The sequence below is a fragment of the Diadema antillarum genome, unplaced genomic scaffold (assembly GCF_040938485.1).
Source record: "Diadema antillarum isolate AM-2024a unplaced genomic scaffold, OU_Dant_1.0 seq00000338_RagTag, whole genome shotgun sequence".
NCBI lineage: Eukaryota > Metazoa > Echinodermata > Echinoidea > Diadematoida > Diadematidae > Diadema > Diadema antillarum.
The window spans coordinates 1,000,254-1,061,201 of NW_027271351.1; the positions used below are offsets into that span (position 1 = coordinate 1,000,254).

A 60,948-nucleotide genomic window follows, 5' to 3' on the forward strand; every position below is an offset into this window, starting at 1 on the left:
TCAATGGAAAACTTGTGGGAATAATATTTCTAATTCACCCATATGAATATTCATTATCAACTGCTAAATAATACTGTTTCGCAAAAATTACCGAAACTTCCGAATTTCATAACTTCCTTAATTTTCATCCGATTTTGATCACATTTTCTCTACTGTGCTTGTACAATTTTACTCTTTCTTTTCAGAATCAAAATAACTTTTACCTGGTCTGGAATTTTTGTCAGTCATGATGCATTTGTTTTGTTTCTGTCTCTTGTTGTGGTTAATGTGCTTCGGAAGTAACCTTTGAAATTGTCCAGGTGATGTGAAGTTGTCTTTATGTCGCGTCACAACAGACTATAGACGGTCTTGAACAGACCAAGTTGTTTGGGTGGTGTTGAGCGCGAAGTGGTTGGTCACTATCGGAAACTATCGGTCTGACCGGCGGGGGCTGAGAGATGATCGATCGGGCAACTTGACTTGGTGAGGGTGTGGGGGCGTAAGAGTCAGACGGCTGACCTTGTTTGTTGATTACATTGATACGTCCGTATTTACGTGTGTGTATTTCCGTATCAGACTGATCGATAAGTCTATCGACATTATCTGTTTCCGCTACTAACAACTGTAGTGAAAATCAGATTGGCTTGTTTATGATAGGAGACGGCATTGTGCAATTCAGACGGTCTCTTCAATCTGCTTTTTTGTTCTCACAGTCTTACACTTGACACAGCTTTACACTTGATAAGCTAAGCATTGTTTTTATTCAACATTCTCCGAAAAGACATGGAAGTTGATGATGTCACAGTCAAAAAAAGTCTTTCCAAATCGTATTTAGAAAGATTAGGGGAGGTGAGAAGCCGTACTTTGATCCAAGGGGAATATCATAAGTTTGAATGATCGAACTACATTATCAAGTCGGCATTTTATCTCTGATGTGATGAAATCGCGCAGTGCGCACAATGACCACGACATTCCGTTATATATACTTTCTGTTGGTGGTTGTGACTCTACTGGGACGCAGTGTTGGGCGCCGTTCTGTTATCATCGATGAATTAATTACACATGCAGGAATCTTTGAACTTTATATACATTTCCTTTTATTCTAATCCATCACTGATTATGCGAATCACGTTGTGTCGTGATCATCTCTAATCTTTACCGAGGTGAAATTTTGACTTTCACAGAGGCGTGTCTCAATCACTAGTGAAAATCAGTTACATGAGGAGCGTTCACCCGTGGTAAATTTGTCCTGAAATTGCCTTTTTCCATCGTCAAACTGCACGATTAATGCCAAGCTATTGTGTGACTTCGGGATTTGAAATTACATCGGCGCTCGTGCCAGCCTTCAACAATTTCCATTGGACTGCTAACTTCGGAATCTTCTGAAAAGCTTATCAAAATAGGTCGGGTTTCGCCCTCATGATCGTCGTTCGCCAGTAGCGTGCGCGCTGTCTTTTCCCAAGCTCTCTCGAGGTTACATTTCTAGGTTAATATCCGGTTGTCTGATGATTTCGCGCGTAATTTCCTTAAGTAATGCCAGGGAAAGCCGATAATACTTCCAGTCAGACTTTATACTAACTTGCCGACATAATTTTGCTTCACCGGTTCCACCTTTAAATCGTTTTGTTCCTAACAGATGATTATTACTAATTTATCTGTTTTCCGAAAGCACAAAAATTTGCCATGATCCTGCGTAGTACAGTCAAAACCTATCTATGGCGGCCATCCAGGGGAGACGAAAAAAGTGAGCGTTATAGCTAGGTGGCTGCTGGATTGACTGGGTCTTTAACATGGCTTTTCTTTCGAGGCCGGGTATTGTTTTTAGTGGCCGTATACGGCAGGTGGCCGCTATGGTATGTTTGACTGCATATGAAATACATAATTGTATTCTTATCCAATTCTTATATCCATATTCTTATCAATAATCTAAGCTTTCGGGAAAAATTGTGGCAAGTCTGAAATGAACCATGATGGCGACAACAGTAAGTTACATGCATATCAATAGGTAAGGAGGCCTTTGTGTTCTGTTTTCAGGACTTGAAGAAAATAATGGTTATTTTTTTCTGAAAGTCTTCTGTGGGATCAGAGATGCTTGCCAGATCTGGCACAATGGTGGTGTTCTGATAGAAGACAACATTCAAGATGGTTATTCAAACTCATGAAATTCTTCCGTCGAGATGTTTTCATTGCAACTGATTGACAAATTGCCCTACTTCGACGTAGATAAGCACTGAATTGATCAGTGTTTTAGTAGTAGCCATGATAAAAAATCATGGGCGTACATACTCGGGCGTACTCGGGCGTACTATTTACGTCGATGTAGGGCAATTTGTCAATCAGTTGCAATTCAAGATGGTTGTATCCAATACTGACTTTCTGGTTTCTCCGACTTCGCCCACAGATCACGAATTTCATACACCAATCATTTTTTTTTAATCTTCTGCGGTTCTACTTCTATATAATTTGTAGTTAGGATCAATTCTCCTCAAAGAGTGATTTTTCCATAATCTTTCAATAGAAATCAGATGTACGTGAAATACGTGCTTGTACATCATATGGACGTAAGATTATTTGTTTTCAACATAATACAATATTTTCGTTGGTATGGGTGTAGAAAATGGATTTTCAATTTCCATTGCTAGGATACTGTCGCGTCTCATCATCTTCTGTTCCTCTCTTTTTCTCCTCGTCATCTACCTTTGTATCATTCTCTCTCTGTCCCTTCCCTCTCTCTCTATCTTTCTATATCCATTGATTTCGTTTAATCTAAAATTATTTTTAATCAAACCCACAGCAGCGCTGCTGCTCGTAACGGCGACCCTGGTGGACGTGGCCGCGGGAGTTCAGTGCCTGAGCTGCGTGGGAGCCGGCGCCGTGGAGTGTGAAGGGGACACGTGCGTGGCGACGAACTGCACCACCGAAGTCCACTGCCTGGGCTACTGTATGACAATCACCTTTTCCTACATGGATGGCAACATTCAAGGCATGCACGTGTGTGTGAATGACACGGACACGTTGGATGTGAAGGGACATTATTGCCAGGTGGGAGTTTCTGACTTTTATTCAATTCAATTATTCAATTCAATTCAATTCAATTCATTTCCATTCAATGCAATTCAATTCAGTTCAATTCAATTCCATTCCATTCAATTCAATTCCATTCAATTCATTTCAATTCAGTTCAATTCAATTCAATTCAATTCAATTCAATTTAATTCAATTCTATTCAATTCAAACTTTATTTTCGCTTTTTTTTTCAACAGCATATAAAGAATACGTAAATTTGACATGCATTCTATGTAATGATACAAAGGTAGCAAGAATAACATGTTTATGTCTGTAGTCGTTACAAGATGAGGCATAACTTATGCAAACATATTTATACATTATGTGAAAAAAAAATCTTTATGTAGCCAAGTCATCTACGATATTTTTTGGGGGGGTGGGGTGGGGAGGGGGTTGTTCCCATTCAGTTTGGATTAACTACGACATTTAAGTAATATTTACGAAATGTTGTTGGCAAGAAATTTTTCAAGAATAGTCCAGATCTCTGTAAAGTGAGATTTTTTTTTTCATATTTAGGAAGTAGATCTTAAGGTAAAGCAGTAGAACAGAACCTCCAGATCAGCAGAAATTTGAGCGAAAATTTGATGAAGTTGAGAAAGTTTGAAAATCGCATGATCAACACAAATCAAACATCTCCTGGGAATATTCACTTCACTACACTGAATCAAATTAGTCCTTGTAATCTATTTTATTCATTGTAGTTCAAGTGAATATTATCCCTCAAAGTCCTATAATGTTACGACTTCTAATCACTACTAAGGCTTACATTACATCTGCTGTATTATGCTTATTTTATTTTGTCTGTCCCTTTCGAATCCCCCGTAACTCTATTCCCTCCCCCGTAACTCTATTTCCCTCTTCTTTTTCTTCATCCTCCTCCTTTCTTTCAACCCTTCTCTTCTCCAGGCTGTTGCTGAGGACGCTAGCTCTATATCCGAGTGGACATACTCGTGTACCTGTGTCAGCGATCGCTGCAATGCCATTCTCTACACCCCGGACGCTACCCTACCACCTATACCCAGTGATACAGCCACCACTCCACATCCACCGAAGATCACCAAGCCGATCCCGCATACCAAAACAGGTAGCGTTGCCAACTTCCGTCTTGGCGGTTACCTTAGAGATTTTGAAACTTTTCTCTTCCTGAAAATTCCATTGTTCATTTGTTGATGTTCGTTTGTTTTTTTAATCAGTTGTGTTTTGGTTCTTCGCTGTGTGTGTGTGTGTGTGTGTGTGTGTGTGTGTATGTATGTAGGCCCTATGTATTTGGGTGATCCAAAGGAGAATGCTTGAACTGTTTTCATTCTTGAAGTGTTGGACTGTTGTGTTCACCTATTTACCTACTGTTTCATGCCCACTTCATCATTCCACCTATAACACACACTATTTCATGCTCACCTCACCTCGGCCAAACCACCTGCCATGTCCAATCATCACTTCTCCTATCACATCCACCTGCCTACATATCCGCACTCACATCCTAGATTATGTTTCGTACTCAGAGACCACCAATGCATCTCCATGTGCAGACATATAGCAGACCGGAATGATAAAAGAAGTCACTAACCCTCCCAACCCGCACGATGAAAGGACCTGTTGCAATAATAATTCAGCATGCTCCGCACTTTTGTAGTGTATTGATAGACATCCCAGAGCACAAAGTATTATCGTGACCTAGGCTTGATATAAATCCGGGTGTTTTATTCCAAACTATTGTACAGTATGCGCACTCAGAACTAGTGTACGGTAAAGCATAATTATACGTAAGCATAGTCATAGTTTTCAGAACGACTGAAGAGAATATCGAGCTAGTTATTCATTTTAAAGGGTTTGAAACATCGTTCACAGACCCAGATGGCGTGACGGGCGTCGAGAAGGGTCCCCTGATCGACCGAGAGATTCTCATCATCGTCGTCTGCTCCGTCGTCCCCGCCGTCCTGCTCAGCGTGGTCATCGCCGTGGCCGGCTACATCCACTTCACGCGATACCGACAGCCGCTGATGGACAACAACACGCAGACGCAGACGAGCAACACGGAGAGCACGAGCATCGATATGACCACGGACGAGAGTGAGACCAAGCATCTGGGCGAGAACACACCGCCAGACAGCCCCCTCCACCTCAACGGGAACTACCTACCTATCAATCTGGACAGCCTCATCGGCAAGGGTCGATTCGGTGCCGTCTGGCGGGCCGACTGGAAGATCAACAACGGCACCAAGGAGCGCGTCGTGGCCGTCAAGGTCTTCTCCGAGTACGACTCGGCGTCGTGGAGCGTCGAGAAGGAGCTGTTCACCGACCACTCTGTCATGATGCGACACGAGAACATCGTCCAGTTCATCTCGGCCGAAGTGCGACTGGTGAACCCTATCAGCGCACAGCGCCAGTACTGGCTGATCACCAAGTATTACAAGAACGGGTCACTACAGGAGTACCTTCGGCAGCGCAAAGTCAACTGGATCGACCTGTGTAAGCTTGCGGGCTCTGCGGCCCGAGGGCTGGCCCACCTTCACGCCGAGACCTATGGGTCCCAGGGCCTGCACAAGGTGCCAGTGGCCCATCGAGACCTCAAGAGCAGCAACGTGTTGGTGAAGGATGACGGCACGTGTGCTATTGCTGACTTCGGGCTCGCTATTCGACTCGATCCCCAGTCCTCCACGGACCAGCTGGCCAACAGTGGACAGGTAAATGTTTCTGTGCAATATTCAACCTGTATATTCATTAATATTTACATTCTGTCTGCTTAGTGCAATTACAGGAATCTTTTGTAAAGATCTTCGACTTGCGTTCAATATTGACCATTAGCATCTCTTCGTTTTTGTAGAAATCTCAGTGCTTTGTTTGTTACGCTACATCCACCACAAGTTTTAGATAAAAGATATTAAATGAAAATTCTCTCACCCACAAAACGTTTTTCTTTTTTTTTCTCTCACTCAGAGGTTACACGTTTATGCAATATTACTAGAATAGCACATGGAGATTAAACACACAAACACACACATACATACACACACGCACACTTTTATCGACGAAATGCTTCAAGACTGAAAATTCTGTAAACGTATCTTCATCAAAGTTCGGATTTGTGAATTGTCGGGAGAAGTTAATGTTTGAATTACTTAATGGATTTAAAGAGGTATTGAAGTAGATCGGCTCCTATTCTTAACGGCAAGCACAACGGAACTCAATACTTTTAATCACTATTGTGTTATCTTTCATTTAAAAAAAGATATACAGACTGGACAAGCTCATTGCAATCATATTCCCCAAAGCAGGTCGTCCCCATGCACATTAATCCGTCAAAGTTTGTTCATAGGGGTATTTGGTTTTCCGCCTCTTCACTAGCACAATGCTGCGTCATCTCGGAATTGGCTGCCTGCCATCCCTGGAGGGGAGGGGTGAAGGTGGGGGTTGAGAAATAATGCTCTTGAATTATCATGATAATCCTGCGATTTGTTCGTGTGTAGGTTGCGACACGTCTGCTCCACGTTTTGCCCAAGATGACATCAAGTTTGATCATAGTAAATACCGTTGTAGAAGGAAAAAGAAAACAGAAGTAGTTTGATCTGATGACTAGCTGGCTTGTTAATGTCAAGAAACTTATAAGGGATTACAGGTTAATTTATTTTGGTTCATTAGATTAGAAGTTACTTCAATAATTTTATGAATCACGAACAACTACAGTACAATGACGGGCCTCAAACAAGATAACATATATTATCGGCAGTCTAGCAGCGCAAAACTAAGTAACGAAAACAAGAAACTCTCCCCAAAGTATAAAAGAATACCAACATAAAACCCAGAAAACACCCTGCCACCTCCCCCCCCCCCCCCCCGAAAAAAGAACACAGCAAAGGAAAGAAATTGATATCAGAGTTTTTATTGATACTCACATGATGCTGTAGCTGAAACATGAACTTGGGTTTTTCTCTTTTCCGATTTACTGAATACCGCATCACACTGTTCGTTTCCCCAAATTCCACATTTTGAGCTCCATGAGGTAAACAACATCCACAATCCTGACAATTAGATGGTTTGCCATGGAAACGTACATTATAAATGCCATATCATTCACTCTGAAACTTCACCCGAAAGCTATGAAAGGAGAAACCGCCGATTTCTCGGATTCCACGCGAACATTTAGGTCATAGATCATGCTGTAAAAACACCCTACATCTTCTGCATATAATGTAGTCACATGCGTGGGCAGGGTTTGAATTGCTACTGCTCGGGCGAAAGAAAGACAGAATGTCTTTTGTTTTGTTTTGTTTTGCGTGAGAGACACGGAAGTGCCTGACTTATGGAGAAGAAGTCATGAAACTTTGTGACTATGCAAAAACATATCTTCTTTGCGTTCTGCGTGATGTTATCTATTACAAATTCTCGAGTTCCTCAAAATTGCGATTTTCATGCAGTCGGTGCACGGTTGGGTTTCTATATACGTGGTACTTTCTATTTGTATTCATTTTAGAATGGTAACATGGTAATGGTAATAACAACGATTTTCATGAGAAGAAGAAGAAGACAAAGAAAACAATAAAGATGACATCGTCGATGGATACGAATTAACTTGATTTATTCTTAATATCGGATCTGTTTTTTCTGACAGCTATACCTTTTGCACAATTCACTTTTCAATTCAATTCATTTTATGCTCATTCTTTTTTTTTTCCAACAAAACATTATATGAAAGCCAGATATTATTCAGGGTGAACTCATATCTATAAAACATAATATCAAGTATTGTGAATAATCTTAGGTATACATTTGACTGTGAAAAAAATCTTTAATCCTTAAGAGAAACACAAGAATAAAAAAAGAAAAGAAAAAGATTGCCCGTATTTGCTATGGTGGTTTAAATCCAGACCATGGTTTTGAATTAAACCACCTTAATTTTACGGGCCAATTGTGTCCAAGGGTGTATACACACACTGGACTTTAAAAAAAAAAAATCATCGTAATTGAGATACTGCCATAAGTTTGACAGTGATAGTGATTCATTTTCCCCATCACAGGAGGAAATCAAGATCCTCATATTTTTATTTCCATTCTTAACTGTATTTGCATTTTTAACCGAAAAACCGAACAAGCGCGGCTGTAATTTTGAAAACTTGGGGCGCGGTTTTCACGCGAATATTTATCGGGACATTATTGCCAAAGTCAAGGCGCGTGCTGTTTCGTTAGCTTAGGAATAATTTTGCAAAAGCCGTCATACAACTTTGCTAGAAATGAAAAATAAAAATTGGAATTCTAGTAAGTACTTTCACAGGCTCTCGAAGAATGGTAATGACGGTCACTTACATTATCACAGATGAAGTGATTATGACGTGATGTTTGTACAAGTCTCCCATTCGCTTGCTCACAAAATAATCTGCATTGAATTTCCTGTTTTGACACAATTTCAAGAAGACAAAAAAAAAATGAAGTCTTCTACACTATACACCGACGTACCGTGATCTACCAGAGTTGTAACGACTTTAATAGGATGATGCTTTCTTAAAAGGAAAAGCAATGAAAAGGGTTTTGATTGTTTTATAGTATAAGAAGAGAGTGATTTATTGGGGATATCGCAGGGCGATGACGTCATCGTTTTGTATAATGTCATTCTTTAACTCATATCACTGTTTTACATATGCATGTTAATCTTCAACATCTTCGTTTTTCATATTCTTATAATAAACCTATCATTGTTCTATTTAGTTCAGTTTATTTTTATCAAAGTCAATTTGAACACGGAGTTGATGCTGTTTATTTTTTCTTTTCCGTGAGATGATATTACTCATATTTCCATGGAAACCTGAAGATAAAATCGTGTATGAGGCTAGTACCTCCTTGGATCGACTTTCGCAGATGAGCATGAGCACAGAATTTTTGCAGACTTTCATGTGTGGACTGACGTTTGACCCCTACGCCGTCAATCATCAAAGAATGTTTATTTCGAACGGGCGCGCTCCCGATCAGGTCTCGGGATTCGCTCACAGTTTTCCTGCATGACGAAAGTCAGATGGGATGAGAGTGTGACTAACGAAAGGGTAGACGTAAGACCTTTTAATCTTTGAAGAGTCTCTGGATTCTTGTTTTATCATCTCTATGTTCTGTTTATTATGTCAGTCTCCCATGCGGCACCATGAGGAGAATTAAAAAAAGGAAAATGACACTGTCAATTGTTTGTATCCATGACAACGATATGAAATCATCTCCGGAACATGATGGCGCGCTGATAAGACGCTATCAAAGACAGAGAAAACTAACAACGAATGACATGATTCATGTTTGACAACGGCTTAAGCAAGTGTTAAGTTCTTTGTCCTAACATTACTGTCTGTTGGAAATTCTGTCATCATTTTTTAGCTACTTATTTGAAGCGTGAGTTAATGCTCATTTCAAATTTTGCCTTCACGCAATGTAATAGAGGGGTGCACTTAACGAGACCGACACCCACGAATCATACGGCCCACGAGTTATACAGCCCACGAGTCATACAGCCCATGGTTTCGACACTATTTAAAGCAAACAAGGTCCACGAGACCTATGTAGTGTCGAACTCGTGGGCTGTTTTTACCTAGTGTCCAACTCATGGGCCTTTAGTGTCGAACCCATGGGCTTTATGACTCGTGGGCTGTATGACTCGTGGGTGTCGGTCTCGTGGGATGACCCCTAAGGGAACTGGTGGTATAGACGAGAAAGCAGCCCATATTTCTTTTCAAACTGGACACATTTTTTTTCATTTCATTTAATTTATTTGGCAAAATATAAAACAATATTTAAGTCATTACAAAGAAACAAACATTAAATGCCAGGGCTCCTAAGACGAAAGTGCTTAGGATAGCTGGAGCCCTCAAGTAAAAAAAAAGAAGTAAAATACATTCAACCATCACTTGTAGTGATATGGACCAAAGCATGGATACATCATCGCACAATGCCTTTAAAAGTTAATTTGATGAAAGTCTGTTGACATGAACAACACAACTATAGGCTTGCAGGTTAGCCTTTCATAAAAGGAATAAGACATCTCATCACTCCCAAATGTATGACAATCTGAGATTTTTTTCTTCTCTTTTTTTAAATTGAAAATTGCAGGAAGTCGCGCCATTCACTTCAGCACGTTATATCCTCGTTAACAGGTTGATAAGTGTGACGAGTGTGTTTATGCAATTGTGACCTTTTGACTCGCCGCTTTATCACCCTTGACTAATCGGTTTCCTCAGTTTTTGTGGATACATCAGGATTTTATTGATCTAAACGGACATTCAGCTCAGAGAAAGACAAACAGCGAGAAAGTGACTTTTGAGAGAGTTAAGCGGCTGACTTAACTTCAGCCAGGAAAACTTTGCCGGAAGCGGATATTTGTAAGAAGGACAGGAACAATTTTCGAGACCTGCTCGTTTTCATTTCAGCAATTAGGCCATAAAGGACTTTGAAGGAGCTATTTGATATTTGGCAGAAGTTGTCCCTCGTTTTGATGGTTCACTTGCACTGACTGATTCGACACTATAAAAACGCTTTCTCGAAATAAACGGAATCCGAATAACGGAAATACATATGCATTCGCGTGTGACCTAGCGAAAACAGAAAAAAGGAAGTTTAGGAAAATGACAGGTTACAGTACTTTGTACCCACCCTTGCAAGGTCGCTGGTGTACAAAAACTTCCCCATCAAATTGAAGATACTAATCTGTGCATAGTGCCCTTTAGAACACTCTGAAGAACTATAATAAAATCTGATGCTTCTAACGTTTTTCTTGAAATCCCTAACGATATATAACGACATGACGAGATTTTACCTGATATGCGAAGTACTAGTCATGGTGTGGTCATCATGATTCACTAAAATTGCTTAGAAAAAAAGAAAATAACAATTTCACTATGATTGTAAAACAGTAGCATCACTGAGATCTATACTTCATCGAATAGAGCATGTACAGAATGCCGAATCTTTCTCCTCACTTATCTGAGGAAAAATGTTTGGTTCGGAAAGAGGGAACTATCAGGATCATGAAAAAGCATTTGGAAAAGGCATTCACATCAGAATCAAGATTTAAATCTTAAGTTAAAAGAGAAGATGTTTATCAAACACCTCCGTGAGTCCAAGAGAACTGATCCGGCGAAACTCAGCGTGTGTATAGGATCTTGACACTGTCATTCAAACACGGCGTGAGGAGTCAATGATTTATCAGCGAGGAAAATGACATGAATAAGTCATTGTTATGACAGCGTAGCAAACATTCCAACCTGATATCATTTCGGTTGAAAAAAAAAAAAGAAGGACCCTTTGGCGGAATTGCTATGAGCTCGAACAGTGTACGTTGGCAATTTACTGTTATGACATGAACAAGTCATGGAAAATATTTCTGTTCGGTAATAGATACGGATCTCTCTCTGGATTTGTTTTTGACATAATATTTTTGGGTGGATTACGTTTAATTGGTCGCCATCTGCATGAGAAAAACAGAGCAAAACAATAGAGGTGTCCTTTTTGCCCCTAGAAGAAAAACTTGGTCCTACTGAACTGTGGGTTGGTTTTCCTGAAGCATATCCACGTGAATGCGAAAACTAAATATTGTGACAGCTGACTGTTCCTGGTGGAGGTTCGCCTTTCTTATTTTGTTGGGTGTTTTTCGCCGAGCTGCTGTGTTTTGTTAAAACACTGCTCTTACTAAAAGAAAAAGAAACTTAAAAGTATGTATGTCATTCCGATAACACTGATGTGTTTGGTTGCTACATGGGCATATTGTGAACTACTGCACTACTTTTCCAGTCCATCAACAAAATTTAGGATAACACATCAAATATAATCAAGGTCATACAATGTAACAAAATACTTGACTTGGTTTAAATTTCTGGAATTTCTTGAGGTGAATTCATGGCCCAGCTACACCATTGTATGATTACGTACATAAGTTGCAGCTTGTCCATAATGTCTTAAGCGTTTTTACATAGATTGTGTACAGCTCAGTTATCGCAGAAAACTTCCGCAAGCATTAGAAAATTTCTTGGATGATAACGTATTTAACCGATACGCAATGCTAAGAAGATGTTGGCATTTCGTTAAACTAACTGCCCGGCAAACGTGAGTTGAGTACGAGTTACAACTTTTGACTTGCTTTCGCCATTAATGACACGGACGTTGCCGTGGCAGGTAGTTCTACGCATTCGTAATTCACATACACTGCAATCATCCATCTTACAAGCCAATAATGACATTATCTGAGGCCGGTAGCACCGGCAAGGGAGCACTGAACTTGCGAGAGCATCCCGTAATCGCAAACAAGTTTACATCTTCGTTTTCATGTTGTGTTTTGTGAGCTCTTTCCTTAGGATCGTGATACGCATTTGGACGATAATATTTAGAAAACTCTCAAGTGTCTACCACCCCGGAGTTCAGATTGCTCCCTATTGTTAAAAGCGAGTACACTGTTATCATTATCAACCCGTGACACGCCACGAGAACACCTGTGCTACTGGAATGGTGTTCAAGCAGAGGGAAACGGAAGTTGCCCTTGCACTCACCCCGAAATAAAATGATAAGCGAAAGCCAAAGGTACTAAAGAAAGGAAACGTGCCTAATCTTCCCCTAATTCCTCTTGATCAAGGTGCGGAAGACTCGCAAAACACCATTGTTCTTTAGGATTCACCCATGTATAGTTTTGTTTCTTCTTTTTATAAGATTCAACGTATACCGCACTCCTAAAGTCGTGATAATTTACAGTTCGTTATTCCGAAGGTTAGTTATTCCGAAGGTTCTTTAGTCCGAAGGTTCTTTATTCCAAAGGTTCGTTATTCCGAAGATCAGTTATTCCGAAGGTTCGTTAATCCGAAAATGTGAAATGTGATCCGAAAATGGCTTGTTATTCCGAAGGTTCGTTAATCCGAAAATGAAACAAAGCTCGTTATTCCGAAGGTTCGTTACGGACCCTATTTCATTGTCGGATCAAGGAACCTTCGGAATAACGAACCCTATTTCATTTTCGGATTAACGAACCTTCGGAATAACGAACCCTATAATATTTCATTTTCGGATAAACGAGCCTTCGGAATAGCGAACCCTATTTCATTTTCGGATAAACGAACCTTCGGAATAACGAACCTTCGAATAACGCCACAAATGTTCGGATTAACGAACCCTTTTTCATTTTCGGATTAACGAACCTCTAGGAATAGGGAATTTGTGTGTTTCGGATTAACGAACCTTCGGAATAACGAACAGCACCCGTCGGGATAACCCTTGAGCTAACCTGCTTCTTCTTCTTGGTGGTGGGTGGTGGTATGTGGTAGTAGTTGTGGTGGTGGTTTTGGGTTCATAGCTCCTCTTGTCAGCACTGAGAGGTAGCCATGACTTATTGTGTAATCTGTATTTTCATCTTGAATCCTTAAGAGGAGATTTATGTCAAGGACGCCACCAGTGGCCAGATGCCCATATTCCCCTTTTTAATGGTTTTGTTTGTTTGTTTGTTTGTTTCGTTTCGTTTCCGTCTGAGAAGATGGCTGGATAGCACATACAGTATTCAGCTGCAATAACTGGTCTTCCATGGGGTCCAGTTGGATATCAGGTGGGACCACTTCACCGGGTTAAACACCCCGCTCTTTGCTATGAATAAATGAAGCGGAATCTTTTATGTGCATGAGTTGTAACTCTCACACATGGGACCTCCATTTTATGTCCTATCCGAGGGACAGAGTGTTTTGCCTCTTACTAGAGGGGACGGTATGTTTACACACAACATTGCTCAGCGGGACTCAGGAATCGAACCGGGGTCCTTTGGATCGTGAAGCAGACGCGCTACCGATATAGATATCAGTATGGGTCGAACTTGTCCTCATCTTTCTATGAATACACACATACTTTTGATTGATGTCTTTCTCATGTATGCTTTCCAACAGAGCAGGGTCCGTTAGCTCGTTTAATACTGACAATAATAACAGATAATACCGTCATCATATTATTTAATGATCATTAGTGGAAGTGGTGTTAATCCTATCAACCTGCATCGTCATTACATAATATAATGCTAGTATTTTGCCATTAACTTTGTTCGTTTGTCTTTTTTTCCCTTGTTCCCTGCAAACCTCCAGGTTGGCACGCCTCGCTACATGTCCCCCGAAGCCTTGGAGTGTAAGGTCAACTTGCAGGACATCGAGTCGTTCAAACAGATGGACCAGTACGCCCTGGCGCTCATCCTCTGGGAGATCGCATCCAGATGCACCGTCCTGGCAGGTTTGTGTGCACCTTCTCCCTTTTCATTTTGTCTCCCTCCTCTGTCTCCTCTCAATGTCTTTGATACACCATCTTCTTCTTCTTTTTTTTTTAATCTCCCCTCATCTACCAGTAATTTGTTGGTCTATGATTTCTTCTTACCCCCTCTTTCTCTACGTTCCATTTCTGCGTTCCTTCTCTACTGACGTTCCATGATGTAGTGACTTTTTTTTTCAGGGTGTTTGTTTCGGGTAAGATAGGTTAGTTATAGGTCTCCATGTCTTAGTTTCTTTTGTTTTTCTACTTTTTATGTATATCAGTCAATCACTCATATGATTTGTTGTATTACGTGGTGGGAGGAATGCGCCCTACAAGCACTGCTTTTTTATCCTTTATTTTGTATTATGATGAAATTTATGTATTCAATTTTTGTAAATGTTTATATGTTTCTGTTGGAAATGGGAAAAATAAGTAAATAAATGAATGAATGAAAATATCTATTTCTTGTCTTTGATAACTTTTTTTTTCCCAGTTCCCTTGAAGCAACGGAGTGTATAGTGTTGCTCTGTATCCCCGTCGTACCATTTACAATGCATGGCTGAAATCTCCACTTTCGATATATTTCATAGTTTCAATAGTTTATTTATTGCCATTAAAAAATACATGATTCAAAGCGGTACATGTGTCAATTTGACTTTCATCCGAACGGGAAGGACAGTTCATTGAACACAATATAAAATACATGCCGAATGGTATTATGACAAAAAAAAGGAACGATGCACACTTTGTCACGGTAACAAAAAAAGAAGAAGAAGAAGAAGAAGAAGAGGAAGAAGAAGAAGAAGAAGAAGTAGAAGAAGAAGAAGAAGAAGAAGAAGAAGAAGAAGAAGAAGAAGAAGAAGAAGAAGAGGTAATCATAATGATGGAAAAGAGTGTTCCACTAAAAAGCCAAGCTTATAGGATATTGAACACTGGAATGAAAACAACAACAACACCAATTTACCAATGAAATGTATTTATATTCAATTTATGTACCATATTCAGGCATTTAAGCATTGATATATGATGCGGATTTAATACAAGCATACGATCAAAAATATTTGTTTTATAATGCAAATAAGATATATTGTAACATTTTATGGCACAGAAACGATTCAAGGATCATGTCCTCCTCCCCCCCCCCCCCCCATCACTCCCACGCACATTCTCTCCACACGATGTCGAGCAGGTGGAGGGATAGAAGGGTTTTTATTTTGGACTCCCCGCCATATTTCCATCATCTCCATACACACCCAATTATGTCTGTGGCTGACGAATGTCATGATTTCTAGCAGTGCGAGATTTTGATGAAAACAATATTTCAGGGCATGCTTATGCGCAGAAGAGCAACGAAGGGGGAAATCCCTGGAACGGGTGTTAATTTCTTTGGAGTGACTCACTTCAACTTTCTTGATTAATTACAGCTTTTTCTGGTTTCTAGGAGATGTGGAGAAAATAAAATTCGAAAGTTCACTATTTGCTTATCACTCTCGTCATCGCAGATCACCCTGGAAACGAAACGATTCTTTTCCCGTGCGTGATTCATAAAAGACCATGAAGTTTTCTGAAATTTAATAACCTGGAATGGCATTTGATATCAATCGATCAGCTGGTATTGATTGAAGAAAATATCAAGATTTCCCGGGGTAGTGACCCTATTTTCCATTTATTCTTTTTATATTTTAACAGTTAAAAATCTGCTAAGGGACTTTTATTTTTCATTTCTTATTTTATCATTATTATTATTATTATTTTATTTATTTATTTATTCATTTATTTATTTATTGGTGGGGGGGGGGGGGGAAGGAGGGGGATCGCCTATATAAAACTGTGCCTGGCACACATTTCGAATCCCAATCAGGAAAGGAGAGGGGTGGGGTAGGGGGATAGCAAAGTCCCGCCAAAGATGTGATAAGCGCAACATGTGTACTGCCCTCTATCAGAACCAATAGCTAAATGCGTCACCCACAAGGCTTGATGCCTGAAACAACTAGTCGCTCGAGGCATGCAGCACCTAAAATCACAGAACATTGTCAGAAAGAAAGAAAAATCTATAGTAATAAGTTTTGTCTTTTGACAAAACGTTTCCTGAGAATAAAAGTCGGAAAAGGAGTTAATTTACATTGATAAGATAGGAGAAATTCCATGGTATACAGGCCTACTGATAATTTAGCTGTTCGTACTTATATAGCGCATCATACATTTTGCTCTTGAAGTATGAGAAAAGAAAAATGGAAGGCACTAAATAGGAATACAAGTGAGTTAGTATAGGACTACGGTTATACTGAATGTTTTGAATATGGATGTTCTCAAATCAGCTTTAGATCCTTCAACAAGAATAATTGTTAACGTTACCAGGAAAAGTAAACTGTTCCCCATTAACAGCTATATGATTGCAAGAACAAGATGTTTCGTCCATCACGCTTCTAAATCAAAATAGAATGTAGCTCCGTCACTTTTGCTTGGCCACAGTTTTGAAGAAAAAAAAAGATATCAGCCTGGAAAACATTCTCTCCGTACCGTCGAACTGTACAGATGGAGTTAACACATTTATAATCATGTATCATTGCGTCTGACTGTGAACCGTGTTATGACTTTTTGATCTTATCATTACACCCGCTTCTTGCTACTTCCTGTGTAGACGATATCAGTTCGCAACTTTCTCTGACCCCCCCCCCCCCAGCGTGCAGTGCATAGTATATGGATTGGTCTGAGATGAGCCAGGGTCGCTTAGCAACGGAGTCATCATCTTTCTGACGCCAAATACCCGTCGCTTCGTATTTACGCCGCATAAAGCCAAATGTCTGCGAATGCTAAGAGTTGCCAACTACACTACAAATTATTGAAAGAACATGGAAATAGTTGTATAGCTGGTCGATGACCTAGGAATTTTGTAATTTCCATTTTTTTTTTCTTAAGGGTGGGGGATGAGGGAAGTTGAGAAAGAAAAAAGGTATTAGAAAGTTGTACATCTTCTTTTTGAACTTTACTTCCATAATCGTGCAGTCTTCTCCTTTTTCTTCTGTCGTATACATACAAAGGGGAGGTCACAACCTCGTAGCTTAAGGTCCGAGTTTCTAACGCAGTCCAGCACAGCATCACTTGGTTTGACAAGTAAGCCCTCCTGGAGGTGGCAGTCCTCCACGTCCACGATGTGACGCAGGGTTTGGTCGGGATGACCGCAGTCACACGAGGGGCTAACTAAGACCCCCATGTATGTGGACGAGGACGGCATGATGGCCTGTCCTTGCATGGATGGTTTGGATGCGGTTCGTGCAGTATGCAGTCCCAATCACAACCTCCTCAATTAAGCAAATTCCAGTCAGCTATTACGGTCGTTTAATTTCTTTTTTTTCCTCCCAAAATCTGGCACGATCTGCCCAAATGTCGTCAGAAACAATACAGGTCGTTGAACAAATTTACGTCAGTGATGATTATGTCTACTTCACAATTTTTGATAACGTTTATGTTCTAACATTCCAATTATGTATGTAAGAATATATATGCATGTGCGTTTATATATAGGCCCTTTTGAGTTGGGTATATTATAGGTACTATGACTGTCCTAATTAGATTTCTCTGTGTTCTCTGTTCAGATTGCAGCGACTACGAGCTACCGTTCAACAGAAGTCTCGGGGAGAGACGGGCGAGTCTCGAATGCATGAAGGTGTTGGTGGTACAGCGGAGGGAGCGGCCGCCCATCACCAGCGAATGGCTGAAGAACCCGGTAAGATGTAGAAATGGACCTTAATCCTTCAAATGCACCCCGCCCCATGTTCGATTTGGCCTCAATGAATAAAGTGAAATCTAACAAACAAAAAGACATAGGTAGTCAATGAAAATTGATTGTGCTTGAGATAAGAAAGTATGGAAAGTTTTACGTGAGAGTGATTTCACGAAAGTTTACAGTGATGATCAGTTGCAACCACATACATAAACATGAAGATGAGATGAGTTGATGACGTCATCGCCTAAACAAGCCTTCCATCGACCGTCACACAAAATCTTTACTGAATTTCCTTTGTTGACATGATATCAAAAAGAAACATTTGTGTCGTATATATGCATCCAATCATCCTGTGGTAAAAAGTTATAATATATTAAATGGGGTAGGATAGGGCTGCAGTTGCCGTTTATTGTAGAAGAAATACATGATTTTCATAATTTGTATGATTTTAGTGTGCGAAGTTATGACGTCATCATCTTATCCCATTTGTATACACCGCTGCGACAGTTGCGACCAATATCACTTCTCCGTAAACACACTGATTAAACTTTAGTTTTCCTCCTTTTTTGGAGTGGGGAGGGTATTCCATTGTAGTGAAAATTTGGTCATTCTGTTGATTTTATGGATCATTTTTACCAAAACCAAATTGAATATGACGTAACAGGGCACTTTAGGAGTTTGAAGCTCAACTGCGTCATCTGAAGTTTGTCTCATAGGTTTCAGCTGGAGAGAATGTTCTGATATTTGATTCTTTCTCATTCCACCTCCAACAAGACACATTATATATACTTCATACTCCTATTGGTAATGGACAAAGGGTAGATCCAGGGATAACTTGCTTTTTGGCGTGATGAATTTGGATTTTACACAATAAGTTCACCCGCCAGGGGTGCATTACGTAAAGTATAGGGCTTTTTACACTTGTAAATTTTTGCTTAGCCCCGGACCAACGGTGGGGCTAAGGGGGGGGGGGGGGGCCTTAGCCCCACCGTTGGTACGGGACTATCCTTAGCCCACTTTCTGTTTACACTCGTTTTTGCCAAAGTGGGCTAGCCCCACCGATAGTACGGTACTATCTGGCCCTGCAAAATAGCAGGGGTTAGCACCGAAATTGCGGTGCTAGCACCGCAATTGCGGTGCCAAGCAAGTGAGTGTAAACAGAACGAAAAAATAATCCTGGGCTAAGCGACGGAGACGAAGTCCGACCCTCACTGACCAATCAGAAACGAGGTAATCAAGTGCTGCCGGTGCGTGCGTGTACGTGTACAGTACACAGCGTAATTATGAATATTCATGTGGTTTGGAAAGTCCGGGGCTAAGAAATACGAGTGTAAAAAGGTCAGTTTTCTCCTTAGCCCCGGACAAGAGATAGTACGGGACTAATTGGCGAGTGTAAAAAGCTGAAAAAATTGGTACGGGACTAACGATAGGCCTGGGTCAGAGAAAGTCCGGGGTTAAGAAACACAAGTGTAAAAAGCCCTTACGAGGCGCAGAACACCACGGGTCTGCTATTCCGTGATGGAAATGGTGCCCTCTACCGAGTAAGCTGATAATTACCTATTTGTGGATGTGGATGGCTCAGATGAACGACAGTTCATAGCGATATGACCACTAATTATGATCCCAGTGGTCTCTGGGTATCATGAAATTCATATCCACTAATTCTGCTGCCGGCATTGCATCATTAACGAAGTAATTGCAAGGCGTGAACCAATCTGCGTGGTTTTCCCCTTCTTGGATCTTTATAAAAACAACTTTCTATAAGTCTTATCCAAGTCAGAGAGTAAACAATGTCCATTCTCTGTCTTTTTTTTTCACCTAGGGTATGACCATCGTAAAGAACACCATCGTGGATTGTTGGGACGAGGATCCAGAGGCAAGGCTGACAGCGTCTTGCGTGGAGGCCCGGTTCCAAGAACTAATTCTCTGGCACGAAGGAGAGCCACACGCCCAGTCCTTCTACACCAGCAAGGGCCAGAGAGGCAGGACCACGTTGGTCTAGCACACAGACCTGGTCTAAAGAAAGACTTTTTACTCTCTCTCGCGCGCGCACACGTCTATTTGGATGCCCGTGACGTCACTGACAAATTCAAGGATTGCCGTCTGACATCCGAACGCTCCTTCCCGTCATGCATCACGCGTTCGCTCTGACATGTCCACAGAATATTTATGACATTCGCCAAATATTCTTGTGGAGATCATAGTGTTTGCCACTGGACAAGCAGGACAGCAGAGGTAAAATCATGTCGCCCTTTAATGGAAATCGACATCGACGCACTAATGTTTCGACATCTTAAGCGATCTTAACATCCCTATGTCGCTGACAAGTGATCAACTAGAAACGCGTGATATTGTCCCGCCGGAAATAGCTCAGACTTGAACTGACTAGCTAAAAAAATTCTTGCTACGTCATCCATGACCGAAGATTTCAACTGAAAGCAGTACAATTAGATTGCAGAACTGATTTATCTTGTTAAATGACTTCACATTCAATTGGCATGCATCGTCTACTCCAATGAATCATGCAAACAAAGTTGCTCGAATTACTTCAACAAATCGTTAAAATGGTCATCGCGGTGTTAACCCCTTTCCTGCGAAAGTGTAAAATCACCGTGTAGAATTTGTGCGGAATGCAACACTTACTTCCAGGTAAAGGGATAAGCTTTGTCCAATCGCATCACGCAACCCACGTATATAGCGATAATCTACATTGAGATCATGAATCCACGTTATGAGTCATCATAAAATCATTAACAAAGTTTTTCTTCCTGATCGTGGGTAATATTGGGTCAGTCACCATGCCCCATGAGAAAATGAATGGTTGCTTAACTCCTTCTATGCCAGGGACTTTGGACAGTGTGTACAATGCTATGGGGTTTCCTTTGCCAACCGGCACCCACAGCATACGAAGGGTTAAGTAATTTCGCGAAACTGTGATATGATGTGGATCAAATTCTTATGTTGCCCGTTGGTCTTGAGTGTATATAGTCGACAAACCAAGCGGCAATATATGGCAGATTGATTCATATCAGCAAGTATGTATAGAGATTCGAGATGTACATAATTATTCACTTCTGTTCATAAATAATATGTCTTCTTGAGAGTATCCGAGAAGCTTATTCTTTTTTAGAATATTTTATATTATCACGACCATGTTGCATGCAATGTCTCATCAGTGTGTAATATAGATGAAAATATCGTTATATTATTATTTTTTGTGTGGAAAGGCTCTGATTATCGTGAAATGGTGCTAAAGCAGTGGATTATCTGATGGAGCTGATTTGAAAGAGAAACTATATAATGATAATAAAGCAATTACTGAGGAAGATGAAATCAACTTGACGAGCACTTTGCTATCAACACGTCATCGGTATCATGAGAGTCTTGATCTTTTATTTGCGCAAGAATTTAAATGATATCCTGATTTTGTTACAGTGTAAGCGATGCTATGACTATAATGTACCAAAAGTTACCATGACAACGCACATTTATATCTCTATAAGTGATTGACATTGCTATTGTCACCCATTCATTACCGATAACTAGCCACATCAGATATAACATAACAACAACAACAACAACAACAACAACAACAACAACAACAACAACAACAGCAGCAGCAGCAACTGGTTCTTCAAACCTAACACCTACAGAGATTTAGGCCACAAAATGTCACGCCTATCCCAATGTAACATGCATGTGGGCAACATCCAATACTAGTACCAGAGATCAACATGGCCTCGCTTCATGAAGTTGTAAAACTTGCAGTTTTCGACGATTGCGGTTTCCAAGTTGACAGCTGGGTTAGTAACCAATCATCTTCGTTTATCAGAGTTGCTGTCATGGTAACTACATTTGTTGCAACCTGAAATTATTGCAAACTTCTTTATGAAACATGCCCCAGAAGAATGATGTCTGCAGGTGCGCAGATGTTGTAATTCGTTAAAGATTGACGGCGAAAGAACTTTGAAAACGAGAATTTGTTATTCTGTTTGCATCTGAAATTTATTGAATTATATGTTTTATTATTCAAATTTTGTCAAGAAATGATTTATTATTTTGTTACACATTCCATGATTATAAATATTTTGTTGCTATTTTTGTTGTTTTTTGCAGCTGTGATTTCGTTTTATGAATTACAAAAGTCGATCATGATTATAAATATTTTGTTTATGCCCGTCAAACCACGTGTTGCCTGTTTCAGGATGATGTCGTCTCTGTGATTTTGGCCAAAGAGTATGCAGCGATTATACCCATAATTGTGGGCAAATGATATATGGCTTCAGTTGTGTCTATTTGAGTCTGTTTACACAAAGTTCGCCTGCTCAAAGCAGTCTTTGTTTCTGGCAGATGAAAATGAGTGTATATTTTTGCAAGAGGTGCAATAAAGAAGGCACGATTTGATCTTATTTTTCTTAGGAATTTGAGCCTTGCATATATTCTTTTTTTTTTATTCATCATGGGGTAAGGTATAGGTATACAACTATTGCTCTCATTATCACTGTAAATCTTTTGTCATATTTTCCTATTGTCTGTTATTTTTCCTCCTCCTCCACCATAATTATGATCATATTTAACATCACCGTATTTTTTAAATGATAATGCTAATACTGATAATGATAAAGTAATTAAATCATGGTTATAACTATTTATTATTATTGTTACTTTTTATCTTAATTTTTGTACTTTTGTCATTATAATTGCTGTTTTTGTCAAAATCATTATCATTATTATTAGAATTAGAATTATAGCATTCCTGCTGTAATCATTATTGCCCACATTGCTACTATCATTGTCGTCATCGTCGTCGTCGTCGTCGTTGTCATGATTTCACCCGACATTATATGTCTGGTGCCATAATATCTAAATGATACCGAATCGATATGCCAAAGTGTGCCTTACTCCCTCTTCGAGATAGCTCGGTCAATGCACTCGTCTGAAAACTAGCTGCCTTGTAGAGATGGTCGCAATACGTGCATTGGAACAATGAATGGCATTATCTAGAGCATGCGAACACATACGTAATCATCATTGGCGTATCGTCGTTAGTTTTTTGTGTGCTTCACTGCAGTATATCGCAGCGACAGATGGCAGCTGCCACAAAGTACGTCTCCTGAAGTATTGCATGTTCATGTCTCGTTGTTTTTCATCCCAGCGAGTATCGTCACAAATTCTTACATTCGACAGTCAGTCATTGTTCACCATACACCTATATTTCCATGAAATAAACCAAATTTTATTGACTTGTACTTCCAATAGTCTCAATACGTACAGATATTAAGTTGGTGCATTGGATGTGTGTATCATGAAATTAAGTATGTATATATATATAATATATATATATATATATATATATATATATATATATATATATATATATGAAGAGTTTGTTCGCAAAAACCGATAAGTCCATTTTTAAAGATTTTGAAGTACGGTCTCTGTCATAAAGTATAAAATAATACCTTTTAAATGATATATTGGTCACTTCATATAAAGGTACATTTTTGAAGTTATGGTCAAAAGAAGCAAAAATTTTCTTATTATTCTCTTTATTTTTCTTGACCTTTAATCGCAAATATCTCCATTTGGCAAATATGGACTTATCGGTTTTTGCAAACAAAATCTTCATATATTGTATATATAATTTGATTTACACTTGGTGATTCTATCCTTCTATGAAGAGTGCTCGATATCCTCAAAGGAAGAGCTTTAGACAGAAGTATTGGAACAACTTCACTCGGTTGACAGCAGGTTCATCCGTATTTATTGCTACTCGGAGTTTCATGCAACCTCCATGAGGCGCAATTATCAGGCAAATCTGCCTGATGATTGCGCCTCATGGAGGTTGCATGAAACTCCGAGTAGCAATAAATACGGATGAACCTGCTGTCAACCGAGTGAACTTGTTCCAATACTTCTATAATTTGATTTAGATATGTTTAATTATACATATGAAGAGTTTGACTGACAGATAAATGCCATTTTTTAAAGTATATAATATAAGGTCATCATCAAATAGAGAACATGAATGATACTGCAATCGTTACATAAGATTTTTTTAAAGTTATCAATAAGATTAGCATATGAAGAGTTTGTTCGCAAAAAACGATAAGTCAATGATTATCTTTGTTTTTCAGTAGTTTCAATCTAAGATATCTCAAGTTGATAAAACACTTGCATTTGTATATCTGTGTGTTTGTGTGTGTGTATGTGTGTATGTGTGTGTGTGTGTGTGTGTGCGTGTAAAAGAGAATGAGACGTGAGCGAGATGGAGCATCAAAATAGAACATTAATCTGTAAGGAATTGAAAAGGTATAAGGGAAAAATAAAAGTGCATCAATTTGCCTTTACACAACACGGCGCAAAAACTTTATCTTAAAAAATCATACATTTTCCTCAGACTTTCACAAAGTATTTCGCTAATCTTTGTGTATCATGTAAATTCAAATATATGCTTGAGGAATCTCCCCATTGAACAAAATATGATTCAAAGTATAGTCAAAATTAGGAACATAATAATGAGTCTGCTTTATTGATGTTGTATGGAATGCTATTGCAGGATATGGGTTCAATGATTGACATCAAAGAATGAAACCAGTCAAATCAAGAAATGAAGAGTTTGTTTCCAAAACGTGTTAAATTCACTTTAGACAAAAGGGAGAAAAAAAAAGTTTTTTATTTTACATATTTGCAATATCTCTAACGAGGAGTTATTGCAGCACAAGATACATTAACACGATAGGATTACAAAACCATCCTTTAAAAAAAAATTTAGACTCCTAGATGATATTGATTTGAATTCTTAACATGCAGTGGATTTATCTGATTTTGGACACAAACAAAACTGGATTATCTTGTTTTGAAATAACAGTCAGACTGATATTCTTAATTTTCATGTTTCTGAAATAAACTGGAAGTGAGAGTCTGTGTGCATGCTTTTCTCATTTATTACCTTTTGGAAATGAGATCTTCATATTTGAAGTTCCCTGGGCAACATGCTGGGTAAATTACAAGTTCTTGATGAATTAAATCATAGAGATCATGCACAGATTCGCAAATTTAAACACAAATTTTTGTCATCGCTCTGAGGCGCTTGTTATAACAAAAGAGACTGTAAGGTCGCCAGTATAAGCCAGTTCGGAGATAGCTCATGTGCACATGGGTACAAATGACCTTTCATTTTTCTCAGTTGGTTAGGCACTTCACTCTATTCAAAGCGACATAATGCAGCAGCTTGCCCAACATAGCAATTTATGGAACTCGTATTCTAACAAAGAATGAACCTGTGTAGATGAAGTGACCAGAATGGTTCGTCAATCAACACTTTGGGAAGCATCTATTTCATTGTGCTGTTTTGAATACATTAACAAACTTTTTTGTTAACATTGCCAAATACAGTTTGTACCAGGCTTGCTGTCAGGTGGATGTACTGGCAGGTACCATTTATAAGGATTCCATGAATAATCATAGCATTACAGATGCTTATCTCAGTGAAATTAAAAACCAACCTGTCTCTCGGTACAAATGACCTTTTCCTGCTCATGCTCAAACTGGAACCCCGAACTGACTTATTCTGAATGAAAACAACAAAAAACACAAACAAACAATCAAAATTGGTTTTGAAGTTCAACAGGATAAAAGTGGGAAAATACAGCTTTTTGGTAGAAAGATTTGGCATATTGGCTATGAGAGTTCTTAGTGGTCGAGTGAAAGGAATGAGAAGGGAGGGGTGGCTTTTCTGCTGTGACCGATTGGGAAACTTGTACACGATGCAAACAACAGATGGCAGTACTGCATTTCTCATGAAGTGACACGTGGAGTAGCAGCTTCTCTGGAAGCATGATTGTGGGAAACGTGACGGACAGTTACTGTGATCCGGCTTGTAATCATAAAGTTTGGGTCGTCGATTTCAATGGGGATAAATCTTTGTTTGCTGATGCTGCAACATAGTTCCCGTGCGTACGAAACTATGTACGAAACGAGGTCTTATCGAAAGAGGATGAGCAAATTATTTCTTTAAGAAAGATGCTTTAATTCAATGTCGACTTCGGGTTCTACTTGTAGCAGTACTGTGGGTTTAGGGTCACTGTGCACATAATGAGCAGGGGCGGATCCCGGAAAACGGTTAAGGGAAGGTGCCTTTGCAAGATTAAATGGGGGCGCATGCACACACCCCCCCCCCCCCCCCCCCCCCCATCCCCCCCCCCATTTTTCATTTTTATTTCTTTCCTTCAAAAAATAAATAAATAAATAAAGATCCGCCAGTGATAAGGAACCTAAAACCCACTTTGCAACAAAAAATAAGGGTAGATTAAGCACAATTTCAATTCTGTGGACTTATTACTGTTCTAAGATGAAATAGGGCCTATCAAGTCTTGTCCTCTTTTAATCATTGGATGAAACCGAGACAATTAGAGTAGGCCTACATTTTTAACTCATAGGGCCTATATGGACAAAAACAGATTACACAAAATCTGCGCCCACACAGTGAAATTCCTATTCCACAACATTATGAAATTGTAATCTTGCATTGATACAGTGATGAGAACCATTTATAGGTGAAAGTGTATATTGTTACTGTGTTGCCAACTATATTTCATACAAAAGTAATATCTATAAAAGTTTCATACACTAATGGCAGGCATGTGTTGTGATGCATTAACTACATTATGCTCACCTATTCTGACAAGTGACTACTACTGTCGATATCATGTAAAACTTCTTCATTGATCTCTAACTTTCTGATATATCTCCGCTTCCCATTAAAAGCGAGTTGAACAATGTTTTCTGTTTGAAGAATGAAGAAATCTGGGTTGCATAGTCTTCCGTGGTATGAACTGATCGGAGTATCTGATCATAAGAGTCTATAGATGAACCTATATAAAGGGGGGGGGGGGGGGGGGGAAGAAACAGGGAAAATGCATGGGACCTGGCAATTGTTGCCGTCTAACTTTGTTTTAATAGGTGTTGATATATGATTCAAACATCATGATAGAGCTCATTCAGCACTACCAAATTCAACAAATTCTGACATTGAGCTTCAGCAATGTTTATGTGTTCCATTTTGCTCTTTTCGTTTAAAAGAAATAAAATATGAATAATACAATTTAAATAATATGATGACTTTACAGAGATGCAGCTCTGTGTATGATTTTTTTTTGTTTGCTTGTTTTGTTTCGTTTTCGTTTCGTTTTGGTGTTGTTGTGGTTATTGTTATTTATTTATTTATTTATTCATTAATTCATTTATCTACTTATTTACTTATTTATTTATTCATTTATTTATTTATCTATTTATCTATCTATCTATCTATCTATCTATCTATCTATCTATCTATCTATCTATCTATCTATCTATCTATCTATCTATCTATCTATCTATCTATCTATCTATCTATCTATCTATCTACCTATCTATTCATTTTTAGTACATTAATTTTGGGAAATCTTATAAACAGCGCGATGCCTCCATCCACAGCACAGCTCAGAACAGCATCCGGATATTGCTAGTGACCTCTGACCGTTGTAGTTTTACAAGCCAATGAAATCGTGCTCGGTGTAAATAATCTCGCTCTCATACACCAGCATTCAACGTGTGTTACTGTATACTGTACGTACACGTAAACACGTACGTGTGATGTGCACACACAAGTAACACAACGCAAGATTACCTCATAATTCGGCTCGACTGGGACTACGATGATAAGGCAAATTTGAACGTTACGGAACTCTGCAATTTCCTTTTGAAATTTTAGCTCTGCAGACTGGGGATTATAAATTGTCAAGATGCGTTGGTTTGGAGGAAACATTTCTGGCGCTATAACGCAAGCCAGAGAGCAAAACAAGATTATGCTGGTGTATATTACAGGTAATTTAGACAATCCTGCTGTGCTCGCCTCTGCTGGCTCTGCCCCTGGAGCTGGATTTCTTCCCTACATGTACTGTACCGATCCTAGTGTAGCGTAAATAACATAGACTTTACATTAACTGCAGTGTACCGTGTTACTGTTAGATCAGACTGCAATTATAATGAAATACCACTTTGAATACAGTGTAGAAACTAGACACTAACTTGTTCGACAGGAGACTGCCTTTTACAAAACTGTTCAGAACACTAACCAACACTGGCAGGCAATTGTGCACTTTACATGGTATGACACGTTCAAACTTCAATGTTCAACGCAACATGTTGCAGTCTTTTCGTGTCAGACTCGGAGAAGGACTTGGCCTATGTATGGGCCATTCATTCAATGGCAATGCAGTAAGCCAACATTTAAACAAATTTCTCTGTCATCCGTGCTGAGTTGAATTTAGTAAACTTTAAATTAAAAACATGTTCTTGCCATCTTTGCCCCCACAAGGAACAAATGATGACTCAAAGAAGATGGATGAGGTATGGGAAGAGGAGGCTGTGATGGTAGCTTGTAACGAGACGGGGGTTATCGCCATGAGATTCCAGGCAGACAGGTAAATCCGAAGGGCAAAATCAAAGATAGTAGAGATAACAAGATACAAAGGCGCACGATAAAAATGGACACAAAATGGCTACCCTACATGACGATACAAAAGAGAGCTAAGTACAAACTCAGTACACCTAGAAACATCATTCATTTCCAAAGGTAGTGGTATTTTTATTATCTTAAAAAGATTTAAAAATTATAGTCGTAGCTTTTTTTCGATAAAGGGGATTATATTGAAGAACGAGATTTTAAAGTGATAAGGATTACTTAGTGGGGGTAAAAATTTGGCAACAACATGATCTCACAATCAAAGACGCTTGATAAACAACAACATCTTCAAAGACAGCGTGTCTCAGGCAAAGACGCACATCACCTGAGACGCGCTGTCTTTGAAGTTAACTGAGTGGTCGCAGGTGATGCGCATAATACGCATGAGGACCGTGCACTGTCCATTTGTTTTGTACAGGATTAGCGCGCACTTTCGTGTCTTATTAGTTAAGTGTCTTTGGGCAAAATCATACCACAGTACCCTTGCACCTGTGCGTTAACAAGCAAGGTTAGGTTAGGTTTAGGCTTTGCTCAATTCTGTGTTAATTGTCATCAGACACTCCCTTCCACATCCACAGACACCATTGTGTGTCTTCACCCTCTTGCCTAAATGCAGCCATGCTGTCATCTATCTTTTCTCTTTCTCCCACTTTAATTCCAGTAGGCAGTACTCCATTTGTTTGGTCTTAGACAATTTACTGAATGAGATACTACAGTTGTACTTGCCCTTTTGAGACAAGTCAAGCAAGTTGTCCCAAAATATTCCATCTGTTTGAACAGAAATGGAAGTGGCAAAGCAAAATCATTGCTAATTCAAGACATCTGATATTTTCCTTTTCTTTTTTTTCTGATTAGAGGTCTATAGTGTTCTTCAAAGAGATTGACTTCAAAAATTTAAGAAGATGTCAGAATGATCTGCTTTTCAGACATTATGCCCCAAAGGCAGTATTGAAAGAAAAAAAAATCGGCCTCTTCTAGTTTCAACAGACCTTTTCACTTCGTTGTACTGTGTATGATATGTGTACATAATAAATGGTACCCTGTATGTACACATTTGGATGCTTACTTTGCATGGATGCACTTAAAATAAATGCTTCACATTTCAATTTTTATTGGCATCAGAGGGCATTTCTTCACTAAGTACTGTGCTCGTGTATTTGAACACGAGGATTTTTGTACATGTCTAGTTGGGATTGCAGATACAAATGTTGTAACCACAAATGATAAGTTCTGTTTTGTTATGTTTTGTTTCTTTCAACAGCCCTGAGTCTCAACAGTTTTCTGCGTATTGTATCCTTTGAAATAACTTTAACATGACGCTTACAACTCTTTGTAGACTTGCATAACTCCTTTGACTTACAATTACATAACTGCTGAAAAGCATTATGCAGCCTTTTTCTTGGCCAAGAGTTTTGTTTTGTGTTGTTTTGTTTTGTTTTTTATTTTTGTTGGGGGGGGGGGGGCGGGAGGGATTGTGTGGAAAATAACCATTAATGATATTACCCAAGTATGCTAGTAAACATATAAATGGAGAAACTCTGTGAGACATTGCTTACTCCTGTTGGCATACACAATATAGCGAACAACTCCATCAAAAAAGAACAAAAATCTATGACTGAAAAACTTCTCAAGATCCAACTGCTTTTGATGAAGAAGCAGGTTCACTTTGTAAGAGGATATACTTGTGAGTTCTCATGATGACAGTCCAACGACAAACACAGAAATAATTCCATTATTGAATACATTTTGTGTATTTTTTTGAACTGTTGTATTGTGACAATACGTTTACATGCTGCTCATGTTGAATGAAAAAACAAACAAACATGGAGTCCATGATTTCTTTAATGGTGTCATAAGCAGTGTCACACAGTCATAGTAGAGAATCTTAGAAAGTTTGATCCATTGCATCTGCTCTGCAGGTGTGATAAAGTAAAAAAAGTATTTTTATTATCTATTTTTTTATGTTTGTATTTACAGCCGGCTATTGGATCAGAAATTTATTGTTACGGGAATTTTTAATATTATATGACAGATTTTAAAATTTGTTTCTTTGCATGTTAACGAATCCAATACAGAGATAGAGTAATGCATTACTGAGTGGAAGGTACATGCCATATATATATGAATACATCCTTAACTCAACACATTTTTGTTTTACTCTCTCGATTCGATAAGACCCTGTAATATGTGTGCCGTGTGTGTACCTGATTTCCGGTGCAACAGGAACTCTTCTTGAGAGCATTGCAGGCTACAAACCGTCCTCAGACCTCGTCAAGAAGATTCAAGATGTCACAGCAGTAAGTGATGTTACTTGAGTGATATAACTAGCTCTTGCTGGACTCTACTAACCCTTTGTGTATTTTGAGTGGTGATTGTCAAGGAAAATCCTATAGCATTGTACAACCTGTTCAAAGTCACCTGCAAGGAAAGGATTAAATGTTCTTTCAAGATCTGGTCGGTCGTCCAACTTTCACTGGCAATAATCCTTCGTATGCATAATAATATGCCCTTTGCTGTAAATTGCCAAGCCATCTCATCAGCATTCTGCTTTCAAATTTTCCCTCTTCAAATTGAGCAAAATTGGACAACCCCTTCAAGTGCAGTGATATTAACATGCTGATGGATGTGTCAGTTAGTGAGTAGAGTACACTACAGTTTTAGCACTTGATGCAATAGCTTAGTAACTTCTGGATATATGGAGAAAGCCATCACAGGTCACCCTCCTCCCTGCAATTTTTGTGAGGGATAAAATCTAAACTAATGCATTCTTGCATTTTTTTTTTTTTCTGTGATGCCCATGTGATAGGTTTCTTATCTTGTATTACCAGACAGCGGCAAAGGTGACGGCCCCTCAGCAGCCTGCCGCCCCATCCAATCCACAGCCAGAGACGACGGCACCACCAGACATCAAGAAAAGAGAGACCGTGGAGGTACGCATGTGTGGCATTTTGTAGCGTTGTTCTCGGATTTTTATATTTGAAAACGGAATGGATATTGTCGCAGTTTGCCAGCTCATTGCTATCTAAAGAGAAGGGGCCTCGGTGGAAAGTAAATTCACATATCATTCTGTAGGGTGTGTGACAGAAATTTTCCAGTGAAATAATTCTGGAAGTAGTCTGAAATAGTAGTCAGGTGTATTACAAACTGTTTCAGCTTGACAAAGTGTGAATGGATTAATTATGTTGATACCCAAGCACATTGTGTAACTAGGAGCAATCGTTGCAAGGTTTAATCTCTTGTTTGTGAATTGATTCGAAGTGACACCATCCAGTACTTCTTATTTTCTAGACATGGGTAATTCATACTAGACTGCTTGTATGCACCAAAGCGCTGTTTTTACAGATTGCTATTACAGCATAGGCAATTATTTTAGTTGGAGCTTGCTCATCGCTTGCTGGTTTGGAATAATGACTGGTCATTTCTTTTCTTCTTTTTTTGGGGGGGGGGGGGGAATTGTCATGGGTAGTTCTTGCAAACTTACAGCTTTTTCGCTTCAAACTGAACTAGACTGAAACTAAACTAACAGAACCATAATGCGACATTTTGCCAAAAAAGAAATCATGCTGAATAAGCTGACACATATGTTGAAGTGAAATAGAAGTTGTGACATGCTTAATGACTCAGTGACCGTTAACCTGACCTAACTTAGAAAAAAAAAGGATAGTCCAATTCAGTTTAAATCTTCAGGAATTTATTGCTTTCATATCAGTGATCGTTGGTGTGGCACATCAGTGGTGTAGTGCCCAAGCACCTGATACAGCTATTTTAGATGAAGATGGATGGAAATGAATCTAAAGCTATTGAAATTACCAGAAATAGCAAGACTTTCATCAATTTTTCTAAAAGAACTTTTCATTTTCATTGTTACGATTTAGTGGGGTGTCTACAAAGATTGATAGTGCTAAGAATGTAAAAAGGTTGAAATTGACCTATCCTATCCAAGTTTCATATCTGTAAGGGTTTGCAAGTATTTGTAAGTGTTTGCTTGTTGGGCATTCATATTTGTGTTTGGATGATATCCTGTTCCCTTGACAGGCTGTGGCAGAGCAGGGAGCTTCCTCGACCCCATCCACATCTTCTTCGTCACCATCGGAGCCGGCGAAGGAGAGCGCCCACGAGAGGGCAGCCAGGATGAGACAGAAGATGGAGGAGGTGCATCGTAAGAAGGAGCAACAGCGAAAAGAAGTGAGCCCTCTATCAGTCACTGTGGCAAATTCAAAGAGAGAAAGAGTTGTGCCTGATAGTCAGTGCCACAGGCAGGAGATAAGGACGATCACTGACTAACCAGTGCAAGTTAGTAGTCTAGCGGATATGACGCCTGTGTAGCAATCAGGTCGTGGGTTTGAATCCCACTTGAGTAATATATGCCCAAGATTAGGTGACACACTCGGTCGCTTATAGTGAAGGAGGTTATGTTTTTGTTTGCATTTGTTTTTCTGTCTGTGTGCAAAATAACTCAAAACGTTGTGAACGGATTTTAATGAAACTTGCGGGAAAAAATTGATTATGACGCAACAAACAGATGATAAGATTTTGGAAGTGATCCAGGATTTTTTTTTTTTTGGAATTTTAAAAGAATTTTTTAATTCTTGGCAGATGGGGTCAATGAACTTAGGAGTTTAAGCTGTGCATATTCAAGGTTTGCATAGAGGCGCACTAATGCATGTGCTCTGCTTGGGCTGGGCGTTGCCCAGCTGGAAGCTGATGACATAAACAAAAGGTTTTTATAATGGGAAATTAGGCGATTTTTAGCATGTACGTGTATAGGTGAGCTGCTTGGCAGAGGTCTGCTCTCCAAGAGTGCTTTTCCAGTGATGATGATGATGATGATGATCATGATGATGATGATGATCATCATCATCATCGTTATCATTATCATTATTATTGTTATTATTATTGTTATATCATTATTATTATTATTATTATTATTATTATTGTCATTATTGTCATCATCATTATTGTTATTATTATCATTGTTATTAATATTATTTGTTGTTATTATTGATATTGTTATTATAATTATCACATTATTATTGTCATGTGATTTTTACAGGTTGAGAAACAGAGAGAGATGGAACGGAGGAAGACTGGCCAGGAGATCCTGAAGGCAGACAAGCAACGTTCAGAGCAGCAGGCCAAACAGCTGGCAGAAGAACTCCGCAAACAGCGGCAGGACGATAAGGTGGCCAGAGAGAAGGTACGCTTGGATGGTCAGCCAAAAAAAATTGGAGGGGGATTGCTGTAAAGATGGGTGGATCACATAAATTGATAGTTGATCAAGTGGACTAATAAATAGATAGGCAGATGATACATAGTTGAAATATATTGTTATAACCTTGAGGCGGAGATGGTGGTAATCAACATCACATTTCTGTGACACCTAACAATGATAAGGCTGCATCACGTTTAGGAGGAAGTGACTTCTTTGGATGATCTCTGTCTCCAGAAACTTTTCCATCCCTGTCGGTTTCTTTAAGCCAACTCAAGAAAGCACACATTTTGCATGTTTGCGTATCCATAGCAATTTGAACATTCATATCTTATGTATATGATTGTTAATTATTATATGATATCTATATTTTGTTGATACCTGACACAAGTAGAGAGAGAGAGAGAGTGAGCTTGGGAGGAAATATGAGTTTGTTAAGATAGAAAGTATACAAAACCAATATGGAGTTATATGAATTTTGTAAAGATGATTAACCACACGCGAAAAAGTCGGCACCGATGGAAACCGCGAAAGTTTCTGTACGCAGACCACTTATACAGTATATGAATTTTGTAAAGATGATTTGGAGTGCATTCAGCAATATGTGATACATTTCTGAGAAAATAAAGTTGGGCACAATAATCATGAATGTCCTGAGACTTGTAATTGTGTAGACAAAGGATTTTACCATTGTTTTGTTTTGTTGTTTTTTTTTTCTAATTTTTTTTTGTCCTTTAGGTTCTGCAGCAGCTGGCGAGGGACAAGGCGGAGAAGGAGGCCCGGTTCCGCTCCCAGCAGCAGCAGGAAGAGGCCCAGCGGGCTGAACAGGCCCGGAGGGATGCTAGCCTCATGTTAGTTCCTCTTGTATTTTCATTATTATTATTATTATTATTATTATTATTATTATTATTATTATTATTATTGTTATTATTATTATTGTTATTATTATTGTTATTATTATTATTATTATTATTATTATTATTATTATTATTATTATTATTATTATTATTATTATTATTATTATTTATTCTGCCAAATGGAAATGACAATAACATCAACATAACATACATTCACATGGAAATGACACAGTTGATGTATAACACAAGTGCACATTTGACGTATAACACAAAGTATGAACAGGGAAGCAATACGTGGGCTTTATATTTGCACTCACCCTGCTCAAAAACCACAAAAAGTAGGCCAAAATGAATTTCCACTTTTCTAAAATGGTATTAAAGAGTAAGCGCTAAGCTTTAAGATGATATATATCTGGACTATCCTGACCCATTCAAAAGGTGATTGAAATAAGAGAGTGAGGTGGTGCAATTTCATAGAAAAGGGAGAAGAGGGAATTGAAAGATTTAGGGTCACTCAGGTGTACAATGCAGAAATATCAATGAAAACGTGTTCTATTTCCCCAGTGAAAGCAGCACCTTGTCAAAACAATGTGATCTAGAAAAACTGCTTATATCTTGATATTGGTTTTGTTTTAAGCCCCCAAATTTTGACAGTAGCTAGAGAACTGATTACCCTCCCAGGTCAGACAAACTTTGAGTCAGTCAAACCAAATAACATATTTTGTCCCACTGCAGAGAATCCTGTCTGTGACTTTTTGTAGGTTTCAGCTGGGCAGTTACGTTTGTTGTTCGTTTGCATTGTTGTGTAAGTTTAGAGAGATAGACACAGGCATGTGCACACAGACACACTCACACAAACAGACACGTACAGATAACCACAGACACACAGACAAACAGGCAGACAGATAAACGCGTACAGATTAAAGCAGGAAAGGTAAGATGCAGCCTTTCTTCACAAGGCATTCTCGAGGGACCTGCATTAGAATGAATTGTATGATTATTTTAATTCTGAACACATGACAAAATTATATATCTGGCTTCAAGCATGGGTGGTTTTGGCATTCTTCTTTTAAGTACTGCAATGTTTCATGTTGGCATCAGCTAATACTACAAGCACCTCACTGATTTTTATCAAAAGGTCAGATTTGTTAAGTCTGGTCTTTGGAGAATGGTGATATCAATCCAGATAAATTCATGCACCAATCTCTGCTACACAGTGTATCATCAGTAGGACCCTCAAGCTTGTGGACAGCATTTTTGGCAAAGAGGTTGCCAAAATCCTATACCTTAGTGAATCCTAGATAAATGTGGATATGATTTGCCCAATGAAGTAAAGGGGAAGTGTGTCATTTTTTACATTCATTGCATCTTGTTTATATGACGTGGATTAAAGTACCGTACGTAGTCGGCAAGTAGCTGACTCCTTGTGCCTGGTCTTTTAAAACTTGTATTGTTTAGATCTGCTGTTTGTATTAATTTGTCAATTTCTGCCATATGGCTACTTTGTGATTTGGTGATTACACTGTCTTTTTCGTCAGAGTTTTTGAGCAAGTTGTGATGACAGATACTGCCAGTGTGTAAAAGGTGGTGAGGGGATTTGCACAACTTTATTGTACTGAGTTGTCATACAGAGTTTCAAGTAGATACATAAATTGTAGAGGCACTGTGGCACAGTGGATCAGACTATGTGACTTTCAATCACAGGTCCATAGTTCAAATCCTGTCAAGTGCCTACATCCTTGGACAAGATTTTTTTACCCACCATGTCCCTCTTGACCCAGGTGTGAAAATGGGTACTTGGCAATGCTAGGGTAATAGTAGTGGCAGGGCCCTCTGGAAGAACAGTAGTAATACTAAAGAGGCTACCCTGGATAAGGAAGGCAACATTATTATTGCTGCTGTTGTTATTATTATTATTATCATCATCATCATCATCATCATCATTATCATCATCATCATCATTATGATGAAGAAGAAATTGCTCTCATGTTCATAGAGTGCTCATTTGTTAATTTTCTGTGTGGTTTGTAATCCTTTCAGGGAAACTGCTAGGATACAGTTCCGACTGCCTGATGGCTCCACGCTGACCAAGCAGTTCTCATCAAATGCTCCCCTCCAGGAAGCTCTAGACTTTGTGTCCGAGGTATGCTCAAAACTTTGTAAGGGGATTTTATAGTTTCAGTTGAGATGGGGCTTCAGGTTTCCAACCTTTTTTTTTTTTGTGAGCTAATGAGCAACCTCTTATGACATATAAAAGAGCATGCAATTCTAAGCTGAATTCACAGTTTATTTGGTGAAAATTGGTTTTGAAATATCCAAAACAAAGCAATCCTAATAAAACTGTGGGACCCACCTTTAAAGGGACTGTACAGTACTGGTTGAGGTAGGAATTCATGTTTTGAACATTCCTAAGTGAGATAATGAAAAGCCTCTTATGAAATATGAAAGAGCATGTAATTTTAAGAAGGATTCAACGTTTATTTGATGAAAATTGGTTTTCAAATGGCTGAGATATCCAAAAAAAGTGCTAATAATAAAAGGCGACATGCCACAACTTTATTAGGATCTCTTTGTTTCACCTTGTTTTTGGATATCTCAGCCATTTCAAAACCGATTTTCATCGAATAAACTGTTGATACCCCTTAGAACTGCATGCTCTTTGACATCTCATAGAGTGGTTTCTGAATATCTTGCAAAACGTTAAAAGCTAAATCCTCACCTCGACCAGAACTGTACACACCCTTTAATGATGGTTGCTTTGTTTTACTTCATTTTTGGATATCTCAGCCATTTGAATACTGATTTTCATCACGTAAACATTAAAATCCTCTTAGAATTGTATGCTGTTTAACATTTCATACAGTGGTTTCTAAGTATCTCGCACATAGTTAAAAGCTGAATCCTCATCTCAACCAATACTTGTATTATGTATTCACTTTTTGGCTGTTATATCTACGTACAGTTTTTCAGCTCACCTGAGCCGTTGGTGCCAGTGAGCTATTCCAATGTCTTTTTGTGTTTTGTATATAAATTCATTCATTGATGTGTAAAGGTTATTTTAGAATGTTTGTGAATTTGCTGTCGACTTCAAAATGGAAAGAATCCTCAGGCAACCTCTGTCTAGAAAGTTAAGTTGTATGCTTCACTTTTTGTTAGAACGTACAGGTGAAATTGATTCATTGACAATGTTTCAACAAAGCCCTCCATACATTTCATTCTCAATGATAACAGGATGACAAAGGAATGCTTCTTCACAAGGCCTTTCCTTTGAAAGTCTGTGGTGCAGGGGTCATTTGAGACAAGCACTAACCCTGAACTAGCTTACTTTGTATTGTGCATTATGTTTCAGCCATAAGTTCTGTATATTTGGTCTTCTTGAAAGGGCAGGGTCCAGTTTTAATCACAATTTTGCAGCAATCATTCATAGGGGTGAAGGGGAAAGAAAAGTTGTTTGAGTGGTTTAGTTGTGCACCATGGGGGTACAGGGCCAGGACCAGTGCCCACTTCAAAGATTTTTTCCAGATCACGGTCAGATATATCATAAAGCACACTTGAACATCAAGCCCCCTTTAGGCCCTTGTTGTATTTTCAGCCATGAAATTGTATTCTGCATCTCACTCCCTTTCCTTCATTGTGTATGAATGATGTTTTCCATGCTGTAGAATGTTGGAGCCGGTCTGCCGGAGTTCACGCTCTCCACGACGTACCCCAGGCGCAACTTTGGGCCCAGCGACATGCAGCTGTCTTTCAGTAGCCTTGAGCTTGTTCCAAGGGCCGCCATTGTCGTGCTACCGGTGAGTGAGCACGTCGGGCGAAAGAATTTCCCCCTCTGGGGGCTGCATTTTCTCCTTTTTTTTTTCAGAGTAGTTGTAGTGTACAATATTTTCTTAGTAGATGAGGCTATTTCATGCACATATTGTATACGCCTGTATACTCCACAATTGCGAATTTAACCACTCCTGAAATTGTGGAGAAGTCCAGATTCGAGAAAAATTAGCCTTGTTAAATATATGCGGTATACAGTAGCTGGAACAATCTGCGTATGTGAATGGATGAAACCTGACATTTGTGCGATATAAGACTGATAATGCAAGGAAAGACGTTTCACTCATTCTTTCATTCTTTTTGTCAAATGTTATCCTAGACTTAGCACAGCCTTCAATTATTACAGAGAGAACTGTATGGGTGGTGTAGCAGTCTTGTCTCTGCTTATCATGAAAAGGCTCCTCATGATATGAAAATCAAAGTTTGCCGGAATTTTGCAGAGTACTAATTTATCTCACTGCAACATTCCTCAAAAAGATCAGTTCAGTTCAGTTCAGTTCATTTTTATGCCTCCGCAACGAAGTGGCCGGAGGCATTATGTTTTCGGGTCGTCCGTCCGTCCGTCCGTCCGTCCGTCCGTCCGTCCGTACGTCCGTACGTCCGTACGTCCGTCCGTACGTCCGTCCGTCCCGTTTTGTTTTTGTCGATATCTCAAGAACCGTGTGGTGGTTTTACATCAAACTTGGTATGAGGGTATATCCTTGGGGGATAATACTTTGTGTGGATTTTAGGGTCACAGGGTCAAAGGTCAAAGGTCACAGGTTATTTTGTGAAAAAAATTGAAATTTCATGTTTTTCTCCATATCTCGCAAATGGTTCAAGGTATCTTCATGAAACTTAGTATATATGCTTGTACCGATGGGCAGTGATTATCTAGGGAAGTTGGGGGTCATGGGTCAAAGGTCATGGGGTCAAAGGTCAAGGTCAACTCAAAATATCACTACTTTCCTTAAAATGCAGTATGCCTGAAGGTTTTTGTTTTTTTTAAACTTGATGTATGGCATGTATTACCCAATATATATTTTTGGGGAAGTTTCTTGCCAAAAGGTCAAAGGTCAAAAGGTCAAAGGTCAAGTGAAAGTGCTAAATTGCACTTTTTCCTCCATATCTCGAAAGTAACTCAAGGTATCATCATGAAACTTACATATTTATGCATGTTCAACCTAACAGTGATTCTCTTTGGAACTGTGAGGTCAAAGGTCAAAGGCCAGGTTTAGATAATGTCATTTAATATTTTGCCAATTGTGTGAAACTGTCATCACACATTGTCAAGACATTGTACTATAGACCTATTAGGAGAACCATGCATTATGGCGGAGGCATATCAGTAGCCGTAGCGACATATCTAGTTAGTTATCTATTCACCCAAAAGATGTTAAAGAAACATGCAAACGTAATATGAGTCAATCATAATGTTATACAAGTTTATGATAATATCATTAATAAGAATAAGTAAAGCAACTTGAAAATTGTTTTCTAATTGTTACATGTTACTTGGAATAAAAAAATAAAAATACACACTATATTTAAATGTTTACAAAATAGTCATGAAACAAATGCATGTCTTCAATCATTTTGTGATTGTTTAATCTATTTTCTCCCTTGCTTCTGCTATACACTGTATGTCCTTGCTTTTGCCAATACCAAAATCTATTTTACTCATGTGAGTTTTTATACCTTATACAGGGAAGGCTTACGCCTACATCTGGACAGAGGCCATCGTCTCAAGTCGTTACGTCAGAAGAGGGCGGTATTTTCTCCTGGCTCCTCGCCCCATTCCTCTTCATCTACAATCTCATAATGAACATCTTCTTCGGCTCAGCCGAACCGGCCGCGGGGTCGACATCGCCTTCGTCGTCGACGGCAACGTCATCTTCTCAGAGTGCCGCCCACACAGATTCCTCGGCTGATAGGTTATCGAGAACTGCCGGAGCCAGACCAAAAAGGTACATTTTATGAAATGACCCCAGGAAGATAGAGGAGAGGAAGGGATTACAAATAAAAGCTGTGAAACAGAAGCATTAGATAGATTAACACAGATGTTTACCCATTACGGACGAGCCCAAGTATACTTGGGCAAGTGTCTGTGGAAAATGTGTGTTATAGCAAAATTAGCCCGTCCTCAATGGGTTAGATATGAGAGTGTTTAGTCATTAGCAACCATTTATAAATGGCCTGCTTAATTCCATCTAAATCATGCTGTTGTCACACAATTTAGCAAGTTCATGTAGTAAATGCGCTGAGATCAGTGAGCCTTGCCATGAAGATTTTTCTTCTATTAGCATTATATTATACTGAAATGGAAAGAAACATTAGATATTTTATGGTTTTGTATGTTCCAACTTACCTAAGTTCACTCCTGACTTCTATGATAACCCCAGTTAGAATGTTAAAGGGTAACATAATCGCCTGAGCTGATTGTGATTGAAGAGACGATTATCTACATGCATGTCTCTGAATTGCAAAAACGTATTAAACTCTATATTTCATAACCTTTGTGTTTCTTGCCATTCTTGTATGAAATTCACTGTGGTATTTTTGTGCAGATACTCAATACAGTGTATTACAAGAAAATATTGTGAAAAACTTCAATTTTATTTGGTTTTGCCTCCACATTGTCTTTATCTGCGCAGTTCCTACGCAAGGAGAAGAACACCGGCATCAGGAGCGGGTCAGGATAGTTTTTCGAGACGCGAGGGAAACATCCACCGCCTGAACACGCAGCAGCAAGATGACGACGACAACAATACCTGGAATGGGAACTCCACACAGCAAATGTAAACATATTGGGGGTACACAGTTATAGAGAGTACAATAAGAATTTGGGGAATGGCTCGTCATTCCAATCATTTGATAGCCATTGCCGTTATGTGAGGATTCATTGGTTTGAATTAAAGTCTGCTGCACTTCTCACTATACAGACAATTATGGAAACAGTCTTTTAAGTTTGTTCCCTATTACAAAGACCCTTCAGTTATTTCAAGGACCCCGAGGTATTATAATTTAAGGCCAGTGAAAGCCTTAATTCTCACGGCAATCACTGTTGCAAAGGTCAATCAGCCATCCATGTTCATTACGATTGCCATAGTAGTTGGGCCGCCCATATTCTTACTGTTTTCCAGGGCCCTACCTGGAGGTGCAATGAGCTGCTTGTGACTGCAAGTGACACAAGTGTAAGATAAGCAGTTGTACTAGGTTGTCATATATGATTTTGACATCACATAGACTGTCAAAGGGTTTCTCAGAAGACGACCGCCATAATAATAAACCGAATACAGTGAATTATCGTTTCAACTCAAGTGGGTCATGCGACTCTTTTATTCAACCAAAGTACGAAAAGGAAGAAAAAGGAAGAAAAATACAAAACAAATTTTTTTTTGTATATAAACAAATTGTTATATTATCCTCCTTTCTGCTAAGTCCCTATATAAGCGCATGCATTTCTACGTATGAAAACCCCCCTATGAATCAAGTCCCTACATTATCCATGGCACTTTCCCGTTGTCGATAACCGCGCGATGCCTGTACAGGGTTGCTCATGCGAAGCCGGATCCTGGCGTCGGATACGCGGTTCACGCGAGGTGGCTGACGCCTGTTCCTGCAGTCCGTCGCGGCGTGAAGCGTATACGGGTGTGGCAGCACGGCGTGGCCGGATACACACGGTCGATTGGCGTGGGTATTGTCCGGTTCGCGTGTGTCTGCCTGGTTCTGTCCACAGCGGGGCGTGGGATTACTCGAAGACTCAAAGACCGGGCGGTATCCGACTCCGGATACGTCCTCGGACAAGTCCGGATACTCAGTGCCTGGATACGGACGGCTATGAATATAACAACAATCCCTTGTCAAAATACATTTCTACCCGACTAGTAATCCTCAACTCCTATAATACAACATTTGTGTTCACCATTGCAGGACTGTGTTAAGGTACAAATGTATCCGAACATCCTCAGCTTATTATCACATTAACTTTCTTCTTTCCTATTCATTTTGACCTTTCTTACAAAAAAATACACACAAATTATGGCACATTTCGGTTCTGTTGCAATAAATTGCCATAGAATGAAATACATAAGCACAGAAGTACTCGTTTTCAGAAACCTCTGCGAATAGATAAAAATTCACACCATTAATGGGACAGTTATCACTATCCAGCGATAGAATTCATGTAACAAGCAATACAAATCTCTCCCGTAAAAGCTCACTCTTTTCTAGCTGCTTTTACTAACTTTGCATATATGCTCTTTATACTGTATCTATCGTCGTTCCAACATTTATATCCGAATTTCACAAAAAAAACATACTTTCTCTTAACATTAATTTCTGTGTCTGAATCGATTCACAGCTACGCTTTATCGATCCTCATACATATCGTCCTTGGCGTAGATATATGTATCAACACAAATCGATAATATTACTAATATCATAATTATTACAATTTTCAGAAAAAAATGTCGTAGCAATTACACCAGCAACAAAACTCATCATTCAGGATTAAAATCTAATTGCCATTTCTTTCACTCAAACGATCTCATTTTTGACGTAATACAAATAACCTAACCCTCTCGCTACCGAACCAGTCCTCCTTCTGGCTTAAATATTTTGGCTCATTACGTACACAAAAACAAACATCATTTCAAGCTATATTTCAAGAACCTCACGTGGTGTATTTGCTTTATACTCTTTAACATTAACATTTCTTTATTACTATTCTAATCCATTAACAAAAAAAGGATTTCTTTCCTACCGGGTGCTAAATTGAGTAATAATACCAAATTCTGCAAACTTACAGCTTCTCGGTTCCTTTTCCTTTTTGAGTGACGGCCAGTGGTGTCTACGGGGAATGCACCAAGCGACGCAGCCGAATTAAATGCAATGATGCTCAGGCCCTGTTCTTGGCTTGTCAACCCGTCTGCGCACCTTCTCGCCAGCAAGCCTCAAATGCAACTGTTCACTCTCACTGCTCACTCACTTCACACTCACACCCTAACCATACATTCCTGTCACATACTATTCAAATCGTATTTAAATTATTATTCCAAAATATTTGTCTCCAGATCACCAGCTCCCTCTATTGACACCAAAACAAACTATACTCTATCACCAATGTCAGATTCATTTTGACAATTTACCCCCTTTTTCAGAAAATATTTTGGTGAAATTAGATTGCCCGTGTGACATTATCATTCTACGTACTCTGTGTATAAACAGAAAAACGCTGGTTTGGACATTTCTCTGTTACACCTTTTCATCCTTGTCACTGTTTACCTGACTCCTTACTGATCAGTGCTACTGCTGGATGCGACTCATGTAGTCGGCTCCAACGTTCTCCTTCCCCTTGATAGCTTCGATCCGATAACGGAACGGCTGCAGAGCGAGAGCCCACCGCATCACTCGTCCGTTGGCGAGCTTGCCTCGCCGCATAGCAAGGAGGGGCTCGTGGTCGACTTCGAGGACGAACTCCTTCCCGTAGAGATACGGCTCGAACTTTTGCACTGCCCATATGACAGCAAGACACTCTCTCTCAATCGTCGAGTATCTTCGCTCTCGATCGAGCAACTTCTTGCTGGCAAACGCTACTGGGAGCTTTTCGTCGTCAAATTCCTGAAGTAGCACAGCACCGATTCCGTTCTCCGAAGCGTCAGTTCGGAGGAAGAAGGTGCGATCGACGTCTGGGAGATGCAAAATGGGTGCATTTGCAATCTTCCCCTTTAGACACTTGAACGCATTTTCTTGCGCTTCACCCCATCTCACCTGGTTTGGTTCCCCCTTCCGAGTCAGATCGGTGAGGGGTACCGCGAGGGCCGCGAAGTTCGGCACGAACTTTCTGTAATAGTTCGCTAGGCCAAGGAATGAGCGGAGTTGCCTCTTGGTTCGCGGTCGTTCTGCCTGCTTGATGGCCTCTACCTTCTCGGTCCGCGGCTGGATCTTGCCTCTGCCGAGTTGATGCCCAAGAAACTCCAGGCTCTCTTGCCCAAGCAACCACTTCGACGGTTTTGCCTTCAGACCTGCCTGGCGAAGACGCTTGAAAAGCTCTCGCAGAACCTCCAGGTGTTTCTCCCATGTGGTAGTGTGCACTAAGATGTCGTCAATGAAATTGTGCACGCACTCCATCCCTCGAAGAAGTTGTCGCATGATTCGGCTAAAACTAGCAGGGGCGTTTATCAACCCGAACGGCATGGTTCGGAATTGGTATAAGCCGTTTGGCGTCACGAACGCCGTGAGGGGCTTAGCCCTCTCTGTAAGCGGAACCTGCCAGTAGCCTTTGGTCAGGTCTAGCTTACTGAAATAATTGTCGTTCGCCAGTTGGGCGAAGATCTCATCTTGGTCGGGAATAGGCTCGGCATCTGGTACCGTGACCAAGTTGAGTTTGCGAAAATCGCAACAAAATCGGTTCGTACCATCCGATTTTTTCACCAATACTATCGGTGAAGCGTAAGGCGACGATGATGCTTCGATCACTCCGAGATCGAGCATTTCCTTTACCTCGTCGTCGACTACTCTACGGAGAGCATGCGGAAGCGGGTACGGCCGGGACTTGATCGGTCGTGGATCAGTTAACTCGATGTCGTGGCAGCCTAGATTCGTCACGCCAGGCAGATCAGTCAGGACATCGGGAAAGTTTCCGATCAGTCTCCTCAACTGTCGGCTCTGTTCGTCAGACAGAGTGCTGCCTAACTTTACGTCGGCTACCGTTTGCGTCTGCGTGAGTGTTGGCGTCTGGATGAGATGCTCATTCGACGTGGGTTCGGGGCCGAGGTCGTCGACGTCCTCGTCTTTCTCGTCTTCCTCGATGACGGATACGCCAGCGACGTCGTGGCTTACCAGTCCTGCTGCATCTTCGTCGTGGCGGCGATGATACTGCTTGAGCAGGTTGGCATGAAACGTCGTCGTCCTCGTCCCGAGGTCGATCCGGTAGTCGAGCTTTCCAATCTTGCCTACTACCTTAAAGGGGCCCTTCCAGTGCATTAAGAGCTTGTTGTGGTCGGTTGGTAGCAGCAATAGTACCTCATCTCCGACTTTGAATGACCTGGGTCTCGCCTTCCTGTTGTACTGCTCTCGGTACCTGTCATGGGACTGTTTCAGATGTTCATGCACCATTTTACATGTGTCCTCCAGTTTCTCCCTGAGATCCATGACATACTGATATGTCGATTTTGTTTCTGGCTCTGGGTTGTCGTCGGTCCATAGCTCCTTCACAATCATCAGAGGTCCGCGTACGGCTCGTCCGTACAGGAGTTCAAATGGCGCAAATCCCGTACTCGCCTGTGGAGCCTCTCTGTAAGCAAACAACAACGCGTCAATGTACCGATCCCAATCCTGGGGACGCTCTTCGCACATTTTCTTCAACATCTGTTTCATGGTCCCGTTGAACTTTTCCACCAGACCATTACAGGCCGGGTGGTACGGAGTAGTGGTGATGTGGCGGATGGACATCAGTCTGCTCACCTCCTTCATTACGTCGGACATGAACTGCGTTCCGCGATCCGTTAACATCTCATGTGGGAAGCCTACTCGTGAGAAAATCGTGAACAATGCTTCCGCGACTGACGTGGTGTCGATGTTTCTAAGGGGTACTGCTTCAGGATAACGAGTGGCGTAGTCCATGAGTGTCAGTATGTATCTGTTCCCGCGTGACGTCACCGGCACTATCGGACCCACAAGGTCTACCGCCACGCGATGAAATGGTTCGTCTATCAAAGGCGTGGTTCCGAGGGGGACTTTGCTCACCTTCCCTTTCTGCAAAGAACGCTGACACACATCGCAGGATCTGCAGTACCTGACTGTGTCTGCTCCAATGCCGGGCCAGAAGAAGTTTTGCAAAATCCGCTCCGTTGTCTTGTGTGCGCCGAGATGGCCTCCGAGTATCGACTCGTGTGCTAGACTCAGAATCTGACGTCGATATTTGCGAGGAACCACCAGTTGGTTCGAGACTTCCTGCCGCTCGCCGCATCCTGCTCTGAACTCGCGATACAGCAAGCCCTTTTTCGCAATGAAGCGTGACTGATTCCCATTTCGGCTCGTCTTCACCTCACTACTCTCCGCTTGTTGTCGAATTTTCTCCAACGATTCATCATTGCTCTGCTCACGATGAAACTCGTCGGCTGTTGCAATGTCTGCCTGCCGTGGCACTTTCATCGCTCGTTGAGGTTTGGCTGCCTCCCTGCGCTGTGCCCTAGTCTCCACGGCTAGCCCACTATCCGCCTGCCAGCTGCTATCCGGGTCGTTAGGCTCACGAACACCTGCAACATTGCCCAGAATAACATCGTACACAGGGTTATTCATGCACAGTACTTCTAACTCACCAACGAAGAAGGGAGAATCGATCATGACTGTGGCGACTGGGAACTGCTTCTCGGAGCCGTCGATCAGGATGCATGTCCGTTGCGATCCGGTCATCTGATCCGCTCTCACCAATTCCGTGCGCACCACCGCTGTCGAACAACCGCTGTCACGTAGTACGTCCACGTGCGTTCCGTTTACTATGCCTTTTCTCACAGGCATAGCTCTAACTGGCTGCTCTCCACACGCAACACTCATCAGAGGCAGATCCGAATCCGCTATCCGGATATCCGGACTTGGCTCTGCACAAGAAAAACATGAATCGATTACGAGGCATGCGTTACCGTGCTCTGACATTTGACGCTTACCCTCTGAACCGCTGCTACGAGTCGATACCGGGCTAACATCTGTCTCATCCGGTCGACCAGCTTTTGCTCCGGTTCGCATTTCCGGAGTGCGGTTGTCGGGCTTCTTGTCGTCAGCTTTCCGGTTCGGATCCGGTTTCTGTCCACCCTGGATTCCGACTGCAGCCTTTTCTTTCCTGGTCTCTCGGCTTCTGCAATACCTGGCGATATGCCCCTTCTTTCCGCAGATGAAGCATCCGTCCGGGCGGGGAGTCGTTGCTCCTCCCGGTTGGGGTCGAGCATCACCTGTGGAAGTGTTAGTACGAGATTCAGGTTTAATGTGACCTCGGGACTTACCACCCGTCTGCCCTCCGAGATGCCATCCCGAGCGGGCCTCAATGAACCTGTCGGCGATATCCACGAAGTCGTCTATGTCAGTCGGCTGTCTCTCTTTAATGAACGTCTCCATATCCTTGGAGCAGACGTTGAAGAACTGCTCGATGAGCACCAGTTGCACCATCTCCTCGAAGGTTGGCTTGTGGCCGGATAGCTCCAACCATTTCTCGAGATAGCTCCGTATCCGTATCACGAACTGCGCTGCTGTCTCTCCCGTTTCCGGCTTTGCCCCACGGAATTTCCGCCTGAAGCCGTCGCTAGTGAGAGAGTAGCGCTTGAGTACTGCGGCCTTTACTCGGTCGTAGTCTTGTGCCTCGTCGTCATCCAGTCTCGAGTATGTGTCTAATGCTTTACCTGTCAAAAGAGCACTCAAATGAACGGCCCACACATCACGTGGCCAGTGCTGAGCATTAGCGTACCGTTCAAACCTGTGTAAATACACATCTAGATTATCTTTCCCACACTGAAATGCTGGAAGTTTTGGAGCCCTAACTGTATTTATTTGAACTCGGTTACTACCTCCCTCTTCTAACCTAGCCTGTTCTAACTTAAGTTTCAGTTCAGTCAGTTCCTTCTCTTCCTTCATCCTCTGTCGCTCTTCCACTCGTGCCTCTCTCGCCTTGTCCTGTTCCGCCTTAATAAACTCTTGCAACTCTGTCCCCTCTAACCCTAAGGTCTGCCCTACCTTGGCTAACTTTTCTAGATCCATCACAATCACTCTCTTGCTCTCGCACAGGGTTGACTTACCAACAGAGCCTCACCGGCAGAACCTATACCCGGCACTTCCAAAAGCAGACGAGCGCGTGAATGACGGTGCTTTCCCCGTGGGCACAGGCCGGAAGAAGAACTAAGTGGAAGCTGAAACACAATCAAAATCTCCACAAAATTCTACACTGGATTATCAGGCTACAATTACAAATATATACTCAAAACAGTAATTAAATTACTATCACCTGGGAGAGATTAATGAAAACTACCGAGACAATAGTGTCACCTATCCGATACCCCCTCTAACAATTTAGAATTATTTCGAAAGGTCCCTTCGTGGTCGCCAATTATTGTCAAAGGGTTTCTCAGAAGACGACCGCCATAATAATAAACCGAATACAGTGAATTATCGTTTCAACTCAAGTGGGTCATGCGACTCTTTTATTCAACCAAAGTACGAAAAGGAAGAAAAAGGAAGAAAAATACAAAACAAATTTTTTTTTGTATATAAACAAATTGTTATATTATCCTCCTTTCTGCTAAGTCCCTATATAAGCGCATGCATTTCTACGTATGAAAACCCCCCTATGAATCAAGTCCCTACATTATCCATGGCACTTTCCCGTTGTCGATAACCGCGCGATGCCTGTACAGGGTTGCTCATGCGAAGCCGGATCCTGGCGTCGGATACGCGGTTCACGCGAGGTGGCTGACGCCTGTTCCTGCAGTCCGTCGCGGCGTGAAGCGTATACGGGTGTGGCAGCACGGCGTGGCCGGATACACACGGTCGATTGGCGTGGGTATTGTCCGGTTCGCGTGTGTCTGCCTGGTTCTGTCCACAGCGGGGCGTGGGATTACTCGAAGACTCAAAGACCGGGCGGTATCCGACTCCGGATACGTCCTCGGACAAGTCCGGATACTCAGTGCCTGGATACGGACGGCTATGAATATAACAACAATCCCTTGTCAAAATACATTTCTACCCGACTAGTAATCCTCAACTCCTATAATACAACATTTGTGTTCACCATTGCAGGACTGTGTTAAGGTACAAATGTATCCGAACATCCTCAGCTTATTATCACATTAACTTTCTTCTTTCCTATTCATTTTGACCTTTCTTACAAAAAAATACACACAAATTATGGCACATTTCGGTTCTGTTGCAATAAATTGCCATAGAATGAAATACATAAGCACAGAAGTACTCGTTTTCAGAAACCTCTGCGAATAGATAAAAATTCACACCATTAATGGGACAGTTATCACTATCCAGCGATAGAATTCATGTAACAAGCAATACAAATCTCTCCCGTAAAAGCTCACTCTTTTCTAGCTGCTTTTACTAACTTTGCATATATGCTCTTTATACTGTATCTATCGTCGTTCCAACATTTATATCCGAATTTCACAAAAAAAACATACTTTCTCTTAACATTAATTTCTGTGTCTGAATCGATTCACAGCTACGCTTTATCGATCCTCATACATATCGTCCTTGGCGTAGATATATGTATCAACACAAATCGATAATATTACTAATATCATAATTATTACAATTTTCAGAAAAAAATGTCGTAGCAATTACACCAGCAACAAAACTCATCATTCAGGATTAAAATCTAATTGCCATTTCTTTCACTCAAACGATCTCATTTTTGACGTAATACAAATAACCTAACCCTCTCGCTACCGAACCAGTCCTCCTTCTGGCTTAAATATTTTGGCTCATTACGTACACAAAAACAAACATCATTTCAAGCTATATTTCAAGAACCTCACGTGGTGTATTTGCTTTATACTCTTTAACATTAACATTTCTTTATTACTATTCTAATCCATTAACAAAAAAAGGATTTCTTTCCTACCGGGTGCTAAATTGAGTAATAATACCAAATTCTGCAAACTTACAGCTTCTCGGTTCCTTTTCCTTTTTGAGTGACGGCCAGTGGTGTCTACGGGGAATGCACCAAGCGACGCAGCCGAATTAAATGCAATGATGCTCAGGCCCTGTTCTTGGCTTGTCAACCCGTCTGCGCACCTTCTCGCCAGCAAGCCTCAAATGCAACTGTTCACTCTCACTGCTCACTCACTTCACACTCACACCCTAACCATACATTCCTGTCACATACTATTCAAATCGTATTTAAATTATTATTCCAAAATATTTGTCTCCAGATCACCAGCTCCCTCTATTGACACCAAAACAAACTATACTCTATCACCAATGTCAGATTCATTTTGACATAGACATTGCATGACAAGCTATGAATTATGGTAATGATGGGAATGACTATCATAGCCATTTGATAAATACCACTTTGTCCTAATTGGCAGTTTTGCTGAAATACTCTGCAGTTTTAGCTCATTTATGATGAATTTATTTTGCATAACAATGCATGGAATCTGTAGTTCCCATAGAGTAAATTTTACAGACACATTGGGAGGCTGACACCTGATGATAGCTTGTCTCTGAACAGTCTGTAATCTGTTTACATCCGACCGCAGTTTTCCGGCCATCACCTATCCGGATCTCTCTTTCATCCAGATATTGGCTGGATTGAAATTATTTTCACATTTTCATGCACTTTCAGTGCCAAATCTCCGATGATCATGAACTTTGTGTTCCTACAATGATCTGTCGGTGAAAGTGTGCAAAATTTGTCCACACAGTTTGTAAGTCCAGTCATGTTTACTGCAAGAGACAATGGTACTTGATGCTGTGCTAGACAACTGGCAGTGCACTCCTGGGGTACTATGTCACGGCAGTACTTGAAGATTCATGATCTCAGTCTCATTGGCGGTCAATACCAATTAAATAAACACACATACGAAAAGGGATATTTTACTGACATTTCATCTTGTATCTGTGTCATCTGAATTATGAAACATGGCAATACCATGCAAATAATCACTGTATTAATATGTTGATAATAGCATGTGTATACCCCAGCAGGACGGGCTAGACAGTGCCATATTTGAACGCATCTCTCTTATCCAGCCGAATTGCTAACAGCGTATCTGGATGTAGCCATATAATTGAGGTCAGACTGTAATTGTCAAGGAAATTTTAAATGTTCCATGCGTCGATATTAAAGTCAAGTCAGACTTGTCTGTTCCTTATTAAAAATGATTTTATAAACTGTGTCCTCAATGGGCCTGTACTGAACAAAGTCAAAGCTTGTTTATATTGAGGAAAGAGAAACCAGAGATTTGACATTAAAAGAATGCCTGATGCACAGCATGACATGCCGCCTCAAATGTGCCAGTGGGATAATTGCCAATTTTACAGTATTGTAGGAAAATGTAGACTAGCAGAAAGTGTTGGTTTGGATAGAAAGAATCGTATTGGATAGCTATGTTTTCCAAAATGTGCACAAAAAAGAAGGAGAAGATATTTAGGCATTGATAACATTTGTAATGAAATATTCCTTAGCATTCTTTAATTCCTGAATTTAACAAAAAATATCAAGTGTCCCATTAGTTGGGAACATGTGTACATAGAGTATACAGCTGTACTGAGCTGAGCTATTGCTGAAACATTGTTTTCTTCACAACCAATCCATGCTTTATCTTTCAAGTAAAAATTATTTGGATAATAGGGGCATGAAATTGAATCACCTCTGAAATCAACAACCCCTCCCCATCTTAGTCTGATCATAAAAAGACATTTTTTCCTATTCTCACTCAGTCACAGTAGTGAGAGCAGCAGCCATAAATATTAGTTTATGCTTTCTCCCCTCTTACTCTGTTAGCGCCTGTGCTGCTAATTCATCCAGAATGTTTAATGAAAAGCAACAACATTGGAAAGGAATTATGATATCACCCAGAACCGATACATATTGTAGTGTCATAATTTTCCACGATTTCTTGAAGAATTTGTAACAAATATCTGCCTGTAGTCTCATTCCCCCCCCCCCCATACTATGGTCAACTCATTAACTCGTCCCATATGGGAACCTGGTGGCCTGTGTATTGGGTCTATGGGGAATCCAGAATTCAGTATGGAACAGGTTAAGTTGACTGCGTGTACATTGAATAATCCAACTAAGTCAATGAAAATAGAATGTCCCAGTTCACATTCATGTGTGTATTTCTCCGTGAACGTAGAATGTGAACATCGCGTAAAGTCAATGCGTTTCCTCAGTCCTGTCAAGATCGGCTTGTGTGGAGTTGACTGTACATGTCCATATATTTTTTGAATCGCTAGACTTAAAAAACTTTCTTACACTTCTTCAAACTTCTATCCGTGTTGTGTATTCAAGGTTCATAGTAGCGGTGGCATCATGATACTGCATTTAATGTACATGTATTTTTTTCCTTGGAGTTGCAACAATTTCATCAATATTTTTCAACATGTCTCACTTCAGACTCTTTAATGTTAGAAACTACTGCATCAAATATGGGTGACGGGTAGGTCTAATACTCAAGACTTTATTTTTTGTAATATCCCTGTAATGACACATGTATTACATGCAGACAAGTTACGTGTGATTGGAAAGCACCATTTCTAAGCATGGTTCAATACCGTTCCATTAACACAATACTCGCAATGGTTGTCTTTGGTCTCCATATCGTATGTCAATGGTTCAAGTTTCTGTTTTATGTTCAATTACATGTGGTTTTTGCCATTGTTCAGTGTGTCTGTTGATGAGGCGAAGGACTGCTAGACATGATGATTACAAATATTCCAGCAAGCAAAATATCATGCTGGGTATAGAGGGCACAGATTGGCAAACTTGTTATTTGATTTTGATGACTTGCAAAGCATTCATAATCTGTACATTTTGTAATGATATGGTATATAATAAAGGGAGATTACAAGAAAATATGGATAAAGCGTGACCTGTCACCAAGCTATTTTGATAAAGTCGCAGATATTAACCCATTGAGGAAGGAGTGATTTTGCTATAACATGCATTTCCCACAGACACCTGCTCGAGTATTCACTGGACTAGTCTCCAACGAGTTAAAGCCGCAAAACTGCGAAATGAGAACATTTAGTCAAAATATTAGAAATTATACTTGTGGTTATAATCAGAGAAGATAGATGTTAGCTTTCTTTGTTTCTGCTGTAGCAGTTTTGAAATAAAATGGGACAAATAATGTATCACTGGAAAGTATAGAGGCTACTAGAGAATTTAAAGATGCTATAATCCAAAGCGAAACTAACAATCACAAATGGCAGCTTTATCAGAATTCCATGGTGACAAGTCACAATGTGATTTAATGTAAGAAAGTCCTTCGGACAGTTTGAACACCCTGTTGCGATGAATTAAACTCTTGTCATCGAAACACATCATGTAAAGTGTGTTGAAAGTCTTCTTTGTGCATGAGTTTGAAAAGAGCATTCCAAATGTGCATTCAGTTGAAAAGCCTTTGTTCCCCCAGCCAGATAGAGACTTTTGCATCCTTAGAGTTTAGTGATTCATTTCTGTAGGGATCGATTGAATCAAAATGCTGTCTTTTCTCAATCAATAAAGTATGGGTTTGCAAAGACTAAAACTGCATGGAATGACTTAACACTAGGATGAATTCATCTTGCAGGGCATTTATTTTAAAGGACCTATGCAATGTGTATGCATGTTGCGTTGTGTTGATTTATGATACCTTCAATATTACTTTTGTGGCCAAATGAATTTAGAGTCTAAATACAGTTCACTCCCATTATAACAAATACGGTTATAACAAAAATCTTGTTACAACGATGTAAAAATTCATATAAAAAAAATATTGTCTTTATATCTTCATGTATTTTATTATTATTTGGCTGTAACAATATTTCGATAAAACCAAAGAAAACTGCCAGGCCGGACTTTGTTTATACAGAAATTGCCTGTATCTGCCGTATATTCTATAATAATTTTTCTACCATTTTTCTTCAGATTACTCGGAAGTGTCTACAAAAATCCTTCCAAACCAAGATTCTGTCGATGACAGCATCTGTCAAACACTGCTAAAGTACTCTATGATTAACAAGAGACATAGGAATGCACCTTCCTCTTGACTGAGCATTACTTGCACATTTCCATGTTCCTAATATGACTAACAAAAGACACTGCATGTCTCAGCATCTAGGTAGCAATGTGGTTTGTTTGTTTGTTTTTTGGGCATATCCAAGCAATCTGTCGAAAGATAGTAAAAAAATATTATAGAATATATGGCACATATGTTATATATTATTTTGGCCATAATTTCTGATAGCTAATGATCATAAATCAGTACAAGTCAATATACATTTATATGCATCGCATAGGTCCTATAATCTTGGAAATGCCAAATATGATATTATATTGAGGGTAAGTTGCATAGAAATGTGACAACTCCTATTTCTTAATGAAACCATCTGTGCGTGTGTGTGTGTGTTGGGGGGGGGGTGCATGTGTGTGCTCGTGTGTGCATGTTTCAGGAACCCTGGGAATGCTTGCAACAACGACAACAACAACAACAACAACAACAAAAATCTACAAAATCCTTTAAATGGCAGGAAAGAATTGGGGCAGGTTTATTTTTAACTTTTACACTAGAATGATATCTAAATTACGTGAAAATGTGATAATCAATACATAAATTACATCTGACATTTAAACATGATACATTGCAAAAGTCGTAGAGAGAGAAATGATGAAGTCTATTTTATGTCAAATCCAAATCACAGAAACTAGAATTCATAGATTAAATTTTTGTTATTCTTTAAGTACATTTATTGCATTTTGGTTGGCCTTATTTCAGTTATTGTCAGTTAAACAAAAGTTTTCCAGAAAGACCTACAATTATTGAACAACTTTGATGAGAAAATGCAAAATTGATTTTGGACTCATTCTACATAGAATATAAAAGGACTGGTAGGTGTAGTTTACTACCCCTACCTCTTATATTTTCTATAGGGTCTTCCACCAGGAAAGACTAATAGTAGAGTTATATAATTTGCTGCAACGGATAGAAATAAGCTGGGAAACATCAGTGCCTTTATGCAAATATGGTTAAAATCAGTGCTTGAAGTCAGTGGTCAAGATCAATGAACTTCTTTTAAATGTAAATGATGAGTCCTGTAGCTTGTGGCAGAAAAATAGAGATTGGGTGAAAAAGTGCAGGTATCCCAGTAGACCGCACGCTGCAGCCAATGTTGTTAGAGTTTGTTTCATTCACAAAAGGATGCAATTTTTCCTTATATGTGAAGCATACATACAAAATGATGTATAAACCGTATTTATGGACTCCATACATTTTGCTGATTTGGTATACATGTGTATGTGGAGGGGGTATGCACGCAAACATTATGTTTGAGCTCATACATAATACACGTGAACACAGAATGTCTCATTTCTAAGGTGTGACTGTGTTATTCTCATTAAACAGGTCAAAACTGAATTCAGAAATGAAGCAATAGGATGGTTAGAATAGATTAACTATCATTGAAGAGCCAATGAACTAGCCTACTGTGCTGTATCATAGACGAGGAACAGCACTGTCAAAGATCATTTCGTTTGCAAACCTATAAAGTGGTATATTTGGTTGGTCAGTTTTGTCGGTCAGATGTACCAAACGACCAAGGAGTAATCCTATGTCTTAAGCCTCTGACCAGAGGGAGATTTGACGCGGGATCCACTGGACCTCTTCGTGGTTGACCGCTCGTACTTTTGGAGATTACAGAGCTTTACTCTGACCAAAGCGAGGGTTCACTCACAAAAAGAACATCTCTCATAAAACGAATGAACCTCATTTTTGTTTACGTATTGAGAAGCAGAATAGGTCTTGACAGTGTTGGCAATTGACAGGAGTAAAGGCCTATACTCATGAAAGATTTGCACAGAAAATAGTTTAAGTAACATTCCATTATTTAAGAAAGGAGTCTAAAATCACGCAATGATATGATTATTGTATAGGTATTTGTCTATATGCCCTTCTTAATGTTTTTTTTAATATTTTCCCCTTTGTATGTTTGTAAATTTTAAAACGATATGAAATGAACCGAACGAGGATTTAAACAAAAAATCTCTGTCATGAATGAACACTCACAGCTTGGGAGATGACCAACTGACGTTAAACGGGTTGAGAATGCCCCTGCTCTGTAACACTTTCTCTTGTACAATAACAGAACACGAACAGATTACTTACAGTCTGTTGGATGCGTACTCTACATCGGAGATCGATAGTATCGATATTCGCCGTCGTTCCACAGAAGTAATAAATTCTTGCCAATTGGCATTGAGCCTGGACTATTTTACATTGCTTCCTCGTCAGCTTCCACTGTTTCCTTCGACACAAGATAAGGTCTGCTTCGTATGACGTCACGATATAGGCGAAATCGTCTGTGTCGCCAGTAGATTTTTGACCAGAATACAGTGTCTTCTCGTTCGCTATACCGTCTTTGCCAAACGAAACTTCTACAAATGCCAAGAAAATTATCACGTGAGCCAAAGCTGTGAAGAAACACACACACACACACACACACACACACACACACACACACACACACACACACACACACAAACACACACATTAAGACTGCGGCATGCCATATAACGCCATGGTCTAGTCAGTTTGCAGCATACCATGAACATTTATTATACGCACGGTTCGCAGAAGGTGCGAGTGTATACAACTGTACATGTATAGGTTCGAATTCGAAAACCAGAGAGAGAGATTTAAAAAAAACTAAAACATGAACGTGTATTAGCCTCACTTTCCCATTACTATCCAGGCAGGTGTAATGATTCGCATCATACTTGAAGTAAAGTTTGCAGGGGAAAAAAATAGAATGAAATGTCTTTCAGACTAGAATTAGAGCGATGGTATCAGCATAGCAGGACACATTCAATGCCCTGTTTCTCGAAATTTAATTTCTGTCGTCACGTACTTCTGATTATTCTTTCAAAAACTTGTCGATGTGTAAAACATAGTTTTTGCATATTAATTGTCTGTTGCCATGTTAATTGCCAAAACTTTAAGTTGAAATATGATACTTTCGGCATTTGCTAGCTCCTACAGAACAAGAACATTAACACGTTCGTATTTTACAGGCTTTGAGGTATATTCTTTCTGTCTTCAGTGAAGAAAACAGTCCAGAAGGTCGTTGAGTTTCCCATTATAGGAGAAAATTAACCAAGTAAGAAAAAAATCCATAAATGAAAGGGAAAAAGTTCGATATTGTATGAAGGTTCCTTTAGCCAAACAAGGAATAAGGTTTACAATTCCGGACATTCTTATGTATGTACCTTCTTTTTATTTTCGGATTGACGAACCTCGTTTAATTTTAGATCTAAAGAACGCACGGAATAATGAACGGCACAAAATAATGTTCGGATTAACGAACATGATGTAGGTATAGGGAATTCGTGTGTTTCGGAATAAAGGACCTTCGGAATAACGAAACTTATTTTATTTTCGGACTAATGAACTTTCGGAATAATGAACATCACCCCATAAATTAATAATCATCTATCACCATTCAAACAGATAAAATTCTGAGACGCCAGTTTGCAAATTTGCCTTTTTTCATCAACCATCACGGCAAAGTCTAGAATGACTTAATTGAATATGAACTTCGTCACTCCTTGCTCCAGTTCCCTTTATATAAATATATTATGTTGACAAAAAGTACAATTTGGGAATTTTCATAGTTGAAAGTTGCGCTATATTTTTTACGAAACAAAGATTTCGGTCACAATCGCATTTTGGTAATCGTAAGCATGCCATTAAGGGTAAAAAAAATGATATTTGACGAATAAAGCAATAATGGAAGACCGATCACTGTTTCTTCAAGAAAAAAAAACAATCCGAGGTGCTGTAAGATTTCCTAACTTTTTCCTTTGTGGGAATTGCGTCAAGAGCATTAACGGTTGTTACAGTCCTCAAGTAAGTTTGAGTTTCCGATAAACTAAAAGTAGGTACAAGGTTTGTTGGGGGGGGGGTACATTGGCCTTTGGGAGACTCCTTTCACGTCACTTGTGTCGTGAAGGACGGAAGTTTTTACACGAGTAATCTTGTTTGTCTTATAAATCATAATGCGTTAGATAGTGTTCATGATCATACCATGATCCCAACCCTTCATGAATTTGATACGCTTTCGAGATCGCCAATAATTCCGCGACATTAGCGAGTTCAGACTGTTCACGGACAGTCGATTTTTATTTTTCTCGGCAACTGATGCGTATCAGGCATTATGGCCTTACCACAAGCCCGAAGTTTACTTTATTCTTATGTCAATCAGTCATTATTCAGAAAGCCTCGTGAAAGATATTTGATAGGCTTTCCACGAAAACATGATACAGATTTTATGCGAAGCAATTATGTCAAAATATACTTGGCGCGACGAGCTCTTTCACAGCAACATCATTCTGAACATAAATTGAAATTTTATTGTTTCCATCACATAAAACGATGTAACCCATATTTTAGAAATTAAAGATGAATATTCAAGTTACAGCTCATAAATGTAGTGAGTGATATGCGCTGACTTGTGGTTAGTCTGTCCGATTTTGCCCGCAAGGAACCGAAAATTGTGTGTTCGTGTTTTTAATTGTATGTTTGCCTGTATTGGGCTTTCGTGTGTATGTATGTATATATATATATATATATATATATATATATATATATATATATATATATATGTGTGTGTGTGTGTGTGTGTGTGTGTGTGTGTGTGTGAGTCTGTCTATCTGTCTGTGTGTCTGGGTCTGTGTAGTTATATATCTATATATCATTGTCTGGATGTTTTCGTGTATGTGTGTGTATCTGTCTGCGTGTGGTTTGTGTGTGTGTGTGTGTGTGCACATCTGAAAGTTCTTGGCTATCATTTCTAGAAATATGTCCAGTAAAATCATATTCCCGAGGACCTGTGATCGCTGAGGTTGCTAGCCATTAGTGACGTAACATTCACGTGATAAATTAAAATAACCCTCTTTTCTGGCGACTTCAAGACCTAATGAAACAGCCCGATCGATGATATGCAAGAATAGGAAAGGAATTATGACGTTTTCCTTGACTTCTTGTAATCAAACCAGGAAGCGGTTTGATCTACATTTTGACGCACGATATTTTGATGGCAGTATACATAGAGCCTAATCTGCAAAAGTATAGAATTCATATGGATTTCATCATGATTAGTTTTCCCTTCCTTCGAAACGGGGAATGCAGCCATTTAAAAATTTTGGGAACATTCATATTATTTTCTTCTCCCGAATGCAAGCAAAATATATTCTCAATTCTCTGCCATGTGTCCATTGGGTCTGTAATTGAAGAAGCGAGATTTTGCTTGATCGTCAAAAAAATCAAAACAAACAAGCAAACAAACCTCAGTATGTCTAATTGTGTCTCCTCCTATAACAACATTAATATTCATGGTGGGCGTTAAGCTATCTTAAGAAAGTCACTTCCATTCCCGTTTTTGATTATCTTAATATATCATGTCTTGAACTAGGGAGACCTCAATTCATTTGTGTAAGACGGAAGAAGGAATGTGAGAAATCGCGGAGTGAACGCGGGCGTTCATTCAGATAATCACTTCTTTCTAATAAAATGCTAATCCCTTCAAATTTACTCCTGCAACTCCAACCTTAGAAGAAGCACTGACCATGTAGACATCTATTCCAAAACAAGAAAATGAAACGTTAAAAGTAAGACGAATTAAATTTAGCGATTTCTATAATCACTGACAATTATTAACGCGTAAAAATAACCATCTCTAGGTACTCCGTTATATCACGTCCCCATTTTGTTATCTTTTTCATCTAGATAAGATCAACAAAGTGACGACAAGGGTGTGGTTTGGACTAAAAATTCTCACAGAAAATGGTAACAAATATCACACAAAATAAAGTCCAAATCAGTGTGGGAGAGTTCTAAGTGTTGTCAGCGTAAAATCCCTGTTGCATTTATCAAAATATCAAATCTTCGGTAATGAAGGACAGATTGAGATTTTATCAGGCCTTTAATGTTTTCAATCTGTTGAAAGTGATGGAACTGCATCCACTACTGTTTATTGGGGTGGGAGCGGACAGAAGTAAATGAAAACGGTGAAATAAACTCCAATGTAATGAATAACAGTTTTTTATCTATTGATCATTCCAAATATCTATTACCCAGACTCTGCACCTTAAAACTCTTCAATATCATCGTACAGGACAAAGTGAAAGAAACAAAAGAACAAAGTTAAACATAAGACTATATCCCATGAATCGGGTGGCTCGTAATGCGTTTGCGCGTATATGTGCATGCGTGCATGTGTGTGGTGAGTCTGTTATATTTGTTTGTATGATTTTGTTCTACCCTGTTTCCGACTTATTGACTTTGCCATAATTCTATGATTTTTTATAAATATCATATAGGCCTACAGAGGCGCTAGATCCAATTAGAAATGGGACTCTAATGAGGATGCTGGTGAATGTTATATATGTTAGAATTTTTACCTGCATACGCTGAGGGGGAAAAAAAGTTCTGTATTTATATTTCTTGCTTTGTCTAATTTGTTCTATGTCATTGTACCGCGCATGCCCGATACGAATAATAGGTCAGGTTATATATATATATATATATATATATATATATATATATATATATGTATATATATATATTCTTTTTTTTTAAGAGAGAGAGAGAGAACTTGTTACTGCAAGTTTATACAATTACAAAAATGTCTGATGAATTCTTTGTAGAACACATTTTGTTAAAAAGCAAGTAGTCATGTCACATCAAGTTTAATGGGAGGAAAGCATACAACGTATAAAGTGCACTTCCTTTCCCCCGAAAGATATACTGTAGAATATGAAATTATTCAAGCCCCATTTTATCAAAATGAATGCATCTGCGGATCATAT

The 60,948-nt window shown here is 39.7% G+C and overlaps 3 protein-coding genes across 3 annotated transcripts; 2 read left to right on the forward strand and 1 right to left on the reverse strand.

The window, feature by feature from the left end:
* Positions 1-1,939: 1,939 nt before the first annotated feature.
* Positions 1,940-20,044, forward strand: LOC139730833 (TGF-beta receptor type-2-like). The gene is made up of 7 exons (XM_071641705.1): positions 1,940-1,961; positions 2,774-3,021; positions 3,952-4,129; positions 4,894-5,729; positions 14,118-14,259; positions 17,874-18,004; positions 19,827-20,044. The coding sequence occupies exons 1-7, from the start codon at positions 1,940-1,942 to the stop codon at positions 20,004-20,006; spliced, it is 1,737 nt and encodes a 578-aa protein (XP_071497806.1). The 3' UTR covers positions 20,007-20,044.
* A 7,662-nt stretch (positions 20,045-27,706) lies between these two features.
* LOC139730793 (UBX domain-containing protein 4-like) lies at positions 27,707-41,582 on the forward strand. The gene is made up of 12 exons (XM_071641662.1): positions 27,707-27,871; positions 28,365-28,470; positions 29,773-29,801; positions 30,687-30,808; positions 31,340-31,441; positions 32,547-32,696; positions 33,565-33,708; positions 34,459-34,571; positions 36,618-36,720; positions 38,240-38,371; positions 40,089-40,348; positions 41,036-41,582. Exons 1-12 carry the CDS (start codon positions 27,790-27,792, stop codon positions 41,181-41,183), a joined length of 1,491 nt encoding a protein of 496 aa, XP_071497763.1. The 5' UTR covers positions 27,707-27,789; the 3' UTR covers positions 41,184-41,582.
* A 288-nt stretch (positions 41,583-41,870) lies between these two features.
* LOC139730834 (uncharacterized) lies at positions 41,871-48,131 on the reverse strand. The gene is made up of 2 exons (XM_071641706.1): positions 43,693-48,131; positions 41,871-42,219 (listed from the first exon to the last, which is right to left on the reverse strand). Exons 1-2 carry the CDS (start codon positions 48,129-48,131, stop codon positions 41,871-41,873), a joined length of 4,788 nt encoding a protein of 1,595 aa, XP_071497807.1.
* Positions 48,132-60,948: the final 12,817 nt, after the last annotated feature.

Excerpts from the sequence above, each read along its gene's own strand:
- LOC139730833 (XM_071641705.1), top strand. The coding sequence starts at position 1,940 with ATGAACCATGATGGCGACAACA. Across the intron at positions 4,130-4,893 it reads GATCCCGCATACCAAAACAG|ACCCAGATGGCGTGACGGGC; the intron begins GTAGCGTTGCCA and ends CATCGTTCACAG. Across the intron at positions 18,005-19,826 it reads GCGAATGGCTGAAGAACCCG|GGTATGACCATCGTAAAGAA; the intron begins GTAAGATGTAGA and ends TTTTTCACCTAG.
- LOC139730793 (XM_071641662.1), top strand. The coding sequence starts at position 27,790 with ATGCGTTGGTTTGGAGGAAACATTTCTGGCGCTATAACGCAAGCCAGA. Across the intron at positions 28,471-29,772 it reads ATGAGATTCCAGGCAGACAG|CCCTGAGTCTCAACAGTTTT; the intron begins GTAAATCCGAAG and ends TTCTTTCAACAG. Across the intron at positions 36,721-38,239 it reads CTCTAGACTTTGTGTCCGAG|AATGTTGGAGCCGGTCTGCC; the intron begins GTATGCTCAAAA and ends TCCATGCTGTAG.
- LOC139730834 (XM_071641706.1), bottom strand. The coding sequence starts at position 48,131 with ATGGATCTAGAAAAGTTAGCCAAGGTAGGGCAGACCTTAGGGTTAGAG. Across the intron at positions 42,220-43,692 it reads TACATGAGTCGCATCCAGCA|CCGTCCGTATCCAGGCACTG; the intron begins GTAGCACTGATC and ends TTATATTCATAG.